This window comes from Pinus tabuliformis, chromosome 3_1 (assembly GCF_031772625.1).
Source record: "Pinus tabuliformis cultivar Carrire ecotype Pingquan chromosome 3_1, CPIR1, whole genome shotgun sequence".
Taxonomy (NCBI): Eukaryota; Viridiplantae; Streptophyta; class Pinopsida; order Pinales; family Pinaceae; genus Pinus; species Pinus tabuliformis.
The window spans coordinates 320,187,876-320,259,964 of NC_142301.1; positions in this window are offsets into that span (position 1 = coordinate 320,187,876).

Genomic DNA, 72,089 nt, shown 5'->3' on the forward strand with positions numbered 1-72,089 from the left:
ATAAACTAGCTCGAGCAATGGTAGCTTATCTCTAAGAAGAGATGTGGTGGCTACATGCCTCTTAATTATGTTACAATGAGGTTCAATGGCCTTTCTACTATTGAATAACAAAGGGAAACCCTAAAAAAAAATACCCTAACCTTAGGAGATGGAACACCAAGAGTTTGTGGGCCCCGTTGGGGTTAGTTGGACAACCAACTTTATGGGGTCTTAACTTGGTCATATGATATTTATTTGGTGCATATGATACCTTGTTAGAAATGTCTCTCTGAGTATTACAATATTTATGGTAGGCCCCTACCTATTATAGACCTCAAAAACATGTTGTTTAGGGGTCAAAATAGTTCCGAAAGTTCACGACCTGAAAAATTGCTAAAAATAGTAAATTGTCTATAATCAAGGAAACTGATGAAACTAGCTGGAGGTCCAGTTGGAATAGGCATGTGGCCACCAATATCCACATGGATTAGCATGTTAGTTTTCCTTAGGATTAGCATTTGATCTTTTTGGTTGATTTCAAATGTGTGAATGATTATAAAAGGAAAACAAATGTTTTTCTTATTAGATTATTGTAGAACCATGTAGAAATCATTTTCATCAAAGAAAAAGAGTTGCACTACATGTAGCATAGGTTTTATTATTGGTTTTGTTTGCATCAAAACATCACCAATTGCACCTGGATATCATATGACCTAAATGATAGACAATAAAATGAATGCATAATTAAAATGTATAATATTTTTCTTTTGTCATATAACACCAACTAGCCTAGGGAATATTTAGGGCCTTGGAATAGGGGTGTGGAGAGTAAAATCTCTAATATCACTCAAACAAAATTATATAAGTCGATTAAACAATGTAAGTCCAGTGTCGTATAGGTTTTTAGGGAAGCTCTTCTCACAGAGGAGTCAAGCACTAGGCCATGTAATGATAAGGAAAGGGAGATGCCCCCTCTCCTACTTGTCATAACACCTACCCATGATTGTCCCCCCAACTTCTGACTATGAGTTGGTAACCCTAATTACCTTTCCTAGGTACCACCTAGGTGAATGCATGGGGGAATACCTATAGTACCGAAGACAGATGTTGCATCATTCATCATTGTCATAGTACTTCTAGAGGGAGCCCCCTTAAGAGAGGGTACTTTCACAAGTAAATGCTATTGTTAGGGGGTCAATGTAACTATTCCTCTTACCTTCGCTAGTCGGAATTGGACCCTCATCATCCCAAACTTACCTTTAGAAGGCCCTTTATTTTATTTCTTCTATTTTGGTGTCTGGACCTTTTCAGTAGGAGCTGAAATACTTGAAGGTTGTTTGCTTGTCTATATCTTTAGGACTTTTTAGTGAGTTCTTTATGCTCCTATTCTTCCTTAGGTGATTTTAGTTATTTATTTTTATTTAGAAATTCTATTTGATTGACCCATACACAGGTCTAGGAGGCTTCATAGGCTTTCACCTGCGAGTGTCAAGCCTTCACCATGAAGGCGTAGGCAATATTATGCTATTTCTTTTGAGTCAGTTCAAGCTAATGTAACAAATAAAATTCCTTCACCAAGGTTTTATACTCGAAAGGAGGCTCTCAAAGAGTCAAATTTCCTAAGTGACTTGGATGGAAATATTCTATTCCTTACGAGGGTACTATTTTAGTTAGTAGATCAGGTGGAAATAGAAGATATCGTAGAGTCTTCTGGGTCTCCTTTAGCTCCTCTTCCATCAAACCTTACCTATGTTATATTGTATGTGGGAACCCCAATTTATAGAATTCCTTCGAACTCTCCTTATTTCAAGATGGCCAATGTTAGTAACACTAGTATGGCTACTAATTATACTGCTGTGCATATTCCTACTTCAATAGTGGGGGGGGGAACCTTTTCCTTCAATACCATGTCTACTTCTACACTCAACATAGTAGTTGTTGGATCTACCTCTACTCCTAGCCTAAGTGGAGGCATCTAGCGTTCTACTCCTTTCAACGATGCTTTCTTATTTGGGATCCCATCTGTAGGGATTCCTATAATCCCTTCCTCTTTATCATCTATCGTTCCTTCTACTATACCTTCTATGGCTAGTAACTAAACCCCCTTATAGGGATTCACTATTGGAAGTGGACATGTTCTTCCTTCCAATCCCTCCTTAAGAAGTTGATCTCTTCCATTTATGATTTTATCTTAGTGTACCAATCCTTTTGAAGAACAAGGAGGAAAGGCTATGGTATATCATATAGTGAGAGGTTCAAGGTCTAACATCCCTTATTAGGTGTTTGGTTAACAATGGAGTATTCCAGATTTGGGTTTATCTTAGTATACCAATCCTTTTCAAGGAAAATGAGGAATGGGTATGGTATATCATGCAATTAGTGGTTCAAGGTCTAGCATCCCTTATTAGGTGTTTTCTCAGTAGGGGATTATTCCCTTCCCCACTAGTAGTATGTTAATGGGATTTTTTTCCCTTAGCTAGCACTTGAAACCCCTAACAATGGGTTTCTCCTTATTATAATGTTTCGACAGAAGGTAATAACTCTTTTGCTCACAGTTTTGCGATGAGTGGAGTATATCCTCCATATATTCCTAGACAACAAGGTTTATATTATAATCCAAATATTTTGTGAGTAATAACTAGAAACTTTGTGTAAGTCAAAATCAAGGGTATTTTTTTCCAAACTATAGTCCTTATGGAAGTCTGCATTCAGGAGGCTGGAATCCCATATCTTCTCCACACTTACTATTTCTAGAAGCTCTTAAATTGTTAGATTTGTAAAAAATAACCAATGACCTGGTTCAATATGATTTAGTTGGCCCCCGGTCCCTACTAAACTTCCTTCAAACATCCCTAAATTTGAAGGAAAGACGGGTGAGGATCCTGTAGATCATATAACCATGTTTCAACTATGGTTTTCATAAAACGTCTCTTTGATTGATGATTTGATTAGATTGATTCTTTTTCAACGCACCATGAATGGGAATTTTGCGAAGTGGTATATTGAATTAAAAGGGGGATCATTCTTAATATAAAACGATTTTTCCACGACATTGAAACTGAGCTCTTGACCAATTTCAAGTGAGATAAGGGCACTCACATCTTTGACCACATCCAATAATGGCAAAGAATAAAGAGAATGATCAAAGAAGAAATACCCGATGAACTTTTTCTTAACTGGTTTTTGAAGTCACTAAAACCAACCATCTCTAAAGATGTGTCACTTTCTAGACTATTCACAAAAGAACAAGTTATGTTTAGGGAACAATAATTGGATCTCATTTATTCTCAGTCTGGTGTCCTTTATGATATTTTTCCTATTGCACCAAGACCTCAAATAGAATGGGCCAAATCAAAACTAGGTCCCCATGTTGATGGGGTGGTAGGATCTATCGATTCGAATACAACTAGTTTGTTAGTGGACTAATCACAATAAATGATTTTGAAATCTACTTTTGTTGGGAAGGCTACTTCATTTGTCTCTCCTCCTTCACAATATGTTATAGTTAATTTAGTCCAATCTTTAAATCCAAAAGGAAATTAAAAATCCAAAGAGAACAAGAAAGGACAATGTAAAAATAAGAATAGGGAATATAAGGAGAGTGCAACTAAACCCAACAATAATACTGGTGAGGACAAGAACAAGAAAAAAAATTATGTGAAATCCCCTTGCAATCTATGCAATGGATACCATCTTACTCATACGTGTCCTAAGATTCGGGAAGCTCAACACTTATTATCTCATTAGGGTCCTTCTAGTTCCCCGAATATACTTAACGACCCTCTCCCCGAAGGGAAACAATTACTTGTTGGCACAAATATTAATACTATACCACACTCAAGGGGCACCCAGTTTAAGGGGGTATATCCATCAAATATATATATGGTTAACGCCCAAGTTGATTTATCGATTAGGGCCCATGATTATAAAGACCCTAAGTCTTCCAAAGTGAAATTATGTAATACCCTCTGAGGTAAATGTGCACATAAACAACATAATAGGAACATAATACAATAGACATATCATCCATCGAAATCCATATATATATCAGTACATTTTCACATAAAAATCAAGGGAACGAATTTTTCATTAATAAATGCAATGAACCAACCGGTGATGGGACTACCACATTCCACTCAACCATAGATTGGTTGAGCCAAGTCTCTCTTCAGCAAATCACCCCCGTGCCTTATTCCAAGCATGAATGTGGGCCTCATAGAACACATCAAAAAACACCAATCAATGTGGATGTCATTGGAGTTCTCCACTTACACCGTGAGGAATTTGAGTGCCTCCTAGTCTCTCAGGCTTTACCGTGCATCTGCAGTCTGATCCAGGGATCACTAGGCCCTACATCGAGACATACTCTCCAGGATTTACCGTGCATTCCATCCCAGAATCACTAGGCCCAACGGAGAGAAAATCCACCTCTTGGCTTTACTGTATATCCCGCCATTCACTAGCAAGGATTCCTAGGCCCACCGAGGCACACAATCTGGATTTACCGCAACCCATAGTCTGGTTCAGGGGTTACTAGGATAGTGGCTTCGTGCATCCTCAGTCCGGTTCAGGACCACTACTACAATGTGTTTGTCAATTTGGAGGTCCACCCTACTCAGCTTTGAATCCAATCCGGCCATCCCCCACAAAACGCATGAGAGAACCCATCTCATCAAAGCGATCAGGAAATGGAAAGGCTAGGCTGAAAATATTATCACACCTGCCAAAACCCATGCCATGGTAGAAAAGAAACACATGCAATCCCATGCATTCCAAATCTAGCAAGGAAAATACACATGTCATCCCATGCATGCCAAGTCTAGCAAGGAAAATACACATGCAAGTTGATATCTGCAATGAAGCCTATTGTAGCTACTTGATCTTGCCTTTCCCTGCATGATCTTTGCTTCCTCTTGCCTTCTTTTCTTTTCTTGCTCCAATGCCAAAGTGCTCCAAGAAATCTCTAAGTGTCCAAGAGTATGAGAGAGAGAGAGAGAGAGAGAGAGAGAGAATAATGAGAGAGCTCCAAAGCTAAAAATGACCAAGTCTTGCCCACTGATCCTCATAAGCCTTTTTACTAATGAGGCCTCTATTTTCTTCATTTCCCATTATTTTCCTTCATTTTCCTCCTCACATGCAATTTGTGACCTTTCAACTACTTTTTCTCCTAATTTCCATTATTTTCATAAATAAATGTGCCAAAATACCTTTTTGCCTCTTTAATGCCTTAGCCATTTCCTTTACCAATTTCCTTAGCCATAAATAACCAAATGAACACCCCCTAGGATGTCTTGCCCACCATTCAACTTGGAATACGTGTCCCATCATCCATGGTATTTATATATTTTTACATGGAATTTTCACTAGGGCTATTACAGAACCCTCCCCCTTGGGGAACACTGTCCTTGGTGTTCAATGACACCTATAACCAACAAGAATTTTGAAAACAAAACATACTACCCATGGAGCTTTATAACATAGCTCGTTGCAGTATTTACAATGAAAGATCTGCTCAAAATCAAAACATCATGAAAACATGACAACATACCGCATAATGGAGCTTTATAAAACAACTCATTACGGTATTTACAATGATCATCCTTCTCAAGAAAACTCATATGACATCATAACATCATGATAATATAACCACATGATAGCATAATAACATAACACCCATACCGCATAATGGAGCTTTATAACACAACTTGTTACGGTATTTACATCCATACACATGTGTACACAAAAAACATCATCAAAATATATATACCAAAACATATGTGAAATCATATATCAAACATATATGAAACATATATCAATCATACACTAATCATCATATAGAATATATCAAAACATCATAAGGCATATATAAAAACATCATATAGCATGTATCAACCAACATAAGGCACATATTAAATCATCATAAAGCATATACTAAACCAACATAAATAAAATACTAAACCATCATAAAGCAACTACCAAACCACCATAAGCAACCACCAAACCACCATATCAAGCTGCTAATTCTTGTAGTTGATTTCAACTACCCAACCGGGCATGTTCATGATTCCTGTACCACGCACATAGCTTCCATCAGTTTTAAAATAAATTCACATCATACCTCATTGGTAGCTCATCAATACGGTACATTTGCAATCATGTTCGCTTCCTGTCACAACAAGTCAAACTAGCATATTTGACCAAGTCAACATGTATAAAAATATCACATCAGGTTAGCTCAAACATAACCATCAAAATCATAAATGACATGTAACCATCATAAATCAAAATCATAGATCACATGTAATCATCATGGGCCAGAATCATAAATCACATGCATACTAAAACCAAAACACAATACTGATACTTATCCTTCATCAATCCTTACTTTTTCCCTTGTTCTTTCTGTACACACATTGGATTGGTTTCCACACCCAACAAACATCCAGTGCCTTCTCCTCAATCATGTGCACATATGCATAGTGTGCATCACACACATGTGACCACATGGCATACCACACCATGAAATACATGCATCTACACCTAACATACAACACATACACCTAAACCCAATGTATAAAATACAATGCATCCATCTATACTTGATGTGAAATACCACCCAATGCATGTACCTACACAGAGTACTACACAACGAGTACACACACTGCAATACCATGACTACACGATAATACCACATGCCCATAACACAACATCAACGACATGCACATAATACCACACGTACACGAGTGCCATATGTACAACATGTGCACAGTTCCACCTATACACTGCACCACCTACAGAACGTGTGCACAACATCACATGTACATAACGCCACCTGCACAACGTGTACACAAAGCCACATGTACACTACACCATTGTACAACGTGTACACAATACCACATGTACATAGTACCACACACACAATGTGTACGCGACACCATATGTACATAGCATCACATGCACAACATGTACACAACACCTATGCTCATAGCACCTTATGTACAACATGTACATGGCACCACATGCTCACAACACCACTTGTACAATCATGGACACAACACCATATGTACATAGCACCATATGTACAACATGCGTGCAACACCATGTGTACATAGCATTGCATATCCAACATGTACATAGCATCATACGTACACAACACTACATATCCAACATGCATAGAGCACCATATGCACACACGTCACATATACATCATGAAGACAATACAATATGTATACAACACACCATACGCAATATTCACACAACCCTATTTGTACCATCCTATACATAACATTGCATAAATAACAAGTACACATGCTATATATACGCAACACCATAAATTCACACATCACAGATGCAACATATACAACATATACAACATATACAACGTATGCACAACAATAGTACCACACATCCAAAACCACATTGTTCTTACCAAGAAACCTTGCTTCTATTGTCTTATCCATGCTCATCATAGCATGCCACAGACCACACTGCTTTCACTTTGTTGATGTATCCTTAAACATTACCTATCATAACATAAACATAGGCATAATACAAGTATACAATACCAAATCATATCCACATGATACTGACCTCATATATTTGTCGTGACTACTCTTCCCAATTGATTCCTCGTAAGACCAAGAACCTATTCATGTTGTTCTCTTGCATAAGCAATCATTCATCCACAATAATGATCCCTGACAACCTGTTCAGACAGTAAAATAGATACATGGATACCTACATACATATATAAACGTTAGCATAAAGAAATCATGATATTGTCATACAACAACATACATACATGCATATATAATTATTAGCATAAAAAAATCATGGTCATCTTAGACAACGACATTCATACATATATATTTTGTATACGTATATAAACATAACAAAATCATGATTATAACATAATTACCAGATAACATAAGGTCTAGGTTAATAGAACTTCCTTATTTATGCACATGTATTGAGAGAAACAGTTCCCAACATAGCCAAAGTATATGACACCCCTGATCCATTTACTTTATCTTTTCTAGTTACCTTTCTCATGTCTACACTACTTCTATCCATTTACCACAATGAACCCAACCAGTCCAACCGACTATCATAGTCTTACCTTCCATTGCGCTTACTTATACACCAAGCTCCATCTGAGTCTTACATCACCTCTTTGGTACCACATAGCTCTCCTCGAGCTACAATGACTTTCCTATTTCCCAACCAATTCCCAAGACTCAAAAGGTAAAAGGCAATACAAGAAACGAACAAGAATAAGACCATAAAAACCAATAACAACATGAATCCGCAAACAAAGTGGTATGGCCATACACTAGACATAAACAAAGCTACAAATCAAGCTCAACAATTCATAAAAGACCAAAAATACAAGACTAACAACAAACACCATGACTTAATCCTCATTGTTCCAAGGGAAAACTCAACTAGAGCCTTATTCAAGATTTCATGGCAGTCTCTTGCCATGCAATCCCCTGCATCATACTACCATAAACACATAATTGTCAGTGCATAAATAAAAATACACCAGTTACCTCATCTTATTGTGCCAAGCACGTTTCTTGCAACTGCCCACACATGTAAACCATATGTTCCAAATATCAAGACAATCATATTTATCAATTTGAATTCAACTTTTACAAACAATCATGTCATAATCCATAGTCATTAGATATAATGCTATGACTATCAACTACATTCAAATACATATCAACTATCTCAACACATACATGTTAGTACAATCATCTTAAAAAAAAAAAAATTGGACACATACTCATATTAAGAAATTCATCAATAATTCAACCGATTGCAAAGATACTGTTATGTTCCTATACCAATTGGTGTCATATATCATGATTGACTTGGTTTAGCTCTAAAATATGTACATACCTTTGCTTGTTGCAAATGTTTTCCATATTTTTAAAAAATCAAAAAATTTAAAAAATGTAAAGAGGTATGCCCTAAAAGAAAAATCAAAGGGCAAAAAGAAGGAAAAAGGTCAAAAAAGATGAAAAATGAACCCCAAGAAAAATAAAAAGACCATGAAAGTGTGCAATCCCAAATGCAAATACTATTTTAATTTTTGTACAATAATGATTGTGTGCGACATTGTTACTTATGCCACAATCCATGGTAACCAAATAGTTTAATCTTGGTTATTCCATGTTTTGAATTTCATGTTTAGAGATAGAGAATAAAATCTCACCAAACTGTTTAATCTTGGCAGATAATTATATAGGTAGAGTGAATAAAGGAGCTCAACAGTTTAATCTGATCCCTTGGATGTAATAAGGTTAGACGTAGTTAGAATACCATTTTAAAAGAAAAGAAAAGGTTTTGATAAGGGTTTTCCAGTTTAAGTGCATCCTAATAAAAGAAGAAAAAATGGTAGGATGTGTAGGTAGGGTAAGTAGATGAATGGTTGTAGAATTATGTATGATGAATGATTATCTATATATCAAGTCATATACTTTCATCATCAAAAGCACTTAAAGGTATGGATGACAATGGAGACATTTACATCATGGACAAAAGTCAAACTAATTAACTTCCTCACTCATTTTTTTCTTAAATTTTACTAATTTCCCATAAGTACTAAAGGCACCAACAACCTGAAAGTTAAAGGGGCTCAGAGCATTTCTCTGACTTCTGGAGGGACCGGACCCTTGGCCCAATAACTTGTAAGGCCTAAGTGCTAAAGCCCCATCATAAAAATTCACCCCTTCCATAATTCATTTATTCCCTTCAAAATCCATTTCCAAGGTAAAATCACTCTTTTACTTAGGAAAAATAAAGGTTCTTTACAAAAACCCCCCAAACACATTTTAGCCTAAGTCATAATGTTGGATGATGAATGTATTTTCGGAAACATTTACTTAGCGCATTTTCTTTTTCCATGGTCATATTAACTTTTAACTCTTATTATTTAAACCCCAAAACACATTACCCTTTCCCGTATTAGTAATAAAAATCCCAAAATAAATAAATATCCCATCCCTATGGTTTGAAAAATAAACCATAAATAAAGTTAATTAAATTGGATTAGTCAATCGAATCGTGATTAATTAAGAGCTAAACCCCCGATGCATTAAAAAAGGGATTAATTAGTCATCTGGATTAATTAATAACCTCTCCACCAATACCATCATCCCTGATATAATTAAGTCATTTTAATTATTTTAATTATGCAGTGGGCCCCCTCCATTAACTCCCTAACACTTTCCACCGCCAACTGCCATTCGATCTGCCCTCCCTCATCCGACGACTCTCGCTCATATCGCGTGGGCCTTTTGGTCGAACGTTAACCATGCAATGAAAGTTGTTTTGACTTTTCGTCGATGCTACGTGTCATCCCATTTGTGGCATCGTGCGACCCTCTGCCAAAACCACCAACCTCCCAAAAGCTGTGCGATGAAAACCATTACCACTCCCACTTACAGCTTTCACTAAATGACAAAGTGTCCCATCAGTCAATTAACTCCAACTATTGTTTTCCATTCACCCACCAAATTCCAAAAAGTCATTGACTTTGTACATAAAACAAAAATATTCATGGTTTTCTCTTTTTACCGAAAAAAGAAAGTTTTGCTTCCATGCATGCACAGAGTACGTCCAGACCAGCAAATTATTCCCAACCACCAACCACTATCAGTTGCTGAACTCCAGGCCACTGCAAACTACTGTGTGCACCCTACAAAACCTTCACCATAGCCATTAGTCCCGATAGTCAACCATAAATAGGTATTTACCGCATTTCCTTCTTAGAAACCCTGTTTTTGTACTGAACTTCCACTAAATTGCTCTAAACTCAAATAATTCAGTATAATTAAGCTATTTCCTAGTCCCAAGACTCTCCCAAGCACTTGTTTTATCTGAAATCCTTGAAAACCCTGAATTTATTCCTTGAATACACAAGAACCAAGGATGGAAGCTCATGTCGCCCTAAATGTCGCACCAATCACTACTCCCCACAGGGATTTGGACTACCTTCCGTTGGCCGATAACGATTTTCAAATTAAGCACCTTACTTTTGATGAAAACCCCTTCAAGCTATACTGCAGGTATCAGGACAATTATCTGAACAATGCTGATAAAATAGGTCTTTGGGAGTCCAACCTCCCTAAATATCAGTTCCCCACTGTCCATATTTTCCCAAATATTGTCCACCAATGCCATGCAAACTACAACCCTAATCTGAGAGCTGTAATGTCCCCTAACCAGGAAATTCTTTTCACAATTACTACTGAGTCTATAAACGAAATGTTGCAATTACATCCTGGCTAGGACCTCACTCCCCTTTCCATTGCCGATTTACTTGAAAAATCCTCAAGGCTGTCCAGTTTTAAAATTAACCAAGTCTGTCAGACCTTCATGGAAGAAAAATATAGGCCAAAATAACCCCCTCCTTATATGTCAAGCTTCTTTACAAATTTGGGCCAGGATATCATCACCATGATTGCTTGCATTTTTGGTTTTACTATTAGTGAGTATGTAGATGAGTTGACCTTAGCCTACATGCCTATTTTCACCCCTGGTCAACCTCCTGCAGCCAAATTTGACTATGCTACATTCATTTCTGATAAGATGCATGACCAATTCATGAGATTAGAGAATGAAAGGGTATTTAAATATTCTTCAGTCCTGTATCATCTTTTCCTTTACTACCAAGCTGATAAATTCCCTTTCTCTATACAAAATCTTGACACCAGAGGGCACCCTAGGTCAGTTATCTTTTGGACTTCCATTTTTCACAATTCACCTTCTTCCCCCTATCGCCATGTTTCACAATTCACCTTCTTCCCCCTATCCTTGTGCATCTAGTAACTACCATGTTGATAGGAAGTCCCCCTCCAAGAATTAGTGATGATATCAAGAGAATTCTTCAGTTATCCAAGCAATATAAGGTTGGAGACTGGTACTTGTACCAAAACCATACCGAGATCAGAATTTATGGGTGTGAGTTGCCTCCCTTTAAACTGCCTAAATACCTCCCCATGAGATTATTTGCCCTGGAGTACTACAGGCAAATGATAAACTTTGATGAAATCCATTTTATGAAAGCTAAGAAGAAAGCTCAGTTAAAGATAAAGGATCACCTAGGACCATTTGTTTGCAACAACAGAAAGGCAGGGAAAGAGGCAGAGGAAATCCTTGAGAGATTGAGATTGAAAAAGAGTTTCATCTGGCCTTATGATCCTCATAGCTTCATCTATGACAGAAAACAGAAGCATAAACTATCCCCCTACATCCATCATAGAATTCCAGAGATAGAACAATATGCAAATCAAAATGAATGGGTGGAGAGAACACTTATAGAACAAGATAGTACACAAGTTGAAGTAGGAAATGTTATGAAAGATTTGGAAAGACAACTTGATCTGGATTCCTTTGTATAGGTGCCTAGAGAATCTTCACAGAGATCAACAAAGGAGCATAGTGCACAGACATCAAGACAACCAGAGACTTCAGGACAAGGAAAAGATTTAGGATCACAGAACATTTCTGAGGAGTTGACCCAAACTGATACAAACATGGGCAACCCTCTAGTATTGCAGACCCCTCTTAATGAGGAGAGAATTCAAAAAAGAAGTAGGAATGAGGCTAGCCCTTCTACAGTGCCATTGGATCAGGTATATGTGAAGAGGCAGAGATTGAATCCTCTGTCTAAACAGGAATATGAAGAGATAAGAAGTGACACAGTGCAGACAACACTAGCAGGGGAGACACCAGCTACCTCTCAAACATAGGCACTAAGCAGGCAACAAAGTGTAGAAGTGTCATCACTAAGGACAGCTTCAGAGCAGAGCCAGGATTTGAAAGAAAAGTACAAAGAGATTAAGGCTAGGAATGAGCAGCTCAAGGCTCAAACCTATGCCAAATATCTGAAAATGGCTCCTACAAATCAGACAAGGTTGATGTCAACCTTTGACATCAAAGAGGGAAAGATGCAGATGAGCTTTTTGAAGCCAACAGTACAACAACCAAAGTCCATGGCTGATTATTTTAAAACAAATTTTGAAGTTCTTGCTAGAGACATCCACCCAATTGATCAGATTGAGCTTCATAAGAAAATGGGTGAGATGGTTTATTCCACATTGACCAGTAAAGCCATCATTGCACATCAGTTGCAAAATTCTCTAAGTAATACTACAACACAATTATAGTTGGAAAAAGCCTCTTCTCAGGCTAAGGACACAAGGATAAAATCATTAGAAGATCTAGTGATTGAGTTGGGACATGATCCCAAAGATGTTAAAGCAGCTGAAAGTTTAATAAAGAAAAATAATGATGACATTGCTGCACTCAGGAAACAACTCAAACTCCCTCCCCTCATACATCCACAAACTGCGGAAGTAATTGAGAAACAAAATGAGGAAGAACTTATGGACTTGATCCTTAAGTTGAATGAGCAGTTGAAAGAAACAGAGCAGGAACTAGAAAAAGCTTTGCAGTCCAAATAGGGTGAGTCGACCACCATGCCTCAGACTGTAATACCCATAATTTCTATAGCAGTGCCATCTACCATTGCAACATCTTTGGCACCCAACATTCCTCCAGCAACAACTCTGCCAGTAACAACAACAACAAGTACATCAGAAGCTACAACAACTTCAAAAAAGCAAACAAAGGACTTAATAAAGTCCATGGAAGAAATGAAAATCCAATCAACTAAAATAAAGAAACTGAAAGAAAAGATTACCAGCTTGGAAATCAATTGTGAGCTATCACAGATCAATTACACTGAAGAAGAGAGAAAGAATAGAAGGATGGCTGAAAGAATTAAAATATTAGAGAATGACCTAACATTGGAAAAGCCATTGAAAGATATCAGAGAGATTCTATGGACCAATATCATTGATTCTATCAATGATATTTGGTTTGCTATTCAGATCATTTTTTAACAGACTGAGTTAATGAAACTAGCTACAGAAGCTATATAAAAGACCAGGGAAGAATTAGGGGAAAAACCTGAAGAGGCAACCCAATCAATCAACTTCTTGAATAGCCAAAACAGGCAACAACTGGAACAATGGGATATCAAAGATCAAACTGGTACTATCCTTGAAATTAAGAAAGTTCTGACCAAAAGGAACTTAATGCTTAACCTGGAAACAAGATGTCAAAGTATTCAAGAAGACATAAATGAGTTTATGGTAAAATATAACATTCTAAGGGATAAAGGACTTCCAAACCTATTGGTCATAAATGACAAGCTGATGACTCATGATGACTACATTGAAATACTACACAAACAAGCCAAGATTCAAGCCAGTTCTTCCACAGTGAAAGCACTACCTACAGGAAAAGTGTTGTATGATGGTTTGGAAAATCTTTTCTATATTGAGCATGAAGTAAAACACATGTTCACAGTCCAACCCAATTTTTCAAAGTATATTGAAGCTGATGAAGTGTACAGGAAATTGATCAAGATGAAGATACCAAATGAAGAATGGTGGACCAATATGCTCGATATCCTATAATTTACTATGGTAATTCTGAGGTAAATAGAGGATATTTACTGAGGTAAAGGCTGGTAAAGAGGTGAAGTCTGGTAAACAGGTAAAGAGTATCAGGAACAGATAAAGAGTATCAGTAGGGAAAAGTAAGCAAGGATCCAACACACAATTACTAAAGCAACAGCAAGAGGCAAATTCGAGTTTCAACCTCTAGCTCTTCCATAAATAAAGGGATAGTAGCAATCAGTTTTACATCTGTCTCTATATTTTTGTAAAAGATATTTTGTATTCCCTAGAATAAATCTCATGTAGTTATGAGATATTTTTGATGTAATTTTTGTATAAATACTTCTCCATTCGAAGTATTGAGGGTGGATTCTATAACATCTCTGTAAATATATGCTATCAAGTTGAGAAAGCTTTTGTACTCAAATCTGGATTTTTGCTGGAAAAGGAATGAAAGTTGAGGACATTTCATTAGATTCCTGTGCAGTATAATTACAAATAAGTATTCTATCCTTGTGATTTTATGTGTTTTATATATGTTTCAATGTTTCATGCATCTTAAATCTAAATGGTAAAATAGTCAAAGTGTATCAGAATTAGCTTTATTGCTCTCTGCTATCAACAGTCTACCATTTATATGTTTTCTTCTAAACTATTTCGATAAAGGAATTCTTAACTGCTCCTCTATCCCTATAGTTTTCTCTAATAAGTCGCTGGTATAGGATTCTTAATTGCCCTCTGCTAGTTGACCTATCTTCCTTTCTTCTTTCTAATCCTAACTTGAGGATTCTTGATTGCCCTCTAGTTTTGAAAAGAAATATCACCCATTCAATCCCCAAAGTTTGTTTTTACTCTGTTATCTTGCCTGTTGAACTCATACCTTAGCAATTTGACTTGATCCAGTGAACTATCCCTGATTGACTCCATAGCCCAATCGCCTAAAAGCCTAGTTTGCCCATTTGTTTCAGAACTCCACCATTCTCAAACAAAACAACCTCCTTGAACATTAATACTAGCCTAAAACACATATTTCATTAAATTTGGAATTAAATAGTGGATATAGAATTTCAAAATAACCAAAAAACTCAATTCTAATCATGTCCTTGTAATAAAAAATTTCCAAATTTAATGAAATATGTGTTCTAAAATCTTTTCAAACATAGCTAAATCATAAAGAGAGAACCCTCTCTGGACTAGGTGGGCTAGCACCTAAGTCTAAAAGTTGGTTTGTAGTTACCTTGGATTCTTTCCTTATTTTAAATAACTTCTAAGGAAAATCTGAGTGATAACATAGTGGCGACCATACTGGGGAATGATCAATTTCTCAGTTGAAATAAACCTTTAAGAAACTCGAAAGTTTAACTTAAAGTATCTTGAAGGATTTTTAGAAGTTATTTTGAACATTCATATAAGAAAGCATATGTAAATTTGAAATCTCGCTTTAGAAAGGACTCATTACACTAGGGCTAATCCTGATCCTAATCCACCCCCCATGTTTGAAAATCCTAACCTAATTCCAAGAATCATTAGAAGGAAAGAAAGTTCATTAAGTCCTAGACCTTTGTTCAGATCTCGACCATGTCCTATTGAGTGGATTTTCCTAGAAGATCTTCCTTTTGACAAACACTTTGAACTCTCTCTGTTTAGAACCACATCTGATAGTGAACTATTAGACCTAGTCCAAGATCCAGAATTCCTCAGAGAACTTGAAACGCAATGAGCCAATTTGTCAATTGATCGATATTTGTAGAATTCCACTCAGTCATCTATTACCACCGATAGAGCACCTGAACCTTCTGAGACTACTTCTCTTTTCGCTAGTTCATCATTATTCCCTCACTCTTCAGAAATCCATTCCACTCCTCCCTTCATCCCTTCACTTCGTCTCCCACCAATCATCACCCAACATCCCACCACCACCTCTAGTTCTTCCTCTACAACCCAAACACCACCTGTTACCCCAACTCCCGTTCATACTACTACCCAACCTAGAATCATGGCCAATATATATGCTCCTCTTGTGCTGCCTGCTAATCTAGGTGCAATGCCTCAAGACTATCAGAGTAAAATTACTACCTTTGATGGCACTAGAACCTACACAGCTCAGCAACACACTAGGAAAATGACTGACTACTTTGAGATATATGAGATAGACACAACTGATGTTCAAATGAGAATTTTTGTTCAGAGTCTGACTGGGGAAGTTAGAACTTGGTTTAGATCTTTAGCCCCCCAAAGTATAGATAGTTTAAGAATTCTCTACCAACAATTCTTAAATAGGTGGGAGAAAAGGAAGGACCCCCTACAGATTTTATCTGAATATGAGAACCTTAAAAGGGGACCTCATGAAACCGTTTAGGACTATTGCACTAGATTCAATAGTGTTTATAGTGCCATTCCACTTGACCTTAGACCCCCACCTGGTTTAGCCCTGATTAAATTTCATAATGGATTTGATTTAGATATGGCTTTTCAGTTGAGAGAAAGAAATCCCCCCACTCTGGAAGAAATGCAGAGCATAGCGGTAAGTGTTGAAGCCAACCTGCTCTCCAAAAGATCCAAAGCTAAGAATGAGAGAAGAATACCTTTAAAAGAAGAAATTACACCTTTTGAACAAAAAATGGATGCTATAGTTAAAGGAATGGATAGATTGTTGGATAGAGTTGAAATAATTGAAAGAAAATCTCCTTGGGATGGTCAACAGGCTAATTCAGGGAGAAATCTTAACTTTAGGAAAAATCAGAACCAAAATGATGGAAAGAATATTCCTGACTAGAATATCAGACCACCTTTCCAAGAAAACTATGCAGAGGCCTCCCACTCAGAGGACCCTGAACATGACACTCAGATAAATTTAATGGGTCTAGATGACGAGGAAGATGTCTTCCTAACTTAGGATGACCAAGAGTCCCACATACTGCAACAATTCAAAACCCAAACAGGAGATTCATTTGATTTTAGACAGGGATAGGACTCTGCTATTTTTGAGGTACATAAGTAGTATAATTTAAGAAGCAGAAAAAGTATTGATGCCCTAGAAACAAACCAGAAAACAGGTCCTAATCAACCTAAAAAGGGTAAAACAGTTCTAGTGACAAAAACACTTTAGATCCTTTCTAGAAAAAATCAAAATCCTCCCATCCCCACCATAGAAGATGTGTCTAATAATCAGCCCAATAATGAACAACCTTCCACTTCACTTCCCTCCAAGGAAATAGTGGAAGAGTCTCCAAAGATTGGATTAGAAAAATTAGCAAAGAATGTCTCAAATCTTGAAAAAGATGAAAACCCTGCTGCCAAAACTCCAAATGTTCAAACATACAAAGCACCTTTGCCATTTAACCTTGGAGCAGAGGTGGCCAAGCTTAAAATTTCTGTTCCTTTGACAGAATTGGTAAAACATGATGTTTACAGGTCTCAGATAAACAAATCACTGAAAATCACTGAAAATGAAGATTCTAGAAATCTTTTTGATGACCAGCCCGAGTTGATTTTTGGCCTTGAAGTAAATGGGAAACCACTAGAATGAAGGATACCACCCTTCTATGTTAGTCTCAATATCCATGAAAAGATTTTGCATAATGCCATGTTTGACTCTGGTGCTTCACACAATCTCATGCCCAAGTCTATTATGGAGAAACTTAACTTAGACATCACTAGACCCTATAGAGATTTATTTTCCTTTGATGTGAGTCAAGTGAGGTGTTTAGGGCTTATAAAGGATTTATGTGTCTCTTTGGTTTAGTACCCTGCCAAAACTATACTCATGGACATAGTGGTAGCAGACATTCCACCCAAGTATGGCATGCTGTTGTCCAGATCCTGGGGTGCCAAACTTCAGGGGTCTCTACAATTAGACATGTCATATGCTACCATATCTGTTTTTGGACAACCAAAGAAGCTATATAGAGAAACTTTAATGAAGTATGTAGTGAGTAGTCAGGAGAGACCTCAAAACTTTCCTATTTACTCAGTGCATTCTGATATGGATTCCTTTATTCTCTATAATGCAGAAACTAATCTAGAAGATACTCCAAATGATATAGCAGCAGAACCAAAAGAAATTATAAAAGAAAAATCAACTGTCCAAATCCAAGAGATATCAGATGACAAAGAAAACCCAGATGCCTTAGCTAAGAAAGATTCCACTACCTCGGATGAAAACTATGAACATGAAATCTTATGGCATTTAGAGTTTGATGGTTTAGTAAACAAATTAGGTGCAGGAGTAGGAGTATGGATACATAACCTAGAAAATGATCATGCAGAGGGACATGCCTACAAGTTAAATTTCAAATGTACAAACAACATGGCAGAATATGAAGCAATCCTCCTAGGCCTCAAGCTAGTCAAAGGATTAGGAGCTATAAGAGAATCAATCATGGGAGATTCTGAACTAATAGTTAAACAAATTAAAGGAGTTTACATAACTAGAGACCCTAGATTAGGACTTTACAGAGGTACAGTTGTAGAAATCCTTAACACTTTTTTAGAAACCAAGCTTGCAACCATTCCTAGAAAACATAACATGCAAGCTCATAGCCTGGCTATGTTTGCCAGCACCTGCAAATTGCCTTTTCAGCCCAATCACTAGTATACTATTGAGGTTAGGCATAGGCTAGCTATACTTGATAATCTTAAGAACTGGCAAGTTTTTGAAAATGATAAGCAGATTAATCACTTTCTGACATTAGATGAAGAATTTTCTAGCATTAATATAGATGTAGACATAGTTTCAAATTTTGATCACACTAATGAGTTAGACATTAACAAATTGGAAGAAAAATCAATAAACATGCTTCACCCTACTAAATTCATGAAAACAGAGATTCAAGACTTAAAAGAAATGGATATTGATGAAATAATTGATGATGAAATTGAAGTCATAAATCTCAAAGATAACCAATTACCCAAGGGATTAACTCATTTGGAGGAATTATCTGACTCTAATGATATTCCTAAAAAGCCTAAGATGGAGCCCTTGAAAGCAGACATTGAAGAATGCAACATAGGAACTCAAGATAATCCTAAGTTGATAAAATTGTCTGAATCATTACCCCCTGAGGAAAAACTGAAATATATTGAGCTAATGAAAGAATTCTAGGATGTTTTTGCCTGGTGTTACGAAGACTTAAAGTCCTATGATACCAGTATTATACAACACACTATCCCTTTGAAAGAAGATTAGAAACCTTTTAAGAAAAAGCTAAGAAGAATTAATCCTGTTTTATTACCTTCCATTGAAAAAGATATCAAATGAATGTATGAAGCAGGAACCATTGCCCCCATTAGGTTTTCAGATTAGGTGTCTAATCTTGTCCCTACAAGAAAGAAAACAAGAGAAATCAGACTGTGTGTCGACCTTAGAAATTTGAACAAAGTCTCACTCAAAGACAACTATCCCTTACCTAAAATGGATCACATACTGCAAAGGGTAGTGGGTTCTACAAGGATTTCACTTTTAGATGGATTCTCAGGTTACAACCAAATTTTAGTCCATCCTAATGATCAAGCAAAAACTACATTCACAACACCATGGGGCACCTTCATGTATGTCAAAATGCCCTTTGGATTGAAAAATGCAGGGGCCACCTTTCAAAGGGCAATGGATATTGCCTTTGCAAAGGAAATCCATGATTTCCTGGTTATATACCTTGATGATATAACAATCTTTTCTAAGTCAGATCAACAACACCTAGATCACCTCAGGCAAGTTTTTCTTAAATGTAGAAAATTTGGCATCTCGCTGAACCCAAAGAAGTCTTTATTAGTTTGGAAGAAGGAAAACTGCTAGGCCACATTATCTCCAAAGATGGAATCTGGATTGACCCAACTAGGATTGAAGCTATTTTGCAGATACATCACCCAAGAAACATTTAAAGAACTTCAGGCATTTCTAGGGAAAATAATTTTTTTAAGGAAATTCATCTCTAACTTAGCTGAACTAATTAGATTATTGAATAACATGTTGAAAAAAGATTCGACTAGTAAGTGGACAATAGAGGTTAAGCAATCATTCGAAGAAATAAAATTAGCCTTAACTCAAACACCAGTCCTCACAAGCCCAAAATTTGACAAAGACTTCATTATCTTTTCCTTTGCATCAGAACACACCATCGCTGCAGTCTTACTACAAAAGGATGATGAAGGATGTGAAAAACCAATAGCCTTTTTTACTAAAGCTCTTAGAGATGCCTCATTAAAGTATAAAATAATGGAGAAACAAGCCTTTTCTTTCGTAAAAGCTATTAAAGATTTCAGAGTGTATATTTTGTATTCTCATGTAGTAGCTTATGTTCCCAATGTTGTAGTCAAAGATATCCTGACACAGGATGGAGTTGATGGCAACAGGGGTAAATGGATAGCTGCTATTTTAGAATATGATATAGAGATAAAACCTACCAAGTTAATTAAAGGTCAGGGGTTAGCCAAACATATGGCAGAAACAAATTTCCAAGCCCTAGACATAAATCTAATTGTAGAACTGGATAACGAACAGGAGATGGCGACTCCACAGATCAGCCAGTCCTTTCTAGATTCTCCCTGGTATGATGATATTATATATGTTCTACAAAACCTGTAGGCTCCTCCAGGGTTATCTAGAACTAAAAGTAGGTTTTTGAAAATGAAAGCTTCGAAATTTTGCATTATGGATAATACTTTGTTTTGGAAAAATCATGGAGGCATTTTGTTGAACTGTTTATTAAAATAAGAAGCTGACAAAGTACTCCAAGAATTTCATGTAGGGGATTGTGGTGGACATCTCTACTGGAAGTCAACTGCTGACAAAATTCTAAGAGTTAGATTTTACTAGTCAACCTTTTTTTCTGATGTTAAAAAATTTGTAACTTCCTGCCATAAGTGTCAGATCTTTGAAGGCAAAAGAAAACTCTTACACTTGCCTTTGAAACCAATTTCCACAGAAAAACCTTTTCAACAATGGGGTCTTGACTTCATTGGAGAAATCCATCCACCCTCTTCTGCTCAGCATAAATGGATACTCACTGCAACTGATTACTTTACCAAATGGATAGAAGCTATTCCCTCTAGACAGGCCACTGATACTATAATAATAGGCTTTCTGGAGGCTAATATTCTGTCTAGGTTTGGTTGTCCTGACAAAATTATCACAGATAACGCTACAGCCTTCAAGTCAAAGAAAATGATTGATTTCTGTCACAAATATCATATAACACTTGGTCATTCCACAACTTACTATCCTCAAGGGAATGGACTTACAAAATCCTCTAATAAAAGACTAATAAATATTATCAAAAAACTATTGGAAGAAAATAAGAAAAATTGGAATAAGAAATTAACCAATGCTTTCTAGGCAGATAGGCTTACAACTAAGAAATCAATTAGAACCAGTCCCTATGAGATTGTGTATGCAATGGAGGCAGTTTTCCCCACATCTTTTGGAGTTCCAGTCATGAAATTACTTCAAGAATCCCAAGTGGAACCAAATGATATACAGAGGAGAATTAACCAGACTATCCATTTACAACAAACTAGGGAAGAAGTATACAACAGAACCCAAGTAATGCAAGAAAAACTTAAGAAGATATTTGACAAAAGGACCAAAGCAGAAGACTTCTATCTGGGAGACAAAGTGTTAAAGTGGGATTCAAGAAGAGAGGACAAAGGGAAACATGGGAAGTTTGACTTCCTGTGGAAAGGACCATACATTATATATGACTTCAGAGGAAATAATTCATATTTTCTTAAAGAATTGGATGGTGCAGAGATCGAAGGAGAACCAGTTAATGGTCAAATGTTAAAGCACTACATTGACCCAATTTACTAATTTTACCAATTCAGTTGTACATACTATATCCTTCATAATGTTCAGTGTTGATTGGATGGTAATTTTGGAGTTGAAGCCCGAAGAGAAGGCCCTAAGCTTCAAAAGTATTACTGTCATAAATACCAATAAAGCAGCAAGGTAAAGGAGAATTGCAGAGTAAAAATCAAAGTTTTTCAAAGGCCATTGATCTACAGTTCTTGACTTTCCACCAGGAAAATCCATCCCCAAGTGGAGCCATTGTTATGTTCCTATACCAATAGGTGTCATATATCATGATTGACTTGGTTTAGCTCTAAAATATGTACATACCTTTGCTTGTTGCAAATGTTTTCCATATTTGTAAAAAATCAAAAAATTTAAAAAATGTAAAGAGGGTATGCCCTAAAAGAAAAATCAAAGGGTAAAAAGAAGGAAAAAGGTCAAAAAAGATGAAAAATGAACCGCAAGAAAAAGAAAAATACCATGAAAGTGTACAAGCCCAAATGCCGCTACTATTTTACTTTTTGTACAATAATGATTGTGTGTGACATTGTTACTTATTCCATAATCCATGGTAACCAAATAGTTTAATCTTGGTTATTCCATATTTTGAATTTCATGCTTAGAGATAAAGAATAAAATCTGACCAAACTATTTAATCTTGGTAGATAAGTAGATAGGTAAAGTGAATAAAGGAGCTCAATAGTTTAATCTAAGCCCTTGGATGTAGTAAGGTTAGACTTATTTAGAATACCCTTGTAAAAGGAAAGAAAAGGTTTTGATAAGGGTTTGCCAGTTTAAGTGCACCCTAATAAAAGAAGAAAAATGGTAGGATGTGTAGGGATTAATTAAGAGATAAACCCCCAATGCATTAAAAAATGGATTAATTAGTCATCTGGATTAATTAATAACCTCTCCACCAATACCATCATCCCCAATATAATTAAGTCATTTTAATTATTTTAATTATGCAGTGGGCCCCCTCCATTAACTCCCTAACACTTTCCGTCGCCGATTGCCGTTCGATCTGCCCTCCCTCATCCGATGACTCTCGCTCATATCACACGGGCCTTTTGGTCGAATGTTAACCATGTGATGAAAGTTGTTTTGACTTTTCACCGATGCTACGTGTCATCCCATTTGTGGCATCGCATGACCCTCCGCCAAAACCACCAACCTCCCAAAAGTTGTGCGATGAAAACCATTACCGCTCCCACTTATAGCTTTTGCTAAATGACAAAGTGTCCCATCAGTCAGTTAACTCCAACTGTTGTTTTCCATTCACCCACCAAATTCCAAAAAGTCATTGACTTTGTACATAAAACAAAAATATTCATGGTTTTCTCTTTTTACTGAAAAAAGAAAGTTCTACTTCCATGCATGCACAGAGTATGTCCAGACCAGCAAATTATTCCCAACCGCCAACCACTATCAGTTTCTGAACTCTAGGCCATTGCAGACTACTATGCGCACCCTGCAAAACCTTCACCATAGCCATTTGTCCTGACAGTCAACCATAAACAGGTATTTACCACATTTCCTTCTCAGAAACCCTGTTTTTGTACTGAACTTCCACTAAATTGCTCTAAACTCAAATAATTCAATACAATTAAGCTGTTTCCTAGTCCCAAGACTACCCCAAGTACCTATTTTTATCTGAAATCCTTGAAAACCCTGACTTTCTTCCTTGAATACAAAAGAACCAAGGATGGAAGCTCATGTTGCCCTAAATGTCGCACCAATCACTACTCCCCACAGGGATTTGGACTACCTTCCTTTAGTCGATAAAGATTTTCAAATTAAGGACCTTACTTTTGATGAAACCCCCTTGAAGCTATATTGTAGGTATCGGGACAATTATTTGAACAATGCTAATAAAATAGGTCTTTGGGAGTCCAACCTCCCTAAATATCAGTTCCCCATCGTCCATATGTTCCCCGATATTGTCCACCAATTGCATACAAAATACAACCCCAATCTGAGAGCTGTAATGTCCTCTAACTAGGAAATTATTTTCACCATTACAATTGAGTCTATAAATGAAATGTTGCAATTATAACCTAGCCAGGACCTCACTCCCCTTTCCATTGCCGATTTACTTGAAAAATCCTCAAGGCTGTCCAGTTTTGAAATTAACCAAGTCTGTCAGACCTTCATGGAAGAAAAATACAGGCCAAAAGAACCCCCTCCTTATATGTCAAGCTTCTTTACAAATCTGGGCCAGGATATCATCACCATGATTGCTTGCATTTTGGGTTTTACTACTAGTGAGTATGTAGATGAGTTGACCTTAGCCTACATGTCTATTTTCACCCTTGGTCAACCTCCTGCAGCCAAATTTTACTATTCTACATTCATTGCTGATAAGATGCATGACCAATTCATGAGATTAGAGAATGAAAGGGTATTTAAATAATCTTCAGTCCTGTATCATCTTTTCATTTACTACCAAGTTGATAAATTCCCGTTCTCTATACAAAAGCTTGACACCAGAGGGAACCCTAGGTCAGTTATCTTTTGGACTTCCATTTTTCACAATTCACCTTCTTCCCCCTATCCTTATACACATTTTATGTATCAATTTGTGCATATAGTAACTACCATGTTGATAGGAAGTCCCTCTCCTAGAATCAGTGATGATATCAAGAGAATTCTTCAGTTATCCAAGCAATATAAGGTTGGAGACTAGTACTTGTACCATAAGCATACCGAGATCAAAATTTATGGGTGTGAGCTGCCTCCCTTTAAACTGCCTAAATACCTCCCCATGAGATTATTTTCCCTGGAGTACTACAGGCAAATGATAAACTTTGATGAAATCCATTTTATGAAAGCTAAGAAGAAAGCTCAGTTAAGGATAAAGTATCACCTAGGACCATTTGTTTGCAACAATAGAAAGGCAGGGAAAGAGGTAGAGGAAATCCTTGAGAGATTGAGATTGAAAAAGAGTTTCATCTGGCCTTATGATCATCATAGCTTCATCTGTGACAGAAGACAGAAGCATAAACTATCCCCCTACATCCATCATAGAATTCCAACAAGAACAATATGCAAATCAAAATGAATGGGTGGAGGGAACACTTATAGAACAAGATAGTACACAAGTTGAAGTAGAAAATGTTATGAAATATTTGGAAAGACAACTTGATCTGGATTCCTTTGTATAGGTGCCTGGATAATCTTCACAGAGACCAACACAGGAGCATAGTGAACAGACATCGAGACAACCAGAGACTTCAGTACAGGAAAAAGATTCAGGATCACAGAGCATTTCCGAGGAGTTGACCTAAACTGATACAAACATGGGCAACCCTCCAGTATTGTAGACCCCTTTTAATGAGGAGAGAATTCAAAAAATAAGTAGGAATGAAGCTAGCCCTTCTACAGTGCCATTGGACCAGGTATATGTGAAGAGGCAGAGATTGAATCATTTGTCTGAACAGGAATATGAAGAGATAAGAAGTGACACAGTGCAGAAAACACTAGTAGGGGAGACACCAGCTACCTCTCAAACACAGGCACTAAGTAGGTAGCAAAGTGTAGAAGTGTCATCACTAAGGAAAGCTTTAGAGTAGGGCCAGGATTTTAAAGAAAAGTACAAAGACATTAAGGCTAGGAATGAGCAGCTCAAGGCTCAAACCTATGCCAAATATCTGAAAATGGCTCCTACAAATCAGACAAGGTTGATGCCAGCCTTTGACATCAAAGAGGGAAAGATGCAGATGAGATTTTTGAAGCCACAGTACAACAGCCAAAGTCCATGGCTAATTATTTTAAAACAAATTTTGAATTTCTTTCTAGAGACATCCACACAATTGATCAGAATGAGCTTCATAAGCAAACGGGTGAGGTGGTCTATTCCACTTTGACCAGTAAAGCCATCATTGCACATCAGTTGCAGAATTCTCTAAGTAATAATACAACACAATTATAGTTGGAAAAAGCCTCTTCTCACGCTAAGCACACAAGGATAAAATCATTAGAAGATCTAGTGATTGTGTTGGGACATGATCCCAAAGATGTTAAAGCAGCTGAAAGTTTAATAAAGAAAAAGAATGATGACATTGCTGCACTCAGGAAACAACTCAAACTCCCTCCCTTCATACATCCACAAACTGCGGAAGTAATTGAGAAACAAAATGAGGAAGAACTTATGAACTTGATCCTTAATTTGAATGAGCAGTTGAAAGAAACAAAGGAGGAACTAGAGAAAGCTTTGCAGTCAAAACAAGGTGAGTCGACCACCATGCCTCAGACTGTAATACCGATAATTTCTACAATAGTGCCATCTACTATTGCAGCATCTTTGGCACCCAACATTCCTCCAACAACAACTCTGCTAGTAACAACAGCAACAAGTACATCAAAAGCAGCAGCAACTTCAACAAAGCAAACATAGGACTTAATAAAGTCCATGGAAGAAATGAAAATCCAAGCAACTAAAATAAAGAAACTAAAAGAAAATATTACCAACATGGAAAATAATTGTGAGCTATCACAGATCAGTTACACTGAAGAAGAGAGAAAGAATAGAAGGATGGCTAAAAGAATTAAAATATTAGAGAATGACTTAACATTGGAAAAGCCATTGAAAGATATCAGAGAGATTCTATGGACCAATATCATTGATTCTATCAATGATATTTGGTCTGCTATTCAGATCATTTTTGAACATACTCAGTTAATGAAACTAGCTACAGAAGCTATACAAAAGACCAGGGAAGAATTGGGGGAGAAACCTAAAGAGGCAACCTAATCAATCAACTTCTTGAATAGCCAAAATAGGGAACAGCTGGAACAATGGGATATCGAAGATCGAACTGGTACTATCCTTGAAATTAAGAAAGTTCTGACCAAAAAGAACTTAATGCTTAACCTAGAAAGAAGATGTCAAAGTATTCAAGAAGACATAAATGAGTTTATGGTAAAATATAACATTCTAAGGGATAAAGGACTTCCAAACCTATTGGTCATAAATAACAAGCTGATGACTCATGATGACTACATTGAAACACTGCACAAACAAGCCAAGAGTCGAGCTAGTTCTTCCATAGTGAAAGCACTACCTACAGGAAAAGTGTTGTATGATGGTTTGGAAAATCTTTTCTATATTGAGCATGAAGTAAAACACATGTTCATAGTCCAGCCCAATTTTGCAAAGTATACTGAAGCTGACGAAGTGTACAAGAAATTGATCAGGATGAAGATACCAAATAAAGAATGGTGGACCAATATGCTCGATATCCTATAATTTTACTATGGTAATTCTGAGGTAAATAGAGGATATTTACTAAGGTAAACGCTGGTAAAGAGGTGAAGTTTGGTAAACGAGTATCAGGAATAGATAAAGTGTATCAGTAGGGAAAAGTAAGCAAGGATCCAACACGCAACTACTAAAGCAACAGAAAGAGGCAAATTTGAGTTTCAACCTCCAGCTCTTCCATAAATAAAGGGACAACAACAATCAATTTTACATCTGTCTCTATATTTTTGTAAAAGATATTTTGTATTCCCTAGAATAAATCTCATGTAGTTAGGAGATTATTTTGATGTAATTTTTGTATAAATACTTCTCCAGTCGAAGTATTGAGGGTGGATTCTATAACATCTCTATAAATCTATGAGATCAAGCTGCGAAAGCTTTTGTACTCAAATCTGGATTTTCGCTGGAAAAGGAGTTGAGGACATTTCATCATATTCCTGTGCAATATAATTACAAATAAGTATTCTATCCTTGTGATTTTATGTGGTTTCTATATGTTTCAATGTTTCATGCATCTTAAATCTAAATGGTAAAATAGTCAAAGTGTATTAGAATTAGCTTTATTTCTCTCTGCTATCAATAGTCTACCATTTATATGTTTTCTTCTAAACTATTTTGATAAAGGAATTCTTAACTTCTCCTCTATCCCTGTAGTTTTCTCTAATAAGTCCCTGGTATAGGATTCTTAATTTCCCTCTGCTAGTTGACCTATCTTCCTTTCTTCTTTCTAATCCTAACTTGAGGATTCTTGATTGCCCTCTAGTTTTGACCAGACATATCACACATTCAATCCCCAAAGTTTGTTTTTACTCTGTTATCCTGCTTGTTGAACTCATACCTCAGCAATTTGACTTGATCCAGTGAACTATCCCTGATTGAATCCATAGCCTAATGGCCTAAAAGCCTAGTTTGCCCATTTGTTTCAAAACTCCACCATTCTCAAACAAAACAACCTCCTTGAACATTAATACTAGCCTAAAATATTTTCAAACATAGTTAAATCATAAAGAGAGAGCCCTCTCTGGACTAGGTGGGCTAGCACCTAAGTCTAAAAGTTGGTTTGCAGTTACCTTGGATTCTTTCCTTCTTTTAAATAACTTCTAAGGAAAATCTAGGTGATAACAGATACCATGTTAAATAAATAAACTATGCACCAAACACTCAAACACCAAATAGACGTCATAATTAAATAACCAAGCACCGATATATGACATAAGAAAAATCATACCTTAATGTATATCAGGGGAGGTGATCTTGTCTACACAATCAATCTAGTTAGCATGATATAACTTTACAACACATCAACTCAAGCACTCATAAGATCATGATATCCATGACAATATATAACTAACATGTTCACATCGTAATCTCATACATATACAAAGTCAATCTAGATTAGTATGACACCATCTCACAAATATGTCGATTCATACTTGAGTATCGCAACCATAACCATCTGCATAGGTCAAACCAAGTTAACACAATACATATAACATCAAGATCTTCAAGGTAATGACCATAACCATCATGCATATGACCAATCCAGATTATAACATCAGTATCTCAATGAAATGACCCTAATCATTAAGTTAATAACATATAACAACAATAAGTTATATATCATACTCATCTACAACATACAACAACATCATCAGGTTATCTAATGTAAAACAACAATAGCAATGCATACAACTACATGTTACTATCATTCTTGATTATCTGACACATGTGCATATAACTAGACTAATCAACCAACATCTATCATGAATGTAACCATAACATCAAAATACATGTACACAAACCTAATGTATATAAACCTAATGAATATAAAAATCCTGAACTTACATACCTGTATGCCCACATGCAATACCTGTATGATGATCTTCCCTTGCCTCGAGGTCCAATGCTACAACTTCACTTTGATTATCTACATCTCTTTCTTTATCTCAACCAACTCATTAGCATCATAACAACCAATAGCACCATGATGACCTAAATTGCATACAATGACTTCACAAGGCATGTTTGACCTACTATACATGCATAATCATAGCCACAACCATACATGCATAACAACAACCTTTACTCCCTTGTACACATTTCCACATGCAACCATCAACATGCATAAGAAATGCCTAATCAGCTACCAATACGCATAACCACATGTAGTCGAACATAAGCAATCAAATCTTGTAATGAACCTACAAGATTGATACATGTAATCAAAATATTCAAAAATGTAACCTAACATACAAGGATGTAAGTAGGTATCATGAAATCAAAATGTAAGCGACATATAATTCATATACAGTCAGTCACATGTTCCAAAAATCAAGACATCATGTCTATTAATTTGAAATCAGCTTTCACCAATACTAAAAACCATGTCATAGTCAGCAATCAACTCACAATCATAGTCATAATACTAAAACGTGCTTGCATGCAAGTGCATATCAGTTACCTCAACACATATTGTGTTAGTACAACCATACTAAATCAAGAGCATTCCTTCATACAATTTTATAGGCATAAACACATATCACACACTTAATCAAGCATTCAAACAACCTATAAGCATACCCCCTTACTATCCATGGTCCACACTAAGGTAGAAGGAGGAATCTACTATAATGGCCCAATCTCCAATGTCCAATTATGGAAATGGGATCTCCAAAGCTCTACTAATTTTAATCACACTAGAAAAGAAATTGATTTTTATTTCTCATACATCTTGTATGAGACTAAGTCAAAAACATTTCACTTATTCCACTTGTAACATAATAACTAAAAACATGCCACTTTTCCATTTCCTTACATGCAACTTTTCAAATTCCTTGCATGCAACCTTTCAAATTCCCTACATGAAACTATTTAAATTATTTGAATGCAAATGGGGATAGATCAACTAAATCCATATTATCATACCACAATACTATCCCATCTAAAAAATAACAATTTTTTTTCCAAACAATTACCATACTTTTACATTTTCTTTAAACAACTACTATACTATTACATTTGCATGTAAGCATTTATTCAAACACTTTAAATGCAAACCAATATAGAAACATATTTGCATACAAGTAAGCTTATATCAACTATAGAAATACTATTACACATCAATACTATCCCCAACCACAAACAACATACTCATTGGGGCATTTTATCAAACAGTTTGTATGCAATTAATCATTGAACCATTTAAGCATTTCATCAAACACTTTGCATGCAAACTAATATAGTGAATAATTCAATGCATATATCCTAAATTGTAGTAGTACAAGTTATGGAAACTGAACCATATGATTAGTGTTATTTTCCCTCACTCTAGTTCAATTTTCAACTTTTTAGATTTCATATATGCAAAGTTATAACAAAAATACCAACACAATCCTATTTGGTGCACAATTCTAGGAGTATCCAGAAAGCTCGATTTGCACTGGTCATATCTCCTAAATATAGCGAATAAATGTCTGAAATTTTTATCATGGTATCAGCGGGATTTCCTCTCATTGTGGAAAAAATTTCATCTTTCTAGAATAAAAGTTATAACAAGATGTCAGTGTGACCTGTTTAAGGCTTGATTTTAGGAGCATTCAGAAGGCTTGACTCCCTATGCTCATATCTCCTAAAATATTGTGATCCAATATCTGAAATTTCTACCACATAATCAGTGGTATGTTGCCTCAATGGGGACAAATTTTCAGCTTCTGAAATCCTACAGAAGATGAGTTATTGCAGGAATGCCAACATAATCTGTTTGAAGGTGCATTCAGGAAGGTCATCTTCGTTATATCATAATTCCTAAAGTATTGTGAACCAATATCTGAAAATTTTACCACATTATCAGTGGGATTTACCTTCAGTATGGAAAAATTTTCATCTTCTAATATTCCACGGAAGAAAAGTTATAACAGATATGACAGAAAGGTCTACAATTTAACCTTTGTTCTTCATTTTACCTATGATAGAGCCCATCTAGTCCTAGTGTTTGAACCATGCTCTGATACCACTTGTAACACCCTCTGAGGTAAATGTACATATAAATAGCATAATAGGAACATAATACAATAAACATATCAGCCATCAAATTCCATATATATATATATATCAATACATTTTCACATGAAAATCAAGGGAATGAATTTTTCATTAATAAATGAAATGAACCAACCGATGATGGGACTACCACGTTCCACCTGACCATAGATTGGTTGAGCCAATTCTCTCTTCATCCAATCACTCCCATGCCATATTCCAAGCATGAATGTGGGACTCATAGAACACATCAAAAAACACCAATCAATGTGGATGCCATCAGAGTTCTCCACCTACACCGTGAGGAATTTGAGTGCCTCCTAGTCTCTCAGCCTTTACCGTGCATCCACAGTCTTATCTAGGGATCACTAGGCCCTACACTGAGACATACTCTCCAGGATTTACCGTGCATTCCATCCCAGAATCACTAGGCCCAACGGAGAGAAAATCCACCTCTTGGCTTTACCGTATATCCTTCCATTCACCAGCAAGGATTCCTAGGCCCACCGAGGCACATAATCTAGCTTTACCGCAACCCACAGTTTGGTTCAGGGACCACTACCACCATGTGTTTGTCAATTCAAAGATCCACCCCACTCAGCTTCGAATCCAATCTAGCCATCCCCCACAAAACGCATGAGAGAACCCATCTCATCAAAGCTATCAGGAAATGGCAAGGCTAGGCTAAAAATACTGTCACACCTGGAAAAACCCATGCCATGGTAGAAAAGAAACACATGCAATCCCATACATGCCAAATCTAGCAAGGAAAATACACATGCAATCCCATGCATGCCAAATCTAGCAAGGAAAATACACATGCAAGTTGATACCTGTAATGAAGCCTATTGTAGCTACTTGATCCTACCTTTCCCTACTTGATATTTGCTTCTTCTTGCCTTCTTTGCTTTTCTTGCTCCAATGCCAAATTGCTCCAAGAAATCTCGAAGTGTCCAAGAGTATGAGAGAGAGAGAGAATAATGAGAGAGCTCCAAAGCTAAAATTGACCTAGTCTTTACCACTGATCCTCATAAGCCTTTTTATTAATGAGGCCTCTATTTTCTTAATTTTCCATTATTTTTCTTCATTTTCCTCCTCACATGCAACTTGTGACCTTTCACCTACTTTTTCTCCTAATTTCCATTATTTTCATAAATAAATGTGCTAAAATACCTTTTTGCCTCTTTAATGCCTTAGCCATAAACAACCAAATGAACACCCCCTAGGATGTATTACCCATCATTCAACTTGGAATACGTGTCCCATCGTCTGTGGTATTTATATATTTTTACAGGGAATTTTCACCAAGGTTTTTACAGAGTAACCTATTATTGAGTTTATACCTTAGATGCCTAAAGGCTCTTTGAAACACTCGAATTTTAATCAAAGTGTTAGGGCTACTCATAACTATCTCGTGGTTGATGATTTAGCTCAGATTCCCTGCGTTATGTTAGCAATAGAGGTGCTCGAATCATGACCTACCCAAAGGAGTGTGTTATGCGCTAAAATCGAAGCATTCAACCCAAAGAATACTTAGGTGATTACATTTTATACTATGTGTTTCAAACCTAGACTCCCTCATAATGTAGCTTTTCAAATTAAAGTAATATACTAAAGAAGAATATTTTCGAAACCATTGTTGATGAAGGGGATTCCACTTTTGTCATGTTAATGTTATGTTGGAAATAAATAGGGTCTATAGAGTTGGTTCTATCTCCAACTCTTTTAACCAAATTCGATGGAGATTCTCATAGGCGACATGGGGTCATCCCGCCTTCTCGGTTAGAGTAGGAAGAAAAGTTGTCAATGTGTAAGTAGAGGTAGTTGATGCCAAGCTCGACTATAATCTTTTGTTAGGATGGAATCGGTCTTATCCAATGTAAGTTGTTGTGTCAAATTTATTCCACCTACTATGTTTCCCTTGTGAAGGGAAGATTGTTACCATAGATTAGTTGGGATAACACTAACTTGATCCCTTTATAAATTATGATGTATATTTCCAACTACTCATGAAATTTTAATCAAAATCACAAGACATAAACCCACTCTAGTGCTCTATGGAATTCAATTCATAATTTAGAAAATCAATCACAAACATGCTATGAGAAATAACACACATGCACACAATATTTTTCCAGGGGAAATAAATCTAGTAAAAACCCCTTTACCTGCTTGCATTAATATGGTGAATAAATATGCATTACAATTTCTTTACTCAACTGAGCACAACTTTCAAGTGCGTAACCGATATCCCTGCTCACTAAGAACTCTAGCCCAGATTTAGTCAATTTAGGCCTTTTCTTGAGCCTTTATTTCCTTGTGCAATTCCTGAGAAATTAGGCCCCTATTATTTAGGAAATTCCTCCAAAATTCCTGCATAATTCCCAAGGTTGATCATCTGACTACATGCAACACCTATACACTCAAGACTAGTCTGCAATTGATGTTACACTACCTTGGAATCTCCACCACAACTAGGGAACTACATGCAATAGCTATTTTGGGTTGATTGATCAATTAACTGGATGATCACTGAGTTATACTGAAGTCCCACTACACATCTATCCTTCCACTAGTTCCTCCAACAGTTAGAACTAGTTCAACTTAAAACAAATTGAAATAACTGACATTGATTGCTGCAAATTAGCAATCACACATGCTCAACTAAGCTCTAACTCCTCCAACTTGAATTTACTGAACTGATTGAGTGACAAGAGCCATGTCAAACAAGTTAACTAAATCCAAGTTGTCTCTTGATGTGGAAATTCAAATTTTCTCAATTTGACCAAGGCAAAGTCAAATTGAGACTTTCTTTCTGCATTTTTTAACACTCCCTCTTGCAAGAAAGGGATTATGAACCATCCCTATCTTGCACCTATGGAACTCAAACTTCCCTCTTGGCAAAGCCTTTGTCAAAATGTCAACATCTTGTTCCTCTATCAAAATGTATTGTAGCAACATTATCCGCCTCTGCACACAGTCTCATAAATGGTGATACTAGATATCTATATGCTTAGATAAATTGCGAAATACAAGATTCTAAGAGAGCTTGATGCAACTCTGATATCACAATAGATCACAGTTGGATCCATCATCTGACCAAATAGTACCACAAGTATTTTTCTCATCTTGATTGCCTCACATGTTGCTTGACTTGTAGCCATGTATTATGATACTGTCGAGCTAAGCACCATAGATGTTTGCTTCCTGTTGTACTAAGAAACCACTGTGGACCCAATACTAAAAATTCTACCTGATGTACTCTTTTTGTCTGATGGACTCCCCGCCCAATCGACATCTGTGAATCCACAAAACTTCACCCCCTCTATCCTTTCGTAACATAATCCAAAATGGGTAGTGCCTCTAAGGTACAGTAAGACATGCGTAGATGCCTTCCAAAACAATTTGGTTGACCTAATGATAACTTGGCTCAATTGGTTGACTGCATAACAAATATCTAGTTGTCTATTCACAAGATACACCAGTGAACCCACTTGCTGCCAATAAATGGTAGCATCCACTTCCTCATCTGAAGTGGTAGTCTACTTCCTCCACTTGGTCTCTATAGGTGTCTCCATGGGTTTACAACTCTCCATGCATAATCTATGTAGTATCTCATTTTCATACTTTCCTTAAGACACAAATAGTTCCCCAACACCTTTCCATACCTCCAACTAGAGGAAGTAGTGCATGAGACCCATGTCCATTTAAAATTCCCTTCAATGGTCCTCCTTGCAAGATCTGCTCATTTGCTCATCACCAGTTAAAATAAAATCATAAACATATAAGACAATAATAAGCAATTTACCTTCTACCAAGATATGATATAGGTTTGCATCCACTTCATTTTTTGTGAAGCCCAAATAAGTGAGATAGTTTTTGATCCTGGTGTACCAAGAATGGGGTGTTTGTTTGAGACCATACAACACTCACTTGAGTCTTCACACATGAGACTCCCAATCAAATGTCTCAAAACATTATAGTTTGTTGATTTACACCTTTTCCTCAATAACACGATTGAAAAATGTTGTTTTTACATCCATCTGGTTGATCTTCCACCCCATCTGTACAACCAAATCAAGAATTGCTCTAATGGATGAATACCTTGCTACAGGAGAAAAGGTTTCCTCATAGTCAATTCCCTCAAATTGAGAGTATCCTTTAGCCACAAATATGGCCTTATACTTCTCTATGCTTCTGTATACTACTTTCTTTACCTTAAATATCCATCTGAAACCCACTACTAATTTATCTAATGGTCTTGGGACCACTTCCTAAACATTGTTCTTGACAATGGAATCATACTCTTCCACCATTGCATTAACCAAAATAGATTTCTTTACTTCTTCCTCGAAAGAGGATGGCTCAGTATCTACAAGCTCAGTCATTAGAGCCATGTAGCTAGTGTACCGACTCGGTGACCCTCTCAACTTGCGCATATTTGAAGGAGCTCCCACATTCTTCCTCGTATCCTGTACAAGTATATTAGCTTCCCTAGTTCTTTTCATACCTTATCTACATGGTTCTTCTTGAGTGGATGTTTCCACTTTCCTCTCCTCAATTTGTGGTTGCTCCAAAACTTTCTGAGGCTCCTCCTTTGGAGCTAAAATCTCCTCTAATGGGATCTGAATCTCCTTCTCAAGGGAGGACCACATCACTTTCTCCTCATCAAAATTTACATCCCTTCACACAACAATCATTCAGGGATGACAAATACACATGGTATTTATGAGAAATTTCGGTGTAAGCCAAAAATACCCCCAATTCTAATGTCAACTCAAGCTTCTTACTTGATTCTTTGGAGACATGGCGGTAAACAAAGGCTCCAAAAGTCCTGAAGTGAGACACATCCGACTTTCTGCCCAAGAAATCCTCCTCCAGTGTAATCATACCAAAATCTAATCAGGACTCTGGTTCTACAAATAGACTACTGTGTTACATGTTTCTGCCCAAAACTATAATGGTAGGACTTGGTCATGCATCATATCCCTCACAGCTCCCAAAATGATATTGTTCTTTCTCTCATATACCCCATTCTATTGTGGGTTTTTGGGTGTTTTCAGTTCTATTCAAATTCCTTCTTTTGTAGAGAAACTCTTGAATTAATTTGAAACATACTCAACTCCATTGTCACTCCTAAGAGCCTTCACCTTCTTGCCAGTTTCATTCTCAACTAGTGCCCTGAATTCTATGAACTTGGAGAATGTCTCATCCTTCATCCACATGAATAATATCTATCACTTCCTTGAGAAGTCATAAATAAAAATGACAAAATATTTTTATCTAACAGTGGAGGTTGTCGAGAAAGGTCAATAGACATCAAAGTGGATCCTTTCCAAGATTGCATGTGCTTTGTTTTCCTGATCATGGGATATGAATTTTACATATTTCCCCAAGGTACATCCTTTACAAACATCTTGTTGCTCAAGTGATTCTTTAGGGAGGCTAGTGCTTATTTATTGCATAATCTTGAAGGCGCCATGATGCAAGTGACCAAGTCTTCTATGCCAAAGTTCATTGACATCGCGTCTTGCACTTTCTCCACCTTACTACTTAATGCAGCGTAGTCTTCCACATCTAGCTTATACAGGTTATTCACATGAACCATAATCTACTTCACCTATCCCATGGCTATGTGTCTCAGGAATGATTTCCCTTTGCTAAAGATCACATCATAATCACGATCTTCCAAAACTACAACATAGATGATATTTTTCTATAGGCTTGGAATGAGCATGACATCCTTTAGTCTGAGAGGGGATCATGAATCCCTCTGAAAGGTGACTTTACCAATCCCAATCACGTTGGACCTTCTGTCATCCCCCGGCTTGATGTGCATCTAGAGATCTTTCTCCTCCAAGTCACTAAACACATCTCTACACCCTATCATCTAGAACCATGCACCTCAGTGCAAGTACTAGACACTCCCCATCATTATGCTTGCCATGCATATGATAAGGGTGAAGTGAAGCTAAAAATGTGAAGCCAAAGATTCACCTATTTCTCCTCCCAAGGTCTTCTTGCTCGACATTTTATGTGGACACTTCGTGGCATAGTGCCCGAACTCATGACAAATGAAGTATTTAATTTTGGATGAATCTTTCTTCTTGCCACCTTGGCTGGACTCGGGCTTGGTTTGAGATTTCTTCCCTTTTCCCTTCTTTTCATTTCCAACCGATGCAATTTTTTCTTCATCATCACCCTTGGATGAAGTCTCATCTATGGTGTTCCACCTTATTTCCTCCTGTACCAAATTAGACCATAAGCGTTCCCAATTTGGTAATTTATCGCTCTCGTTGACCAAGTCTTGGTAGCTATTCTAGCTCTTGGGGAGGCCTAGAAGGGCTAGGATTACCAAGTCATCTTATGTAACATTTACACCAACCCCACCAAGTTCATCATAAACTTATTTGAACTTTATCTGATACTACGTAATAGTTTCATTCTTCTGCATCTTGATAGTTCAAAGTTTATCCTTGAGCACTAGTTTCTTGTGGTTGATGTTATTTTTGAACAATTATGTGAGTGATTTCTACGTTGCTAAAATAATTTCATTCCCACAGATATTTGAGATAATTTTGATTCACACTCCCTCCAAGATTATTCTCCTCATCTTGGCTACATCTTTCACCCACTGAGCAGGGTTCTGGGCATCAATTGCTTGTGGTTTTGCAATGTCTATCTTGACATATTATAGCAATCCATTTTCATCCAATACACCTCCATGCGATCCTTCCATGCAATGAAATTTGAGCTTCCTTCCAAGGCATACTCTAGTCTAATCCCATTGAAGGTCATCTTCCCAATTCTGTAGAGATCCTGCTACACTGAACTACAAATTTGATCCTCCTAAGAAACAACTTCGAAATTCTTGCTCTAATGTGAATCCCACTTTGGTACCATGTAGAAATTATGATGTATATGTATATTTGAAATTGATCTCGTAATTTCAATAAAAATCACAAGACATAAACCCACTCTATTTCTCTACATAATTTAATTCACAATTTAGAACATCAATCACAAACATGCAATGAGAAATAACATACATGCACACAATATTTTTCTAGGGGAAAGTAATTTGCTAAAAACCCCTTTTCTTGCTTGCATTAATCTAATGAGTAGAGATGTATTACAATTTCTTTTCTTAACTGAGCACAAACTTCAAGTGCATAACCTATCTCTTTTCTCACTAAGAAGCTTTGACCCATACTTATTCAATTTCTGCCCTTGCTTGAGCCCCTATTTCCTTGCGCAATTCTTGAAAAATTAGGCCCCTACTATTCAGGGAATTCCCCCAAAACTCTTCCGTAATTCCTGAAAAATTAGGCCATTATTATTTAGGAAATTCCTCCTAAATTCTTGCGTAATTCCCAAGGTTGACCATCTAATTGCATGCAACACTTATACACTCAAGACTAGTCTACAACTAGTGTTACACTACCTTGGAATCTCCACCCAAACCGGGAACCCAAATTCTCTGCATGCACTAGCTATTTTTGGTTGATTGATGAGTTAACTAGATGATCACTACGTTAGACTAAAGTCCCACTACACAATTGAGCTTCCACTAGTTCCTCCAATAGTTAGAACTAGTTTAACTGAAAACAACTTGAAATAACCAATCTTGATTGCTACAAATTAGCAATCACACATGCTCAAATGAACTATAGCTCCTCCAACTCGAATTTACTGAGTTAACTGAGTGACAATAGCTATGTCACACATGTTAATTGCATCCAAGTTGTCTACTGATGTAGTGATCTAGGTGGCTCCAGAGACACACACAGGGCAAAGAGGGCTTATGAACACTCAAAAATCAAAGTGATTAGAATGATTTCAGAGCAAGGGCAAAGCATAGATCTCATCGTCTTGATCGCGGTGATGTGAACGGTTCGTCAACTGAGTTTGTATGTGAATGTTATAAGTAGTCAAAGTTTGGTTGACTTTTTGCTGACTCAGTAGGCTTAAGGAGGCCACATTTTGGACAGAACCCGGCCATTGGATTCCGGCCAACGTGAGCCAGATTCCAGGTGAATTTGTGGCTCAGTTAATTTGTTTCCTTCAACCTAAAAATCGAATAATTTTAAAATGCCCTATATATATATAAAAACCAAAATTTTTAATTTTGGAAGGACCGATGACCATGACCCCGTTGGTCCAGTCGCATCCACCTCCAAACACCGAATACTAAAAATTTGTTACAAGGGTGACAGGGCTCGAACCCGCTCGGCTGGTGCGACTGGCCCGCCTCCCAGGCACCCTCACACCCACGCAACCCTCCATGTGATACGGCTCAACAACCACCCATTAACCAATGTACCTCCACTACTATGGATTAACTAGCCATTCAAACAAACTCTGCACCATTTTGGTGACAGGGTATAACCATGTGCCCAAAAAAAAGTGTAATGTATTAAAATAAGAGGGGCGGGGTTTGACCACCCAACCCATCCTCAACAAATTGTTATATTTACCAACATGCCAAACAGTGAATGTTGGGAAATCCACTGGAAAAGTAATATAAGCCCTGTTTTTTAGTGAATCGAGCAGGAGCATGGAGGAACTAGGTGGGGGCACGAAAAATGAGATGGAATATTTTTTAATTAATTTTTAATGCAGGTGGAACCATCACTAAGCAAAATTCCCAGGAGGGTGAAATTTTCGCAGTGTCCGAATTGGACGAATTTTATGTCGACCTTACACCTCTCAGCGACGTGAACCTGATGGTGTAGTCAGTTTCTTGATTTGAGTAGCAGATTTGCAGAGGACCCGGAGGAGGGAATCTTTAAGGAATCTAGGGGGAATCTAAAAGATTCCTTGAGCCCCAAATTCTCACTTTCTTAGAATTAAAAAATTTGGCAGTTGATTTTGCATTATTCGATGCCACAAATCTGATGGTGCATTTAGATTTTCCATTTTCTCATTCTATTTTTCAGTGACTTTTCTAAGTGGCATGTAGGTGTTAGCATTCATGTGTGAGTAGTGCTTTCCATGCGATTCGATGTCGTGAGATCGATGGCATGAATAGCTTCAACAGTTTGACATCCACTTCTTTAGATGGGCCTTGAATGTGAGGTATATGCAGTGTGTTCATGTACTTCTTTTGCTATGCATCGTGCTGCATAGATCCCTGTTTGATGCTTGATGTGGGATCTTGTTTCTTACTCATTTTCATCATTCCTACTTGAGGTGATGCTAAATCATTTGTGGGATGTACTTGTTGTCATGATTCATCATGTTATGTTTTGAGATCCATTTTTTTTATGTTGATGGGATACTCATGTTGTCGTCATGCATGTTTGCATTGAGATCTCTTTTATGCCATGTTGGTAGGATGATCATCATGCATGAGTTTATGTCGTACTGATAGGAGTCATTTTGACTAAGAGTTCCTATAGCAGAACATCTCTTGGAGCCACTCCTGCGGGAGGGAATTTTCCTTGTATGATAGCAACATCACCTCTTATGTACATCATCACTATTGACAAAACTTAATGCAGTGGCCTACACCATCTTGACACCAAGGGCTGGAGACGTAGTCCCTCCTAGACGAACTCCGTTATCAATGGCTTATGTTTTTATGTTGCTCATGATTGTCATGTTCATCTCCTTTATCGCATGCACATGTATTCATTTATGTTTCTTTTAAAAATACAATTTACCACATCACGAAAGTAAAAGGTCTTGGAAGGATCCTTCGTCACACCTAGACCTGGATCAAGTGGTATCAGAGCGGTCTTTGCATTGATGTGAATTGCAAGCGTGAACAATGGAACGTACAGCAACAGAGGATGAAAAAGTAATGTACAAGACCATGCTCAACATTTCCAAAAGGGTGGAAATCATGTATGAAACTCTACAGAAAGCGACAAAGGAAAATGAGCGATTGCAACTTCAGTTGAAAGCCACGAAAGGGGCCCTAGAAGAACTGAAGCACAACAAACATAATCTTCAAACAGAGAACGCTGAATTGAAGATGCTTCTACATGAAGAGAAAGAGGAGAAACAAAGTTTTCTACAATAGCTTCAAGTAAAGGATGAGGCCTTGGAAAAGCTGCAGCATGACCCATGTAAGGTAAAATTTAATTATTCAAATTCATGTATGTTTCCTGATGATGATTTTGCTGTTTTTGAAAATCATACCACAACAATTGGCTCCAAACTATTGAAGAAAATGGGGTATGAAGGAAAAGGCTTGGGTGTTAATGGCCAAGGCATTGTCAACCCCATCAAAGTAGAAGAATTACCCCGTCAAGCAGGACTTGGGTATGTCAGAAAGGAAGTTGGGGAATGCACTAAGATAGCTAGTGAACCAACAACAACAGATGATGAGAGGCCCTCATCAGTTCTTTCCAAATTGATAGAGGAGGTAAAAGATGTTGATTTACTTTCGGTTTCATCTTCACATAGTATGGTTTTTGTTGGAGATTTGGAGATCCCAATTATAGGGGCAAACATGAGACTCCTTACAAGGACGAGGCACAAGGACGAAGAAAAACTTGGTGTTAATCACCAATGCATAACTAAACCATTTGATGTTGTGCAAAGACCTCAATTTGCAGGCTTGAGATACACCAAAAGAGAATGCTCAAAGGTGTCAGATTCTTCCGAGAGATCGTCAAAATCGTCAAGGAAAGAGAATGATGGGAACACATCCCCATCATCCCATGGTAGTGCCCATTACAGGGAGAGAGTTGAGGCAAGCTCTCATCACCATACATACACCAGAGACAACAAGGAAAGGTATAACCCCTCTCGACATTCAAATTTTCCTTTCGATTATGATCATGTCGTTAATGATGAACGAAGAACATGGCCTCGAAAAACATGCACCTTTTTGTGGATTACATAACCATACATTTTCTAAGTGTTGGAAAAGAATGGTAGCACACAAAAAGATGAGACATGAAAGACCCTCTCAACAGCACATAAAGAAACATGTTAAGCAGATCTAGAGGAAGAAAATCTATTGTAGTCATTGTGACAGAAGTGGCCATCAAAGAGCCACTTGTTGGAGGCTCCATTTAGAGCAGCGCCTTAAAGACAAAGTGTCAGTGCATGAACCAAATGAAACATTTGTTCGACAAACAAAACCATCACAAGGTGATGATCCATTCACCTTGATAAGTTAAAAATGATTTCTATATATGTTAGTGTGTCATGGTCGTGCTTTTGTAAATCATTTGCTGCATTTTAAAATGTAAAAGTGATGATGTGTTTCCATCACTTGTTTAGCAACAATGATGTTTGATATTATTTTGGGCTGCTTGTTAAAATTTGAAAGTAATGTCGTGTTTCCATCACTTGTCATGACAATAGTGTTTAGCCTTATGTTTGTAAATCATGTGTTGCAGTGATGATGAGTTTTCCATAACTTTTTTAAGCAACAATTATATGTTGGCCTTGTTTTCGTAGCTGCGGTATTGCATCCATCTTGTTGTAAACTCGAACGCCGAGTATGTGTTATAAACTCGTGGCAAGTGTGGGATGCTTGGGTCGTTAGTTGGTCAGTTAAGACAAGCATGTGATTCGCAAAACAATGTACTACATGTAGCAAGTGTCGAATCGTCGCTTAAGGCTCCGAAGAATAAAGGTGAAGGAGAGGGAAGAGAGACCTTTCAGGATGCTTGTGATGCAGACAAGGTACAAAGAAGTCATAGATTATTTTTCATGCTTTTGGAGGACCAAAAGCGCCTTAGTGGGGAGGATTGATCCAGGTGGCTCCAGAGACACACACAAGACAAAGAGGGCCTATGAACACTAGAAAATCAAAGTAATCAGAATGATTTTGGACCAGGATCGGAGTGTAGATCTCATCGTCGTGATTGTAGTGATGTGAACAGTTTGTCAAACCGAGTCTATATGCGAAAGTTAGAAGCAGTCAAAGTTCGGTTGAATTTTTGCTGATTGGGTAGGCTTAAGGAGGCCACAATTTGGATAAAACCTAGCCACCAGATTCCGGCCAACTTGAGCCAGATTCTAGGTGAATTTGTGGCCCGGTTAATTTGTATCCTTCATCCTAAAATATGAATAATTTTAAAATGCCCTATTTAAAAAAAAAATGTCGTGGCGGGCCACCACCCCCACCACCCGTTATACCCATATAAACCAAAATTTTTAATTTTGGAAGGACCGATGGCCATGACCTTGCCGGTCCAACCGCATCCACCTCCAAACACCAAATATTAAACATTTGTTACAAGGACGGTGGGCGGGCCACCTCCTATAGACCCGACCCACGCCCCACCTCATATACAACAGAAAAAGTCGAGGGTGGCAGGGCTCGAACTTGGCCGACTGGTGTGGCTAGCTCGCCTCCTAGGCACCCTCACACTCATGCAACCCTCCATGTGATATGGCCCAACAACCACCCATTAACCAACGTACCTCTACTGCCATGGATTAACGCGCCATTCAAACAAACTCCGCGCCATTTTGGTGATAGGGTATAAACATACGCCCAAAAAAATAGTGTAATGTATTAAAATAGGAGGGGCGGGGTTTGACCACCTGACCCCTCCTTAACAAATTGTTATATTTACCAACATGCCAAATGGTGAATGTTGGGAAATCCATCGGTAAAGTAATATAAACCCGGTTTTTTCAGTGCACCAAGCAGGAGCATGGAGGAACTAGGAGTGGTCATGGAAAATGAGGCAGAATATTTTTTTAATTTAATTTTAATGTAGGTGGAACCATGATTAAGAAAAATTTCCAAGAGGGTGAAATTTTCGCAATGTCCAAATTGGGTGAATTTTATGTCGATCTTACACCTCTTGGCAACACAAACCCAATGGTGCAGTCAGTTTCTTGATCTGAGCAACAGATTTGCAGAGGACCTAGAGGAGGGAATCTTTAAGCAATCTAGGGGGAATCTAAAAGATTCCTTGAGGCCTAAATTCTCACTTTCTCAGAATTCAAAATTTTGACAGTCAATTTTGCACGATTCGTCACCACAAATCTGATGGTGCATTCAGATTTTCCATTTTCTCATTCTATTTTTTAGCCACTTTTCTATGTGGAGTGCAGGTGTCAACATTCATGTGCGAGTAGTCCTTTCCATGTGATTCGATGCCGTGAGATCGATGGAACGAACAACGTCAACAATTTGAAATCCGCTTCTTCAAATGGCCCTTGGATGTGAGGTATATGCAGTGTGTTCATGTACTTCTTTTGCTATGCATTGTGTTGCACAGATCCCTGTTTGATGCTTGATGTGGGATCTTGTTTCTTACTCGTTTTCATGATTCCTACTTGAGGTGATGCCGAATCATTTGTGGGATGTACTTGTTGTCATGATTCGTCATGTTATGTTTTGAGATCCCTTTGTTGTATGTCGATGGGATACTCATTTTGTCGTCATGTATGTTTTCATTGAGGTCCCTTTTATGCCATGTTGGCGGGATGCTCATCATGTATGAGTTTATGTCGTAGTAATAGGAGTCTTTTTGACTGATAATTACTGTAGTGGAACATCTCTCGGAGCCACTCCTGCGTGAGGGAATTTTCCTTGTATGGTAGCAACATCACCTCTTATGTACATAATCACTATTGACATCACTTAATGTAGCGGCCTACACCATCTTAACACCGGGGCTCAGAGACATAGTCCCTCCTAGATGAACTTCGTTATGAATGGCTTATGTTTTTATGTTGCTAATGATTGTCATGTTCCTCTCCTTTACAACATGCACATGTATTCATTTATGTTTCTTTTAAAAATGAAATTTAACAAATTATGAAAGTAAAAGGTCTTGGAAGGGTCCTTCATCACACCCGAACCCAGATCAAGTGGAAATTCGAATTTTCTCAATTTGACCAAGGCAAAGTCAAATTAAGACTATCTTGCTACCTTTTTCAACAATCCCAATGCTTCGTTGGATTCTATTGTTTTGTTGGTGAATAATTCTTAGCGGCCTATTGAGAGTATGGGGTTTGGAATGTATTCCTCATTTATGGGCACTTTTTATTGTCCACCTCCAATGATGCATATTAAAAACATTTATCGAAATCTAGGGTGGTCCCTTAGAATCATTCTTTGCAAACCAATTATTTTGAGGACCCCTAGACTTTTCCCTCTCCTACTGCTACATTGGAAGAAGATAAGGTTGTTGGAATGGCTTACCCTATGTCTACAACAAATATCGTGTATCAAGCTATTGTTAATAATGCTATAGACTCTGATCCAATCAAATTTCCACTAGAAGATATGGATGATGATATGGTTCTAGTTTGTAGATAACTCGACCATGGATATGGATTACGTCGATATAGTCTTTGCATATAATGAAGCGATCCTAGAAGAAATGACAAACATGGAAATGTTGTGGGATGATTTGCATCATAAATCTTATTTCCTCTAGGATTTACATAGAGTTGAGTCTAGTTTGTCGTGTTCCACATTATATCAAAATTTTCATATGCCCTTGAACACTTTGGTGCTAGCCTATATTTTTTTTGAAGGGAACATGGTTCATATCTCACAAACTATGTGAGTGAAATTTTTTGGAGATCCCAATATTATCAAAAATGTCTATATAAGCATCAATTGTACTCCTAAAGAAGTAAATATTTACACCAATTTGTTTAAGGATTTCGTGATGTACTCACATGTTCTTATAAAGAAATTCCTAGAATTTATCCAAGCATCATACAACATGAGATTAAGGCCTACAAAAATGTGAAACCGATATGCCAGAAGCTTCAACTAGTAAACGCTAGGAAAGTTGCAGCTATTAAGGCCATAGGTGCTTTACTCAATGAACCTTTGAAATATCATGTGTGTTCATGACATACTAAAAAATGCCTTTAATTTGACTAAATATTGGAAAATACATCTAAAATTCACATTATTTAATACCAATACAAACCCAACACACCTTCCCAATCTAGAAAACCCCTACTTTCACTAAATATTATAGGTATCCATTTTTTTCATTAACAATTTTTATACCCCTTTATATTTTTTAATTAACTTTGAGCTCAAATTTTTATACTTCTAATATAAAAACCCTTTATCCCCTATTACATGCTCAATATATTATGTCATTTTTTCCTCAATATATATATCCCTCAATATGAACACATATGGTATGGTATTTCTCCACCAGTGAAGCCCTTGTGATTAAGGCAGAGGTATAGAAAATGCTAAAAGTAGGCTTCATCTAGCCAATTCCTCTAATTGAATGGGTTTCAAACACCATTCTTGTTGATAAGAAGCAAGGAACGATCCATGAGTGAACGGACTTTAGGGACCTTAATAAAGCTTGTCCAAAATACAATTCCCCTATGTTGTTTATTGATCAGATTATTGATGAGTGTGTGGGAAATGATATACTTTCCTTTATCAATAGATTCTCTGGACATAATCAAACAAAAATTTGTCCTAAAGATCAACATAAGCCAACCTTTATTTTTCCCTGGGGCACTTTTTCATATAGGAAAATTCCTTTTAGCCTTAAAAATGTTGGGGCTACCTTTTAGTGGGCCATGTCTTACACTTTCCATGACATCAAGCACATTGGAGAAGATTATTTGGATGATCTAGTTGCTTACTCTCGAAAGAGAGTGGAACATCCAAAGCATCTTCACCTAATTTTTGAAAGATGTCATTATTATAAGATCTAGTTGAATCCTCATAAGATCTTGTTTTCCATAACATTGGGTCTATTGTTGGGATTTATCATCTCTAATGAAGGGATTAGGGTTGATATTTTCAAGTTTGAGTTAATACCTCAGTTTCCTTCCCCATCCAATGTGCGTCAACTTCAAAGTATCCAAGGTAAATCCAATTTTTATGGAGATTCATCAAACATAATGTTGAGATAACTAAGGTATTTTTGTGGCTACTGAAGAAAGGAGGCCCATTTATTTAGGGAATTTTTTCTAAATTCTCATTCGATGCTTTGAAAAAGGCATTGACCTCTGCTCCTTCACTAAGTTCACCTGATTATAGTAGAGTCTTCCTTTTATATCTCGCAGTGGTAGCATCTACCATTGGTATGGTACTAGTACAGGAAGACTATGTGTTCTAGGAAAATGTTATTTATTACCTCAGTCGTGGCATAGCTAATCCCGATCTTTGATATTATCATGTTGAGAAATTGGCATTTGCAACAGGATATTTTATTTAGTGACTTTGTCATTCGATTTTGTTGAGAAAACCCATCTTAGTTGTTGATGTCAATCCTTTTTAATATGTATTTAGTAGGAAAGTCATTTTGGGAAAATTTAATAAATGGATTGTGGTTTTGCAAGAATTTGACCTTGAGTTTATGTCAACAAAATCTAAAAAATCCTTGGTTTTTTCCTAATTGACCTTGGATTGATTCGGATTTAAACAGGAATGCAAAAAATTACAGAGATAACCATAAACATAGAGATGCAATGGAAATAATACTTCATTTCATTAATGTAAAATACTGAGATATGCTTACAAATAGAGTTGGAAATAAACTAGCTAGGGCAATGGTAGCTTATCTCTAAGAAGAGATGTGGCGGATACATGCCTTTGAACTGTGTTACAATAAGGCTCGAAGGCCTATTTATTGTTGAGAAATAATGGAAAACACTTAAAATTCCAAAACCTAACCCTAGAAGATGAAACGTCAAACTGTGGGCCCCGTTTGGGTAAATTGGTACATCAACTTCACGGGGTCGTAACTTTGGCATACAATCTCAGTTTGACGTGCATAGTATCTCGTTAGAAAGATCTATTCGAGAGCTACAACTTTGGGAAGAGTAACATTCGTCCATGGACCCATGTTGCTCCCAGTTTTCCCAAAAAACGTCGTTTAGGGCCTTAAAACGGCTCTGGAAGTTCAGGACCCGAAAACATGCTAAAAATAGTAAACTGGGCTACAATTAAGGAAACTGAAAAGCTGAAAGAAACAATGGTGGGGGTCCAAGTGGATTTGGCAAGTGGCCACCAATATCCACCTGGATCATTCCTCCCCCCTTAGGAAGCAATGGTCCCCATTGTGTTGAGTTCCTCCATGAGATGAGGAAACTTCTATTGAACTTGGTCCCTGGTGAGCCACTTGCCCTGGTGAAGGAGTTGGCCTGCTTTGACAACTCGATACAATTGGATATTCTGCTGGCGAGTGTGCTTGATCTGTGTGTCCATGATCTGATCAGCTGCAGCTTGTTCCATGCAATCTAGATTTAACTCTATGGGTGTGAGTTGTTCTGCAATGTCGGATGTGTCTAGTAATGGTGGAAAGTATGGCTGAAGGCGGTCCACATTGAACACTGGGTGCAGGCCAAGGAATGGGGGAATGTAGCTCAAATGCATTGTCTCCCACAGCCTTGGTAATGGTGTAAGGACCATATCAGAGTGGTCTGAGTTTTTGATAGGCTTCGGTAAGACGTTCCTTTTGCAAATGCAACTAGACTTTGTCGCCTACCTAAAACTTGTGTGGCACCCGATGTTGATCATGTCGCTGATAATACTTGGCATTTGATTTTTCCAGAATGTCATAGACTTGCTGGTGAATATGTTAGATGTGCTCAATGAAGCTGTTTGCCTTATCTGTTTTGGACTGTACATGAGCCGAATCTGTATGAGTAGCTATAAATGGCATGGCCACATCAATGGGACATAGTGGCTGGAATCCCAAGCCCACCTGAAAAGGGCTGTGGCCAGTCGAGCTGTGGAGAGCCCGATTGTAGCTGTGCTGAAAATAGGGGAGGCTCTCATCCCATGTGCATGGATGCTTTGAGTTGTACATGCGCAGAATGTGTACAATCATCCTGCTGACAACCTCTGTTTGGCCATCAGTTTGAGGATGTAAGGCTGTGGACTTAGTGAGTTTGTTGTTGAGCATCAACCAGAGACTGGACCAAAATGTACTGAGAAACCTACTGTCCCGATCTTAGATGATAGACTATGGGATCCCAAAGTGTACCCACACTCATTCAAAGAAGAGTTTCGCAGTGGCTTCTGCTGTGATATTCTTCTTATAGGCAGCCATAATGGCCATCTTCGAGAACCTGTTGACGACCACAAAAGACAGTCGTTTCCATGCTTAGTGGAAGGAAGGCCTGCTATGTAATCCATGGGGATGGATTCCCAAGGTCGACTAGGGGTAGGCAACAGGGCATAGAGGCCTTGCTTCTTGATGGTCGGTTTGGTAATGGTGTAGGCAGTGCATGATCTGATGTACTTCCCAACATCCTGTCAAAGATTCAGCCAATAGAAATACTTTTGTAGTACTGCCACTATTTTCTCAACCCCGAAATTTCCAACAGCCTGACTGTAGTGTGCTTCCCAAATCATCTTGGCACGCTCGCTTGAAGGAACACAAAGGTGGCCCAGGTGGCATAACAGGGCATCCTGGAGGTGAAAATCTGGAACATGCTGACCCTCCAAGAGTGTCTGGTATGTGCGGCCGAATTCTGGGTCGCTTTTGTAGAGAAGTGGCCAATTAGAAGTCTCGTGCCCAAAAGAGTTAAGCATAGTGGTTAACACCCTGATCGGTGGTCGACTAAGGCAATCTGCAACATTATTGGTGCTACCCTTCTTATACTTGATATTCAAATGGAACTGTTGCAGGTTTGTGGACCACTTCTAACGACGATCATTCTGTAATTTTCCTTGGGTCTGTATGAACTGCAGGGGTCGGTGGTCTATGTGGATGACCATTTCCTTCCCCAAAATATAATGCTTCCATTTTCGGCAGGCCTGCATAATGGAATACATCTCTTTGTCTGAAAGTGTCTCACTGTGATATGCCACTGGATGCCTGTGTTGAGTGAGGACTACCCCAATAGCATAGTCAGAGGCATCTGTCTCGACCTCAAATGGTTGTTGCAAGTCTGGTAATACGAGCACTGGTGTCGTGCATAGGCAATATTTCAACTCTGTGAATGCCTTCTGTTGAGATTCAGACCAAAATAATTTTGCTTTCACTCCTCCCTTAGTGACTTGACTCAAGGGCCAAGTGATATGAGAAAATCCCAACACAAACCTGCGGTAGAAGTTGGAAAGACCTAGAAAGCTGTGAAGCTCTGTCAGAGTGGTTGGAGATGGCCAATCTCGAATGACTTGGATCTTGGATGGATCCACATGTATCCCCTGTTCATTAATAATGTATCCTAGATACTGAACCTGGGTCATGCCAAAAGTGCATTTCTCCAAATTGGCACATAACTTGTGTTGCCATAGTGTTTGGAGAACCTGTCGGATGTGGTGGAGGTGCTCTTCTCAACTATGGTTGAAGATCAGGATGTCATCCAAGTATACCATTACAAATGAGTTGGCGAATGACTGCAAGATGTCATCCATTAGCCTCATGAAGGTTGCAGGAGCATTCGTCAATCTGAAAGGCATAACCAACCATTCGCAAAGGCCCTCCTTGGCTTTGAAGGGAGTCTTCCACACATCGGAGGGTTTGATTGGTACTTGGTGATATCCTGACTTCAAATCAATCTTGCTGAAATATTTTGCCACCTTCAGTTGGTCCAAGAGGTCATCAATCTGTGGGATCGGGTACCTATCACGAATAGTGATCTTGTTAATGCCCGATAGTGAATTCAAAGTCTCCAAGTCCCATCCTTCTTCTGTACCAAGACGATCAGGCTCCCACAGGGTGATGAACTTGGACGGATGTGACCTTTCTATAGAAGCTCCTGAATCTACCTCTTGATTTCATCATTCTCCAAAATAGAGCGCCGATAGATTGGTCCATTGGGCAGCGGCGCACCTGGGGTCAGATTGATGGAGTGCTTGACCTGACAGTGTAGAGGAACCCCTGCGGGGGAGGTGAAGATATCCTCGTACTCCTCCATGACCTTGTCCATCTGTAGTTTTCGTGCGGAGGGGCCCTGTCTGGAGGTCGTGGCCACCATCTTCTTCGTTCCTTGAGGGCGTATCATCAGGAAAACAAATTTCCCGGTTTTGGAAACGAGCTTACTGCATTGTTTTGTAGTAATCAAGGAGATGGCGGTAGGCGGTGCTACCTCTGGTATCCTGTACAACTTATTTCCCAAAGTAACAATAACAACATGGGGCCTTGATTCATACACAACATGTCGCTTCCACAAGTAAGGTTGTCCTAATAATACATCACAAACTTCAAGGGGAGCAATGTCACACAATACCTCATCTGTGAATGGCTTGATGTTGTATGGAAGGCAACATTGCCAGCTCATGCAAAGATCCCGTCCTTGGTGAAGCCACCCGATGGTGTATGGTTGTGGATGTGCTGTGGTTGGTAAGACCAGCTGCTTCACGACCTCTACTGAAATGAGGTTCTTTCGGCTCCCACTGTCGACAATGAACTGTAGCGGGGAGCCCTTTACCCACATCTGGGAGTGGAAGAGACGCTCCTCCTCCTTTGGATCTTCAAGTTCCTCCTTCTGGATCTTCGTGGTGGCAATGGTGGTGTTGGGCTCCGCATCGATAATTTGCTTCCCTTTGTGATTCCCCTTGTCAGGTTCCGACTTAGAGTCGGAACATGCGTCTGATTCTGAAACCTTTAGCTCGGCCACCAGGGACTGTTTGGCCCGACACTCACTTGTGTTGTGAGTGGAGCTCTTATGGAACTCACACCACTTTCCTATGTCCTTTTTCAGCTTCACAGAGCTATTCTTTGCTTGCAGCTTTGGCATGTTTTCTTGGGCCACTCCGCCTTGGCTTTGTCCTTTGTTCTGCAGTTTGGGGGCACCTTTCCCTTGGTTCAGATTTGAAGATCCAAACTCTCGCTTCTTTTGTTTAAAATTTTGTTTGACCTTGACGGCATATCGGTATGCCGTGTCGAGCGAGGGGATGTTCAGGAATTCTATTTCTTCCTGGATGTACTTGTGCAGGTAGCCACGATATTTGAGTATCAAATGCTGCTTCGAATCCTTGATACCAAACATTGTGCGAAGGGTATGGAAAATATTGGTAAACTCTGGCACGTCTTGGTCCCTTCCCTGCCGTAGCATGGTCTACTTTATGTATCGATCCTCATAGCTTCCAATAGGGTAGTATTGCCCCTTGATGGCCTCTTGGAAGGAATCCCAAGTGGGTGTGGATGAAAATAGTGAGCCTATACTTTCATCCTTCTTCTCGTAGTAGGTTTCCCACCAGTCCTTGACGTGGGGGGCTGCTTTGAGAAGAGCAAAAATAATCTTTTCTCGACTGGAAAACTCATGAATAGAAAAATAACCCTCTAGCAGATTTAACCATTTATCAATGACAGCTACGTCTATCTAACCCTCGAATATGGGGATTTCAAAATTAACTTGTACCTTAAATGGTGTGGCATTTCCAGAGTAGCTGTTGGAAGCCGATGCGTCACCGCTGGGTAGCCGCTGAAGGATCTGGGCAAAGTTGTCCATCATCGCGTTCCTTTGTCACTTGAGGGCTTCTTCTAGCAATATTTTGATAGGATCTCCTACCCCCTCATCTTTCTTTTCATCTGCCATAAGAGGCCGTCGTGATTTGCGAGGCTGGTCTTGCAAAGGTTCGACCAGTTCAAGCCCTAACTCCTTATATCCCGACCTCGTTGGGGATGTGCAAAGAAAAATAGAGAAAAAGCAGACCACTCTGCTACCACTGATCTGGATTTAAACAGGAACGCAACAAATTACAGAGATAACCATAAAAACAGAGATGTAGCGGAAATAATACTTCATTTCATTAATGTAAAATACTGAGATATGCTTACAAACAGAGTTGGAAATAAACCAGCTAGGGCGATGGTAGCTTATCTTTGAGAAGATATGTGGCGGCTACATGCCTCTGAACTGTGTTACAATGAGGCTCGAAGGCCTATTTATTGTTGAGAAACAATGGAAAACCCTTAACATTCCAAAACCTAACCCTAGAAGATGAAACACCAAACTGTGGGCCCCGTTTGGGTAAATTGGTACATCAACTTCCCGGGGTCGTAACTTTGGCATACGATCTTCGTTTGACGTGCACAGTATCTCGTTAGAAATATCTATCTGAGAACTACAACTTTGGGAAGAGCAACATCAGTCCATGGACCCATGTTGCTCCAATTTTTCCCAAAAAACGTCGTTTAGGGCCTCAAAACGGCTCCAAAAGTTCACGACCCGAAAAACTGCTAAAAATAGTAAACTGGGCTACAATCAAGAAAATTGAAAAGCTGAAAGAAAAAATGGTGGGGGTCCAAGTGGATTTGGTAGGTGGCCACCAATATCCACCTGGATCATGGATTTTCCTTGTGAAGGGGATATTAGTTATAATGGATCATTTCTAGACAAGCATCTCTTTCTTATGTCTTTGCAATACCTTCATATGGAAACATCCTAATATATTTATAAACTTTGAAGTTTCCTCAATCCTTCTCTAATGAGGATCATCGACGACTATGACACTTAGCTAAAACTTATCTGATTATTGGTGATGCATTATACCATTGTGGGGTAGAATCAATTATACGATGACGTTTAATGTTGGAAAAGGTTGAGAAGGTACTTAATGATTGTCGTAGTGGAGCTTGAGGTGGTCATTTACCTAGCCTGAGAAAACAAAAAAAAAATTGCATGAAGGGTATTTGTGGCCTTCAATTTTTAAAGATTATATTGAAGCAGTTAAGAAATGGCACCCTTGTCAAGTCTATTATTGAAAAATTTGTTCCCATCCTAATCCAATTTTCATCATTCTTATCATCAATCCATTTATTAAGTGGTGAATATAATTTACAACTTTTCACCCAGCTTCAGATAGGGGGCATAGGTACATCATCATGGTTTTTGACTACTTTACCAAGTGGGTTGAAGCCATACCTACCTATAATAACGATGGTGAGACTACTATGCTATTTCTCTTTAATGAGATCATTTAACATTTTAGTATCCCTAAAGAGATTGTAACTGATCATGGAAGTCACTTTCATAATAAAATGATGTTTGAATTGGCTTACAAGTTGGTATTTAGAGATTAGCATTCTTCTCCCTATTATCCCCAAGCAAATGGTCAGGTTGAAGTTGTCAATAAGTCTTTAAAAAAAACTTTGCAAAGAACTATTAATCAAGCTAAGTCCAATTGAAACATCATGTTGTATCTAACTTTATGGGAATATTGAATTTTTGTCAATACTTCTACTAGATATAGTAACAATGTAAACTTTGAAACGGGAACTGATACTGTTACCCGTTTCGTAGAGATAGCAAAAAAATGACCCGATTTTCAAAAGTGGTGATGCAGAATACACATGTTTTTTTTAGAACATGGTTTTTGGAACTTTAATTTTTTTTCATGTTCAAGGATGAAATCAAGTTTTAGAATCGTAGTGATTTTCATGCTGATTTTAAAAAGTGAGTATTCTGCATCACACCCTTTTTTTAAAAGACCTATTTTTTGACTTTTAATTTTCTAGTGTGTGAAATGTAAAAAATTATTTTCTAAATTTGACAGTTTTTGAAGTCGTCATTTTATTCATATTTTCTTATTCTCTATCTTAACTTTTTTTTTTTAGGGGGGTTTTTATTGTTTTGTGTTTTTAAATTAGAAAGTCGATAGTTTGAATTTTAGATAATCTACATATTTATACATCCTTAATTAACTTTTCAATCCACATGAAATAATTGTTTCTAAAAAACAACATTTTTTAACAATGGACATAAAAATAACCATTTTTAACATAAATATAACAAAAAAACTAAACGTTTTGATAATTTTTTGCTAGAATTAACATGTCAAAATCACAATTTTTATACAAAAATATTAACTAAAAATGGTCAAATAATAGTTTTTTTTATGAATTTCATGTCAAAAAAATAATAATAACAACTTTTTTTCAAAAAATAATAATTAACTTAAAAATCAATGCGAAAATCACAAATTACAAATATTGAACACATAACAACTTTAATTCATTGATTATTCTTTTCATGAAATGTCAGAGTCAAAACATTGCAAAGCTTGATTTCCAGGTATAACTTAAATTTAATCAACAATGTCACGTAATCCAAACTCTTCGTTCTCTAGAGTTTCATCATTGTCATCTTCCACAATATTTTATGCTTCCTTTTGCGCAATTTCCTCTTCTAATGGGTCTTTGCCACCTCTAACGGGCAGGTGGGTCGATGGGCGAGCGAGAGGTCAGGTGAGGGATAATGAGGCTAAGTGGACATTTAGGCAAGTATGGGCGAGCCCCTACCCACGCGCCCCCCACAACCCCCTCCCCGCCCCCCCCCCCCTTCCCTCACCCTACCCCCTACCGTCCCTCCACACTCCCGCGCCCCATCCCCCCTCGCCCCCCACCCCCAAAACCCCCGAACACCCGCCCCCCTATCCCCCCCCCCCCCTACCCCCCCAACCCCTCCCCGCGGCCGCCCCTCCCCACTGCGCCCACCGCTCCCCACACTGCGCGCCCCCCCTACCCTTCCCCACCCCTACCCCCCCCAATCCCCCTACCCACCCCCTTCTGCCCTTACCCCCCCCCCCCCCCCCCCCCCCCCCCCCCCCCCCCCTACCCGCGCCCTACCCCCTTACCCTTACCCCCCACATCCCCCCCCCCCCCCTACACCCTACCCGCGCCCTACCCCCTTACCCCCCCACCCTACTCATTGAAAGTGAAGAGTTCAATGAGTCAGACTTAACCACTAGTAGGCTATCAAGATGTGTTATAACTGAATCACTAGGAGGAAAAGACGTTTGATTCTATTCAAGTGCATTTTGTGCCATATATGAGTAGAGTAGTTGAGAGTGGATAAAAAGGAAAGAAACATAGAGGACTTGTGCACTATAGTAGCCCACAAGCCACATGCCTCACTTTTTCATACTTTCATCCTTTTTCCATTCAAAGAACGAGTGTATGGTGGTCTCGCCTTCCAATTGGGTTCTCTCTCGAAAATGCTTCCCAAGGTATATATTTTGTTAATTTTTTGATATACAAGTTTAATTTTACTATTATTTGTTTTCCACATAATTATAATTTCCATGCATATGCAATCAATAATAATTAACATATTCCTAAATCTAAAGAGAAACAAACCATCATGGCGTAGATTTCAGATTTTCTAATATATTTTAGTAGATTTATTGTGACAAATTTTCTAATAAAATATTAATAATAATATACAAATCATCACAAAAATTCTTATTATTACAATAAAAAAAAATAAAAAAATCTCTTATTATTACAATAACAAAAAAAATCTCAAACTATTTAATAAATATATTAATTATTTTATACATTAACCTATTTCCTTATATTTCAAAAAGACAAACTCATAAATAATTAAAAACATTTTTAAATATTATTTCACAACCAAAAAACTGTAGTTAATTTTACAAAACCTACTATTTCTGTTATGACATATTGTTAATTAAATTGACCCCATATATATAACCAAAAACAATTATCATGTGAATACATTCTATTCAATTCATCATTATAAATTGACGTAACAAAAAACTATATTCAAGTCATTTCATCATTTTAGGTGGACCAAATGGGCAAAGTATTTTGCTTTTATCAAGTTATACCATGCTCAAAGTATTTTGCTTTTATCACGTTATACCATGCTCACAGCCATATGCGAGGACTCTCACTCTAACCAAAACAACCATAATTGGTAAACGAGTATTAATGAAATGCTATAGGTTTAGTTCCATAATTCATTAATGAACGAGTACATTAATACTTACCATAACATAACACAAAGATGAATTTGATATATAGTTTACTTTTCATGAATTCCAGAGCAAGTCGATTCCCGGAATCGACCTGCTCTGGAATCCCATTCATAATACAAAGATGAATTTGATATATAGTTTACTATTAATAATCCCACGTTGTGGACATGCTCTGGAATTGCAGTAACATCAACTTTCAGTTTGTTCTCGGTTTTGAGTGTCCACATTCCTGTTTTCTTTTCAAAGGATGGGGAGGTTTTAGTATATATATAGATATATTCAAAAAATATGATGGAAAAATTAACTACGTAGACCATGAAACAATAATTCGGTCACATTTTCGTAAAAAAAAAAAAGAAGTCACTATACAGTTTTGAAATACCCAAATTGCAAAGTTGAGAATATTGCAATCTCCATGTCACAATTTGAGTTGAATCCTCCATAAAAAAAATATGGGAAATTAGGACTGACAGTTTCACCATGTGCAAATTTTATTTCTTTTCCCATGTAAATGTAAATGAAGATTATAAGACTCTTTTCCGGTTCCAATTATTAATCTTTTGATAAATTTTTATATAAGCTTAATTAACGTTATTAATAATGTATATGTAAATGCCTTATATATAAACCTTTTAAATTATAAATTTTTTATTGATTAAGAAGCTTGTTGAGACTGATTAATCTAAGCTTCAGGCCACTGTTAAAAAAAATATTTAAAACTTTAAAAAACTATATAAAATTGGCATTGATACAACCATAATTGGTAAACAAGGATTAATGAAATGCTATAGGTTTAGTTCCATAATTCATTAATGAACGAGTACATTAATACTTACCATAACATAACACAAAGATGAATTTGATATATAGTTTACTTTTCATGAATTCCAGAGCAGGTCGATTCCCGGAATCGACCTGCTCTGGAATCCCATTCATAACACAAAGATGAATTTGATATATAGTTTACTATTAATAATCCCACGTTGTGGACATGCTCTGGAATTGCAGTAACATCAACTTTCAGTTTGTTCTCCGTTTTGAGTGTCCACATTCTTGTTTTTCTTTTCAAAGGATGGGGAGGTTTTAGTATATATATAGATATATTCAAAAAATATGATGGAAAGATTAACTACGTAGACCATGAAACAATAATTCGGTCACATTTTCGTAACAAAAAAAATAAGTCACTATACAGTTTTGAAATACCCAAATTGCAAAGTTGAGAATATTGCAATCTCCATGTCACAATTTGAGTTGAATCCTCCATAAAAAAAAATATGGGAAATTAGGACTGACAGTTTCACCATGTGCAAATTTTATTTCTTTTCCCATGTAAATGTAAATGAAAGATTATAAGACTCTTTTCTAGTTCCAATTATTAGTCTTTTGGTAAATTTTTATATAAAGTTAATTAACGTTATTAATAATGTATATGTAAATGCCTTATATAGAAACCTTTTAAATTATAAATTTTTTATTGATTAAGAAGCTTGTTGAGACTGATTAATCTAAGCTTCAGGCCAATGTTAAAAAAAATATTTAAAACTTTAAAAAACTATATAAAATTGGCATTGATACAACCATAATTGGTAAACGAGGATTAATGAAATGCTATAGGTTTAGTTCCATAATTCATTAATGAACGAGTACATTAATACTTACCATAACATAACACAAAGATGAATTTGATATATAGTTTACTTTTCATGAATTCCAGAGCAGGTCGATTCCCGAAATCGACCTGCTCTGGAATCCCATTCATAACACAAAGATGAATTTGATATATAGTTTACTATTAATAATCCCACGTTGTGGACATGCTCTGGAATTGCAGTAACATCAACTTTCAGTTTGTTCTCGGTTTTGAGTGTCCACATTCTTGTATATGATGGAAAGATTAACTACGTAGACCATGAAACAATAATTCGGTCACATTTTCGTAAAAAAAAAATAAGTCACTATACAGTTTTGAAATACCCAAATTGAAAAGTTGAGAATATTGCAATCATTGATTAAGAAGCTTGTTGAGACTGATTAATCTAAGCTTCAGGCCACTGTTAAAAAAAATATTTAAAACTTTAAAAAACTATATAAAATTGGCATTGATACAACCATAATTGGTAAACGAGGATTAATGAAATGCTATAGGTTTAGTTCCATAATTCATTAATGAACGAGTACATTAATACTTACCATAACATAACACAAAGATGAATTTGATATATAGTTTACTTTTCATGAATTCCAGAGCAGGTCGATTCCCGAAATCGACCTGCTCTGGAATCCCATTCATAACACAAAGATGAATTTGATATATAGTTTACTATTAATAATCCCACGTTGTGGACATGCTCTGGAATTGCAGTAACATCAACTTTCAGTTTGTTCTCGGTTTTGAGTGTCCACATATGTAGACCATGAAACAATAATTCAGTCACATTTTCGTAAAAAAAAAATAAGTCACTATACAGTTTTGAAATACCCAAATTGAAAAGTTGAGAATATTGCAATCTCCATGTCACAATTTGAGTTGAATCCTCCATAAAAAAAATATGGGAAATTAGGATTGACAGTTTAACCATGTGCAAATTTTATTTCTTTTCCCATGTAAATGTAAATGAAGATTATAAGACTCTTTTCCCATTCCAATTATTAGTCTTTTGGTAAATTTTTATATAAGGTTAATTAACGTTATTAATAATGTATATGTAAATGCCTTATATATAAACCTTTTAAATTATAATTTTTTTATTGATTAAGAAGCTTGTTGAGACTGATTAATCTAAGCTTCAGGCCACTGTTAAAAAAAATATTTAAAACTTTAAAAAACTATATAAAATTGGCATCGATACAGCCATAATTGGTAAACGAGGATTAATGAAATGCTATAGGTTTAGTTCCATAATTCATTAATGAACGAGTACATTAATACTTACCATAACATAACACAAAGATGAATTTGATATATAGTTTACTTTTCATGAATTCCAGAGCAGGTCGATTCCCAGAATCGACCTGCTCTGGAATCCCATTCATAACACAAAGATGAATTTGATATATAGTTTACTAGTAATAATCCCACGTTGTGGACATGCTCTGGAATTGCAGTAACATCAACTTTCAGTTTGTTCTCGGTTTTGAGTGTCCACATTCTTGTTTTTCTTTTCAAAGGATGGGGAGGTTTTAGTATATATATAGATATATTCAAAAAATATGATGGAAAGATTAACTACGTAGACCATGAAACAATAATTCGGTCACATTTTCGTAAAAAAAAAATAAGTCACTATACAATTTTGAAATACCCAAATTGCAAAGTTGAGAATATTGCAATCTCCATGTCACAATTTGAGTTGAATCCTCCATAAAAAAAATATGGGAAATTAGGACTGACAGTTTCACCATGTGCAAATTTTATTTCTTTTCCCATGTAAATGTAAATGAAGATTATAAGACTCTTTTCCGGTTCCAATTATTAGTCTTTTGGTAAATTTTTATATAAGGTTAATTAACGTTATTAATAATGTATATGTAAATGCCTTATATAGAACCTTTTAAAATATAAATTTTTTATTGATTAAGAAGCTTGTTGAGACTGATTAATCTAATCTTCAGGCCACTGTTAAAAAAAATATTTAAAACTTTAAAAAACTATATAAAATTGGCATTGATACAATCATAATTGGTAAACGAGGATTAATTAAATGCTACAGGTTTAGTTCCATAATTCATTAATGAACAAGTACATTAATACTTACCATAGCATAACACAAAGATTAATTTGATATATAGTTTACTTTTCATGAATTCTAGAGCAGGTCGATTCCCGGAATCGACCTGCTCTGGAATCCCATTCATAACACAAAGATGAATTTGATATATAGTTTACTATTAATAATCCCACGTTGTGGACATGCTCTGGAATTGCAGTAACATCAACTTTCAGTTTGTTCTCGGTTTTGAGTGTCCACATTCTTATTTTTCTTTTCAAAGGATGGGGAGGTTTTAGTATATATATAGATATATTCAAAAAATATGATGGAAAGATTAACTACGTAGACCATGAAACAATAATTCGGTCACATTTTTGTAAAAAAAATATAAGTCACTATACAGTTTTGAAATACCCAAATTGCAAAGTTGAGAATATTGCAATCTCCATGTCACAATTTGAGTTGAATCCTCCATAAAAAAAAATATGGGAAATTAGGACTGACAGTTTCACCATGTGCAAATTTTATTTCTTTTCCCATGTAAATGTAAATGAAGATTATAAGACTCGTTCCGGGTTCCAATTATTAGTCTTTTGGTAAATTTTTATATAAGGTTAATTAACGTTATTAATAATGTATATGTAAATGCCTTATATATAAACCTTTTAAATTATAAATTTTTTATTGATTAAGAAGCTTGTTGAGACTAATTAATCTAAGCTTCAGGCCACTGTTAAAAAAAATATTTAAAACTTTAAAAAACTATATAAAATTGGCATTGATACAACCATAATTGGTAAACGAGGATTAATGAAATGCTATAGGTTTAGTTCCATAATTCATTAATGAACGAGTACATTAATACTTACTATAACATAACACAAAGATGAATTTGATATATAGTTTACTATTAATAATCCCACGTTGTGGACATGCTCTGGAATTGCAGTAACATCAACTTTCAGTTTGTTCTCAGTTTTGAGTGTCCACATTCTTGTTTTTCTTTTAAAAGGATGGGGAGGTTTTAGTATTGATATATTCAAAAAATATGATGGAAAGATTAACTACGTAGACCATGAAACAATAATTCGGTCACATTTTCGTAAAAAAATAATAAGTCACTATACAGTTTTGAAATACCCAAATTGCAAAGTTGAGAATATTGCAATCTCCATGTCACAATTTGAGTTGAATCCTCCATAAAAAAAATATGGGAAATTAGGACTGACAGTTTCACCATGTGCAAATTTTATTTCTTTTCCCATGTAAATGTAAATGAAGATTATAAGACTCTTTTCCGGTTCCAATTATTAGTCTTTATGTAATTAAGGTTAATTAACGTTATTAATAATGTATATGTAAATGCCTTATATATAAACCTTTTAAATTATAAATTTTTTATTGATTAAGAAGCTTGTTGAGACTGATTAATCTAAGCTTCAGGCCACTGTTAAAAAAAATATTTAAAACTTTAAAAAACTATATAAAATTGGCATTGATACAACCATAATTGGTAAACCAGGATTAATGAAATGCTATTGGTTTAGTTCCATAATTCATTAATGAACGAGTACATTAATACTTACCATAACATAACACAAAGATGAATTTGATATATAGTTTACTATTAATAATCCCATGTTGTGGACATGCTCTCGAATTGCAGTAACATCAACTTTCAGTTTGTTCTCGGTTTTGAGTGTCCACATTCTTGTTTTTCTTTTCAAAGGATGGGGAGGTTTTAGTATATATATAGATATATTCAAAAAATATGATGGAAAGATTAACTACGTAGACCATGAAACAATAATTTGATCACATTTTCGTAAAAAAAAAAAGTCACTATACAGTTTTGAAATACCCGAATTGCAAAGTTGAGAATATTGCAATCTCCATGTCACAATTTGAGTTGAATCCTCCATAAAAAAAATATGGGAAATTAGGACTGACAGTTTCACCATGTGCAAATTTTATTTCTTTTCCCATGTAAATGTAAATGAAGATTATAAGACTCTTTTCCGGTTCCAATTATTAGTATTTTGGTAAATTTTTATATAAGGTTAATTAACGTTATTAATAATGTATATGTAAATGCCTTATATATAAACCTTTTAAATTATAAATTTTTTATTGATTAAGAAGCTTGTTGAAACTGATTAATCTAAGCTTCAGGCCATTGTTAAAAAAATTATTTAAAACTTTAAAAAACTATATAAAATTGGCATTGATACAACCATAATTGGTAAACGAGGATTAATGATCTACTACTTCTAGATATTCAGGTTATGCTTGATTGCGAAATTTCTGTTTTTAAATTTTTTAAAAAGCAGCAACACGCACCACAGATTGTTCTGCTACTATGATATAAGATTGGAAATGCACCAATAAGATCAAAAGCAAACACGATATTGACAAAGGAGAACACCTGGTTGGAAATAAAGTAAGTTTATGCAGTGTCATGCCCTTTTTCTTGATAAAATAATGGTGGATTGTTAAAATCTAAATCCATAAAGCTTATTGCAAAACTATGATATTATGGTGCTTTTCTCCTATACTTTATTATATGCTTCCTTTCATTGGATGCTTTATTACAGAATATATAATCTAAAAAATATCCGGTAAAGTGTTTCTCCTCCTTTAAAGGCCTTAATCATTAAAGTTATTGAAGATAAATAAATAATAATAAATGTCATTGGTGTATGTGAGCAAACTAATATTAATTATCTGTCCAATTAGAGTATATACAAAAATCAAAGCAGAATAGGGAGCCAAACCATGAGGTAAGTTTATAAATGAGTTGTATTGGATGTCTAGCCATGAAAAAGATTCCTTCAATGAAATTAACTATTTTGTATATGTATATGGTATGGTTTGGAATGGAGTAATTATTATATATTTTTTTATTTATATTTATAAATTTTAACTATTTTGTATATGTATATGGTATGGTTTGGAATGGAGTAATTATTATATATATTTTTATTTATATTTATAAATTTTGAGTGACATTTGGGGTTTAGAACTTTATATAGTTATTTAGACATTTCAATCAACCAACACTTTTTTGGGTTAATATTTTTTTATTATAGCTCACAACTCCTAAACATTATTATGAAAATAAAGACATTTCTAACCATGTAAAAAGCACCAGCATTTTGACAACCATGACGTAACTAGATGGTGTGTTATGCCTCATTAGCCACACATTTATGGCTAGCCATGTGTGGACTTCAAAGTTGAGGGTGAAGCATGCAAAAAACCTAATTTTAATATATTATTAAGCTATGTTAAATATAGGGCCAATAGGAAGAAAGGGATTCCATTATTTAGCATTTTAAGCCTTCCATAGTTGACTAGAACATCTAGAAATGGTATTTGAGAGCATAAAAAAGGAGGAAAATAATCTTTAGTTGTTATTCACACCATGGTGCCAAAGAAAACTCCATGGTGCGCGTCTCTTTCTTTGTATTTACATTCACATAACTAAAGGAAAAGTGGCAAAGCATAGGCCTCACATTCTAGATAGGTTTTCTCCCACATCCATTTATTTGGCCACAAAATGTGTCGAATGAACAAGAGGAAGTAAACATTGTTGAACAACAACAAACTCAAGGTATTATTAATTCTTCACAGGCAATGGAAAGAGAGATGTATATTGGTTCCAGAAGATCTCGTGCACAACGTGAAGCCATGGAAGACCTTTATAGGGGTTCAGTACATGATATTAAGGAGGGTTGCATGATTGCAGTGCTAGCAGATGGAGATCCCAAAGGCTATCCATTTTGGGTTGCTAAAGTTATAAAGGTCTTTACAGAAAATGAGGATGTTACAAGTGTTGAAGTACATTGGTATGCCACAAATACACACCCATTCAATGGTGTGTATAAGCCAGAGATGGTAGTTGACAAAAAAAATGGTGGAAAAAGAAAAAGAAAGGGTACAAATATAAATCGCCGCCGCACAGACATATTACAATTGGAGGATGTTGACATACTTGTTTATGACTTCAATTTAAAAAAGAGAGGAACTCTTCGCTTCCAGACGACAGAGATTCTGAAAAGGTTGTTACCAGAAGGAATAGTGTTGACATGGGAGTCTGCTAAAACCAGTCGTAGATCTAGAAGACTTTTGAAACCTGGAATGTTGGGCATGCATGTGGACTCAGATGGGGCACTAGTTGATGAAAGAGAATAATATGGAACATCTTCGTCAGCATCCAGTCACTCATCTGAAGATGCGAATTGTGATGGTGTGCAAGAAAATATGAGTGATTTTGAATAATTGTTTAAGACAGATTATATAACTGATGTATGCATCATATCTTCAGATAAAATTAATGTTTTCCATATGTTGTTAAATGAGAAGTTATGAAGCATTTTTATGTTGTTGGATTATGTCTTAAGTATGATAAATTTTATTGTTTAAATATCTACAATGCAATATCAAATTAGAGATATAATGTCTGTTTTATTCAGTATACAAATAAAGACTTTTGATTTCATTCAGTGATATAATTTGTTCATAATGTCATGGTTTTTTAATTTTATAGTTGAAAAAATTTCAATTTCTTTTGTATCTAGCATGGTGTGGTTGAAAACATGTTAAAGTTATACTTAGGAAAGAAAAATGATATTCTACCAGAAACATTAATGTGTTTTTTCCTTAAAAATTAACTTTGTTTGAGACATAAAAAATTGGTTTTATTAGCATTTTTTAAAAAGTTTGAAAATTGACCCTAAAAAAAAAAACATTATTCCAGTATCATCCCTTTCATTTTGAAGCTATATTTTGCACGAAAATTTCGTAGTAAATTTCGTAGTCACTGCCATTTTTAAAACACGTTCAAAATTGACACCTAAAAAAAAAAACATCGTTCCAGTATACACACTTTTCGTTTTTAGCACTGTTTTTGATGTTTTTTTGGGGTTTTTTGGCCAGAGTTCCCGTTTTGAGTTTATAGTTCCCGTTTCAAAGTTTACATTGTTTAGTCTTTTTCAATTGTTTTATGGCATGGATTGATTCTCCCTATAGAATGTTAGATTCCATCGCTTAATTTGGCAATCCAAATTCTTCTCAATACATCGAACTTAGAAGAGTTTCTTTTTCATTTAGAACATATGAATGAACAACGTTGATATACCACTACAATGAATGAGGCCCATAAAAGGCAAGTAAAATCTTAGTATGATTAGTTCATACACCCTAGGGTTTTCTCGGAAGGGGAGGGCAAGTTTAAACCTATGTGGTACAATCCTTATATTGTTAAACATGTCTTGAAGAAGGGTGCATACAAATTAATTGATTTTCAAGGAAATGTGTTAGTTGATCACAGGAATGGACTCTATCTCAATAAGTATTGTGCTTGAGTTTGTGATCGAGCATTCACTTTGTTTTGTAGATATTTTACATAGTAATTTTATTTACTTTGTTTAAATTTCGTGGTGATGTTTTTGCTGGTGTTCTCGACATGCTTTGGAAGGTGTTTATGGGTGATTTGATTTACTTTGGGTTTGCATATGGTTTTATTCGGCACATTCAAAACTTAGCTTCCACAACTTGGGTAATTTATTATCCATTTGGCTAGTTGTTAATTTATGGTGGCACATGTATAGGTCCTTTTTCTAATAATATGGCTGAATATAATGTTGTTATTGAATTACTTTTAGAGGCAATATCTTATGGTATTCAATCATTAATAGTTTATTTGGATTCCCATATAGTGGTGTCTCAATTGAATAATGTTTATCGTGTGAGAGATCCTTCTCTATATCGATGATTTCTAAGAGTGAGATCATTTGAACGATCATTTAATTTTATAACTTATGTTTATATTCAACGATTAACTAGTTCAATTTTGTATTCTATTGTAAATTATGTATTAGATTAGCACATAAATCATTCATCACAATGAAAGAAGCATCATAGATCTAACATCCATCAATTGTACACATGGTCGTATCATCTCAAACTTGTTGTGTATATATATATATATATCAAAAAATTAGAAAATGTGTGTAAATGTCCTACAAAATTAGGGTTCTTTCCCAATGATATCATAATATGATAAGTCATACAAAAATTTAAGACTAAGGGCTCCTCCCTGGATGCATGTTGTCACAGTGGGCGATGGAATTTTCCAGTCATCGAAAAGTTTTACCCAATATCATGGTACTCCTACCATGCGTCTTTAAATAGCCTCGGGTAGATCCTCTATGGGTTCCATATGAACCTAACAAGTAAAATTATTTAGATTCCTCTAAAATGCTTGAAGAACTCTCTCAAAATGAGTTACTACTCCCTTGGTGTCCCTACCTCAACTCTCATGCCTCGAAAGTCCCTCTAGTCTCACTAGTCCAACATTGTATTATCATCATTAAATTGTATTAGTACTTTTGTTCCACAATTTTTTTTTAGAATCTCGTAATCATAAAAAAGTAATAAAAAAACAAAATATCTTAAAATCATAAAAATATTACTGATATTTCCCCACACAACATCCTCAGGAAGTATTAGCTCTAGATCCCCTCAGAAGTTTAGTCTTGTTTAGGGGTAATCCTCTAACCTATGACTTGTTGCTCCAACAACTAGAAGAAATCATCATCAATGGTAGCCTAGGTGACTTAGTCTCCTCCAATTCTTTCCATCAACTATGCCCACCTCTCCATTTGAGGCTCTCTCAGATCAATGATGTGGGGTGTTATGCATGGTCATATGACTATATTTCGCTCAAAGAAAAATGAACATAAAATACTTCCATAACCAAATTATTCATTCGGCCATTTATGTGTCATTAATTGACTCTTCATGTTAGAAAATAGCGTGATACACTCCTCATATACTATTTTTCTAAGGAATTCCACTGCTAAAAATATTGTTGGTTGAGAGGTCTAGTCCAAGGAAGTTGATATAGATATGTTAGCAATTGGAAAAAGAAAAATGTTGATTACCAAATTATTTATGCTTCTAGTGTGTATCTACAATCCCACTTTCTATGTTCCAGGGACACAATATATGGCTATATAACCATCAGTGTTAAGGCTTATGCTTTATTTTCCTTCTATTTTCACTTATTTTCCTTTTTGAGATAAACTTGTAATGAAGTAGACATCCTCCACTTCAATTTGCAAAGACATTGAATCAATCATAAAACATCCTTGCTCGGGGTCTCAATAATTGATGAGTATGTTTAATAACTTCTTTTGGGCCTGTATATTTGACATCATAAATAAATTGAGAAATCTATAATTTTTTAATTCATCCATTGCCTCTTGGTCTCCTAAAACCAAGTTATCAACTTCCTCGTATTCTCATTCATGCAAAACAGTAACCATCTTGCCAAATTTTACCAAATCAAATTTAAGTTTTAAAATTTAAGTTTGTGTGTACACATATTTTTTTCTAGATAGTTGTATTTACACGTGACTTTTATTATAGCAAGGGGCATGTAGAGCTTCCCATACACACCCTGATAGAACAAATTCCATGTAAGCATATCCGTACTTTAAAGGTTAAGATTTGATGGCTAAATTTTAATAAAAATATTTTAAAATATAATCAAATCAAAGAGAAACGATTTTATAATTACATGTATTTCATGGTTATCTATTTCGTTGGTTAGATCTCCCGGAATCAACTAATAAATTTCAAGGGTAAAAAATTGCCCCATAGCACTAAAATGGGTAAAAACACAAATGGTGAGTTTTAATTTTAACTTATATGTATGAAATTTTAACCCACTTTTCTATTTTTTTTTCCATTTTATGCCTTATTATATAAACTTTTAACATATCTATGAGCGCTTTCAAGTACTTTTTCAGCGAAAGGAAAACTTTTGTCACTTAGTGATTTTTCTTCTGTCATGTTTCCATGATCGTTGATGTATTGTGGTAGGTATTGTCCCATAAACTAGCATATAGGTTAGAAATTCATCATTTCATATTGCATTCTAACATTATTCTGCACTACTTAGCCATTGGTTTGATCCTACTTTGTTGTGATGATTAAACCGTTCACTTATTTCTTTTACGTCACAACTTAGTGGTAGAGCGTTCCTCACATGGGCTTCATAGTTAACACCTCACTAGAAATATGTTACCCATGCTGTGAAATTTCTATAGGATTGAGAATCCTCTTTAGTCATGTCATGACTGTGCATTTAAGAATCTTCTTCATCCGCACTTTTATTTTGAATTTATACCCTAGAGGCTCCCACTTGATGAGTTGTACTACTTCATTGCTTATTGATCACTTGCGCTTTTGGCCTTAAGCTAGCTCCAAGTTTTCTCTCATGTAAGCCACTTTTGCCAATGCTATTTTTGAAAGTTCATGCCATGCATTTATAGCCTTTGCAACTGAACACCATTATCCTTGGAGGGAACATCCCCTGAGTGTCCATATCATGCACAAGTTACCTTGCATTGAGCATAGGAATGTTCCAAGTGATAGAAATAGTGTGACTTCCGCGACACTTGTTCCCTCCACTATACTATAAGAATTCTTTTATTCTTTTTCAAGAATTTTATAATATGAAAAATACAAAATAATCAAATATTCCAAAAAGGAGGGGATGGGAAGAGTTTCTTTCATTGCCTTGGCAACAAAGTCAGTTGTATCACCCTTGAAAAAAACACCCAATTATGAGTCTTTTCCTCATCAGGTTGAGATTTAGTATGCCCTTCAGGCGCCGAACCTTGTTCTAGAATCAGAACTCCTATAATTGGTTACTTTTCCAATTATATGGAGAGTCTGTTGATTCCTCCTATATCTCAGACATACAAATTTCATTATGGTATGTGTTGCTTAAGTCACGCAATGTGTTTTTCTTTTTCTCAAGGGAAGTAAAACTTAGTGTTGCCCATTTTGCAATGTCTCTTGACTCATTATGTCCACCATAACTAGTTCGTCAAGCTACTCTTAGTATCAAATCAAAATCATAGTTATATACTCGTGTCAGTATATAAGGTCCCCATTGACTTCTTACTCACATGTTTTCTCTTATTGACTCTGAAAAAAAACTATGAGAATAGACCTAGAGGGTCACCTTGGTCCTATTTTCATCAATGATAGGTGACCTTGTGCCCAAAATTTATATTAATCATTAGTGTTTCACTAGGTGGTTTCCTTATATTTGATGATATCTCACATTATCACACATTGGGATTCATGCAGTACCTTGGTTTCCATTTTACCCAATTGGTGAATTCTTTGTCGCTATTGTTAGCTTTCATTATTGGTTGGTTCATAGGTTCTCTTCCATGTGATATTTCCATCTGGTGCATGTGAGAGGTGTAAATGGTGGTGGTTTCTTTAGTCTTATTTATCTATTTTCTTCCAAATTATTGACCTATAGGTTACACTTGTGCTTGTTGATGTGGGATGCCCTAATTCCTTCCTTCCAGTGGGTATCTTCCCATCAACTCTGACTCATTGCTCCAGGAATAAGATCTAGATTCCTTTATCAATACCTTGTGGTTTGCAGTCATCAGTGGAAAATTCATTTGCTATTGATAGTGGGAATATATCAATTTCCCCTAATCGATAGATTATTTCAAGTGTTCAACTTCAACTCCTTTATTCACACTCGTTAGATTGTATTAGGTACAATGACACCCATTATCACTATCGATGGGTTGTATTGCATTTTTTAATGGTATACATAAATGATACGCGACCAAATGTTTTCTCACATGGTTTACTTCAACTCACTATTCCCATAGTGTAGAAATGTACCATCAGTGATCAGTGAAGACCTCAGGATGTGTCAGAATTCATGTTCATGTGATACTTCCTCCAACTTTTCTTCCAGTGATATCTGCTCTTATATGATGCCCTCTTTTTTTAACAACATATTATATGTTGGCACCCAAGTTTTGTACAATACCACTGCTCCATATATGACTTTGGTACTTCTATGGGGGATTAATTCTACAACATGCTGTGTGCATATATCCTCATATATATTATTGAGACATAATTACACTATGTTCTATTCGTGGCTATGATATGTTGATCCACTATGTTTGCTCCTAATCATTATTATACTTCTATATACTTCATGGATACATGGTGTACTTGATCAACAACCATACTTACGTTCCTCTAAGCATGGGTATGTTTGCCTCAGATTCAAGTTTTCTTTCTGATTCCTTCTACACATATTTGATGGGGATGGAATCTACTGATCTTCTTCTAGGTATTTTGAATGGCTCCTCATTTTTATATACTTACTGTATTTCAACCATCAGACCCCCTTCTAACCTCATACATTAACAGACATCTGTTATAACATCTTTTTCCACTCTTATTCATCAGATGCTTTAGATTGGCTCGGGAAAATCCATTTTCCCCTGCAAACACGCCCTTGTCTTAAAAAAGTAAATTTCAAAATATGTATGCACTCTACCCATAGTAAAATTGTGTAAGTATGTAGCTCTTATGAAATCTTCCCTCATATAAATTTTTAAAATTGAAGAAATAATATAAAATACTTATTTTATGAGTGAGGGTTATGGGTTAGACTAGAAATGCACCTACAGGAGCTTGTGGCCTAACCAAATTAACTGTTTTTTGATGTTATGAATAGACTCTACAGTTTGGCCTAAAAATCATCCTAATGATTGGCATCCTTACACTTCCAAATTATCCCAAAATTAGGTCTATGTTATCTTATGCTCTTTTCACTTCCCTTTCTATATGAAACTCTTGTTTCCAGGAAAAGATGTTGAGCCACATTTATCTCGCATCATAGTGCTTCTCTTGGAGAGGAGGTCTTTATTGGCCCGGGTACGAAGGATCCAGAGGAAGGTTCCTTCAGTGCCAACGACTAGGATCAGGTTGTAGCTCAAACACCTTTTTATTCTATCATTTCAATAAAGAAACTGACGTTCCTTCCTAATTTTCATTGCTTATTGTTATGAATGTGGATTTGTAATGGTTATTCTTATGATCCAACTTATTTACATGCATATGCACTTTGAATTCTATGATATGTTAGTGCCTTCTTGTCCATTTTGTAGGTCTACAACTTCAGGAGGAAAATTTAGGGTTTGGACCCTATAGGGATCATAAAAAAACATAGGACCTACAGGTATGTATTTGCCTACCTTTTTCAATTCAAGTATTGTGCATGTTTGGTTGAGTTTTGTTGATTGAATTCTATATCTTCTCTATTGGGGCTTTCAACCCTAGCCCTAGGGAATATTTCCTGCAAACAGGTTGTACGCAAAGATAG